At 47.8% G+C, this 71,193-nt stretch overlaps 1 protein-coding gene across 3 annotated transcripts; it reads left to right on the top strand.

Annotated features, from left to right (window-relative positions):
• Positions 1–9,536: 9,536 nt before the first annotated feature.
• Positions 9,537–36,531, top strand: LOC128329372 (uncharacterized). Of its 3 annotated transcripts, none has more exons than XM_053260431.1 (4): positions 9,543–9,641; positions 14,312–14,534; positions 30,090–30,348; positions 36,340–36,531. In XM_053260431.1, exons 1-4 carry the CDS (start codon positions 9,565–9,567, stop codon positions 36,411–36,413), a joined length of 633 nt encoding a protein of 210 aa, XP_053116406.1. In that variant the 5' UTR covers positions 9,543–9,564; the 3' UTR covers positions 36,414–36,531. The 3 variants fall into 3 exon arrangements, 2 of the variants coding, with proteins under 2 accessions (XP_053116406.1, XP_053116407.1); XM_053260432.1 differs by lacking the exon at positions 36,340–36,531 and adding an exon at positions 32,071–32,202; XR_008309630.1 differs by lacking the exons at positions 30,090–30,348; positions 36,340–36,531 and adding an exon at positions 18,349–18,709 and having other exon boundaries at positions 9,537–9,641.
• Positions 36,532–71,193: the final 34,662 nt, after the last annotated feature.

Genomic DNA, 71,193 nt, shown 5'->3' on the forward strand with positions numbered 1-71,193 from the left:
CTGCTGATGACTAGCTTTCTCTGGATGTAGGTCTGTGGCTGGAGTAGCCTACCTCATGACTGTAGCATTAAAACTTGGCACTAATATTCCGTCGGTCAGGATGAGGGAAGGAGTACGCTGAGCTTCCGCACGTCACCAGCCAGTCAGAAGCACAGGGAGAGAGCCTTCACCCTCCTCCCTCCCCTTCTACAATAGATACATCGCTGTGAACATGTTGGCTTCCAGCCGGCAGTCCTCAGATGAGGTACACATCGCGTGGCAGGAGGTCTCTGCATAGCCCCGAGAGCCCTTCAAGTACCACTAGGGGTACTAGTACCCCCTGTTGGGAACCCCTGTTCTATATACAGAGAGTTCTTTTTAAATTCATATCCAGGTCTCCATCTGTACCAGAGAGAGGCCCTTTCCACAGCAAGTCTGCACAGCTACAAATGGCAAAACGTAACCAATCACTATCTTGGCTTCAATGGCTGGTCTAGTTGCCTCATCACAGTAAGGATGACCTGCTGTTTTCACTGTCATTTCAGTGAAAAGAAGCTTTCATACCAAGTCTGCAGGTATGCTTCATTTAAGTGTCATGACTTCCCTTCATGGGTAGGTGAGAGAGTAAGCCAGTAGCTCATTGTGTGCTGAGCGTAGACAGAAGTCTGCCAATTGCTAATCACTTCTATAACCAAATGGTCTGCGAATTCACTACCTCGGAGAAGTGATGAACTAGTTTGATCTAATATGTAAGCAGCTCTCCACTGTAAATGTATTGGGTCTACAGATGTGGATTGGCTTTGGTAGCCAGCTCTTCATAGTTGCCAACTTCCTCCCCAGGGATGTCTGCTTGCCCAGCACAAAGCCAGAATCCTCCTCCCTCCAAATTCCCAGTGTGTGGAGAACTCAGGAGTTGAGAGGAGTCTCTCATTTTGTGCTCGCCTACAGTATTGTTGCCGGAAATATTCCTAGTCACTCATGGTGACCTGCAAAACCTTGAGATATAAAGGCAGTTCACACAATGCTCCTGTTTTCGGATTGTGTGCAAGGGAAAGGCTGGAGAGAGAGAAGTGATTTCTGGGGGAGAGGAGCTGAGCCAGAGAGTGCCTTCCTACCCAGCTCGCATGCCCAGCAGTTTACCCAGGCAGGTAGAAACATATGTCTGTTCTAATCAGAGCCATGTGAACTGCCTCACAGAGTATCTTGAGGGGGATGAGGGTTGGAAAGGAAGCATGGGATGGATGGAAGTAGTGGGACTTCTATTATTATTATTATTATTATTATTATTATTATTATTATTATTATTACACTTCTATCCCGCTCTTCCTCCAATGAGCCCAGAGCGGTGAACTACATACTTCAGTTTCTCTTTCACAACAACCCTGTGAAGTAGGTTAGGCTGAGAGAGAAGTGACTGGCTTAGAGTTACCCAGCTAGTTTCTTTCTTTCTTTTTTCATTTCAATTTTTTAATTAACTTTTAACAATAACAGTAACCATAACAATCATAATAAACACAGTTACAAGTTGACTTCCCGCGCACCTCTTTTCGTGATACCAACTATAAATTTTACCCTTATTGTAATATTAATTTAAAAGGAAAAACACAAATTAAAACCTTCCACCACCATTAATCTGCCCAACCTGCATTTCAAATTTCAAATCCTGCTGTAAGATCCATAGTAGGAAAATAATTCTTTAAATAAACCAAAAAAGGTTTCCAATCTTCCTTGAAGCGTTCTAAACTTTGGTCTCTGATCAGTGTTGTAAGTTTTGCCATTTCTGCATATTCTAAAGTTTTTATCAGCCAATCTTCTTTTGAAGGCAGTTCGTTAGTCTTCCATTTCTGTGCATATAATATTCTGGCCGCCGTAGAAGCATACATAAAAAAAGTTAAATTATTTGTAGAAATTGCTCCTTGTGTTATTCCTAGCAGGAAGAATTCTGGCTTCTTAGGGAATGTCACTTTAAATATCTTCTTCAATTCATTATATATCATGTCCCAATAGGCCTTGGCCCTCCCACAGGTCCACCACATATGAAAAAAAGTACCTTCAGTATGCCCACACTTCCAACATTTATTTGAAACATCTTTATACATTAATGCCAGTTTTTTAGGCGTTAGATACCATCTATACATCGTTTTGTAATAATTTTCCTTCAAAGCATAACAAGCAGTAAATTTTAAATCACTTTTCCATAGTTTCTCCCACGCTGCCATTTCTATATTAAGTCCAACATCTTGAGCCCATTTTATCATAGTTGTTTTAACCAATTCCTCTCTAGTCTCCTCCAAAAGTCGTAATTTATACATTTTAGAGATTAATTTTTCATCATCTTGACATAATCCCTTCTCAAAATTCGAAATCTGATCTTCAAATCCAACTTTAGGGTCTTTCTTATACACCTCATTTAACTGATAGTACTGAAACCAATCTCTAACCAAGTTTTGTAATTCAGTTAAAGATTTTAACTTACAATCGTTTCCCTGAAAATACAACAGATCTCTATATGTACCCCCAGACATCTGCATATTTACTTCTTTACGTGATAAAGCTTCAATCGGGGATATCCATAACGGAGTTTTTGGTTCCAACCAATTTTTATATTTTAACCATACCCTCATTAAACTCCTTCTTACACAGTGATTCAAAAAATCTTTATGTACTTTAGTGTTTTCATACCATAGATAAGCATGCCATCCAAACCTTCTATCAAATCCCTCCAGATCAAGGACTCTAGGGTTTCTCAATGTTATCCATTCCTTTAGCCATGTCAAACATACAGCATCAAAATACAACCTTAAGTCTGGCAAGGTAAGACCACCCCTTTCCTTTGCATCTGTTAAATTCTTAAAATTTATTCTTGGTCTTTTCCCCTGCCAAACAAATTTAGCTATATCCTTCTGCCATTGCCTAAAACAAGTCAAGTTATTAATTATAGGAATAGTCTGAAAGAGAAATAACATTTTAGGCAAAACATTCATCTTCACCACTGAAATTCTTCCCATCAAAGATAAATTCATTTTAGACCATCTTTGCAAATCTCTTTTCATTGAGTTCCATGTTTGAACATAATTATTTGAAAACAGCACAGAGTTATTATTTGTTAACCAAACTCCCAAATATTTCACTTTCTTCTCCACTTTTAACTCACTTATTTCACCAAATCTATCTTTACTTTCCTGATCAATATTTTTAGTCAGAACCTTAGTTTTAGTCTTGTTTATGTAAAATCCTGCCAACTGGCCAAATTGCTGTATCTTGTCCAAAAGTCTTTCAATCTTATCGACTGGATTCTCTAAAAATAACACAACGTCGTCTGCAAAGGCTCTCAGTTTGTATTCTCGTCTCCCGATTTTGGGACCATGTAATTCATCATCTTCCCTAACAGATCTACAAAGCACTTCTAAAACCAATATAAAAAGCAATGGAGAAAGTGGACAACCTTGTCTAGTCCCTTTTTGTATTCTACAATTGTCTGATAATTCTCCATTTACAATAATCTTGGCATATTGTTCCGAGTAGATAGTTTTAATTGCTCTAATGAAATGTTCACTGGCCGTTATTTCCTCTAATAAACCCCACATAAACTGCCATGAAATATTGTCAAAAGCTTTCTCTGCATCCAAAGAAATCATCGCCATCTGTTTTTCATTATGTTTTTCATAATACTCCAATACATTCAAAACTGTTCTAACATTGTCTCTCAGTTGTCTCTTTGGCAAAAAGCCAGCTTGATCCTCATGAATAAAGTCTCGTAGTACCACTTTCAGTCTTCTTGCCAAAACCGCAGCAAAAAGTTTATAATCATTATTTAAAAGTGATATTGGCCTATAATTTTTGACTAATGTTAAGTCTTGATCTGGCTTTGGGATTATTGTAATATTTGCATATTTCCACGAATCTGGCATAATCCCTTTTTGTAAAATGTCATTCATAGTCCATTGAAGAGGTTGTAAAATTTGATCTTTGAGTGACTTGTAATACAAAGCTGAGAGTCCATCTGGCCCAGGGGCCTTGTTGGATTTAGCTTGATTTATTACTTCTATTATTTCCATAACTGTTATTGGAGCATTCATGATTTCTATTTGTTGAAGAGAAAGTTTTGGAATATTTTTAGTTCTAAGAAACTGCTTAATTTTTTTATCTTCTACTATTTTGCCTTGATATAATTCCGAGTAATATTTTAAAAATTCCATCCTTATTTCCTTTCCATTATAAGAGAGCCCATTTTTAGTTAATATTTTAGATAAAAATTTTTTCTTCCTCTCCAGTCTAATTTTCCAAGCCAGCAACTTGCCTGGTTTATTTGCAAATTCAAATGATCTTTGCTTGATATACTTCAGATTTTGCTCAAGTTCATTTGCTATTAGCATAGAGAGTTGTTGTTGTAAGATCTTAATAGCTTGAGAGATCTTCTTCTTATCTTTAGTCCATATCAATTCTCTTTCCTTTTTGGAAATCTGCATCAGTAGTACCTCTCTTTTCAATCCTCTTTGTTTTTTTAAATATGCATTTTGCTGTATGAAAAAACCTCTCATAACCGCTTTGCTTGCATCCCAAACAATTTTGTTGTCCAATCCTTGATTTAAATTCAATTCAAAATAATCCTTTAACTTCTTTTTGGCTTTCTCAACCACATCTGGTTTTTTCAAAAGATATTGATTTAGTCTCCACCTAAATGAGGTCGCTCCTTCCTTCTTCCATGCAAAACAAATCGGATTATGATCTGAAAATGTCCTAGGTAGAATGTCCATTGTTTTCATATGAGTTATAATGGTTTGGGATGTCCAGACCATATCTATCCTGGAATGTGACTGATATCTTTCCAAAAAGTAGGTATATTCTTTTGCATTTGAATTTTTAATTCTCCATAGATCATAGAGATCCATATGATCTACTAATTCAAAAAATGCTTTAGGAAGTTTACCTTGTAAATTCTTTTCCGATAAATCAGATTTTCTGTCCAAAACTGTCGAGACAACTCCATTAAAATCTCCCAATAAAAGCAAATTAGCATTTGATAGATCTGCCATCTTTTGATCCAAATAGTTATAAAATTCAACTTTCCTTTCATTAGGGGCATAGATTCCAATTATCACTGTTTTAATTCCAGATATTAAAACTTCCAATGCTAATATCCTACCTTCTTCATCTTTAAAAATCAATTTAGGTTCAAATTGTTGTTTGACATAAAATACTACTCCTCTTTTTTTTTCTTATCTGAAGAAACAAATTCTTGTCCCAGGGCTCTATTTACCAAAAATTTCCGATCATGTTTTCTAATATGAGTCTCTTGTAAACACACTATATCCAGATTTTGTTTCTTAAGAAAGTGGAAAACCCTGTTTCTCTTAATTTTTGAATTCAGACCATTTATATTCCAAGATAAAAATATGTAAGTTCGTTTATAATCCATATAGAGTGACTTAAGTTATATGTTTATGAAGCAGAATGTTCAGAAGATAAGTCTTTTTTGTATTTCCGCCAGAATTCTTGTGCTTTCAGGAGCTCAGTGAATCTATTCCTCTTGCTCTTGTAGAAGAAGGAGATTCCCTCTGGTAATTCCCATCTAAAACGTATTCCTTTAGCATTTAATGCATCAACCAAAAATTTGTAATCCTTACGTTTTCTTAGAATTCTGGCTGGAATCTCTTTCAAAATTTTTATCTGATGAGTTTGAATTGTTAAGGTTGTAGTAAAGTGAGCCTGAATGATTCTCTCTGCTATTGATTTGGTGGGGAAATGTACTATGCAGTCTTTGATTAATTTATTTCTTGTTGCAAAATCCGAATTTACACGAAAGGCTGTCTCAATCTGGGCATCCATCTCATCAACCGTAATTCCCAAAAGTGATGCAAGTTCCACTCCAAGTAATTTCCTAATGTTCTCATTAGGAATTTCAGGAATTCCTCTGAACCGTAAAAATCTCTCTTTTTGTCTTAATTCTAACAAAGCCATTTGATCCAGTAATTTTTCTCTGTCATCCTTCAGTGATTGCACATCTTTTTCTACAACATCAATCCTTAATTTAAATTCTTTATTGTCCTGTGCCAATTTTTTGACAGTCTCATCAATATTTGAGGTCCTATCATTTATCTCAGCCATATTTTGCTTCATTTGGGTTACATCAGAAATGACCTGTTTGAGGTCGGTGGCATTTGATGCCAAGGCAATTGCGTTTGACTGCGAAATTTGTTTCATCTCAATCAACGTCTGGTCCATGGCTGCAGCTACTTTAACTTCCCCTGCACTTGTATCTGGAAGTGAAAGTTTCCTTGCTTGTAGATGTGTCTGGCTTAGATGAGGTTTCTCCCTGCCTTTCATGATGACATGAAGGAGTTAAAGAAGAAAATCCTTTGCCCAAGTATGTTTGTCCTTGATCTCAAAACAGAAAGTAAAAACCTGAGCTTGTACTCAAATATAAACAATTGTGCAGCATATCAGTGGCCGTCAAAACTTGCTCACGGTAGCGTGGAGTATAAAAAAAAAAAAAATAAGACAGCAGAACGTCTCTTCTTTAAACTTGAAGAACAACAATCCCCACTGATAGAATTCTTTCCAGATATTAAAACCAGCAACTGAAGTTTCCAATCTTAGTAGTTAACAAACAGAAGAAGAAGGAAGGAGAAGGGGGGGGGGGAGAGAGAAAGTCCTTTCTTTAATTGTAATCCAAAAGAGAACTTATAGGCTTATCTGCGATGGCTTTCCCGGAAACGCAGGAGAATTCATCAATCACTGAGTCACTAAAGAGGTGAACTTCTTTGAACTTTTCACATTAATTATATCCAAGCCAAAGAGATTGTCCGCTCGGCAGCTTTAAAATTCCTGAGCAGGAGATTAGCAAAGATGGACCCCCTTTTCCCTGCTGGTGAACTTGAGACAATAAATCGTGCTCTTCAGCCCGATCCACATATCAAATTACCAGCATATGAGAAGACGTGGGTTATCTTGAATCAATCCTTTGATCTAGGATGATGAAGGGAGGAGTTTGAAACCTCAAAATCCTCTTTTTCTTCCTGCTCAGTCCTCCCTTGTCAGAGAGGCAGCCACTGCGTTGGCGGTCCCAACCGGAAGTCAGAGTTACCCAGCTGGTTTCATGGCTGAATGGGGATTTGAACTCGGGTCTCCCCAGTCCTAGTCCAGCACTCTAAGCACTACATCACGCTGGCTCTGCCTTTCCCTCTATTGCTCTCAAAATCCCAATTTGAACAATTTCAGAATATATCTAGTTTTGAAGAGGAGTAGAACAAAGAGGAGGAAGTGAGGTCTTCACTCAGGAGCCAATGTCTGAAGTATGCTGGCTATTTAACACAAATGTGTTATATATATATATAGATAGATAGATAGATATAACTCCCCCCCACAATGCACTACATGCACAATGCAATGGGGGATTTGCCTGTCAGATTCTGTATCTCCTAGGGCTAAACTCAGCCCAACGAGACACACAATAACCGGAAGCCAGGTTAAGGTTGCGCTTGCAAAATCTTAGCTAACAGCCGGGTTGGTTTGAAGGGTTAGGTAGGCAGGAAGCATCGGGATCCACGGGGATTCCGGCCTAAGATCGGCTGGGCTGCCCTTGCCCACGTTAGGCTGGTCATGAGAACAGTCCCATTGATTCTCAGGCCCAAGATACAGCATTCTTTAGACATTCACCCAGCTAGCATTGATTATTAGCTCAATCATTTTCAGCAACAAATTGACATGCCTAGATCTTCCTGTCCAGTCTTCTAGATTCTAGGCTCGGTTAGGATGTTGGATAACAGCTATCTTTATATGCATTGACAGTAATAAACTCAGCTCAACTAAAACTAAGACATGCCTATATATCTCAGACCAATCTCTTTTTCTTATAACAGAAAGATATTGTCTTTCAGAGTTTCTTATGGCCGCCAAGAGAGCCCAGAAGCTTGCAGCACATTAAGCACTCTCGGACGCATTTCAAAAGATCCTGCTTGTTGTTCGAGGCAAGGCCTTTTCCTTTTAAAAATAAAAACACATTTTTAAAATCCTGCTTCTATCCCACTCTTACCTGGGGTTCCAAGTGGTTTCCATCCACAGGACGGATCAGATCCTCACCTGCTTAGCTGAGTTTCTCCCAGACCATTTTCTGAGTCCTAGGTGGAAGAGCAGAGACACAAGTTACTGGCTTTAAAGCTTGGGATCTTCTCCAACGATGGTGGGAATTGTGGAGGAGGAGACTCGCCATCCAGAAATGCATGGTTATGAAGGCCAAGGGCAGCAAAGAGTGGGCTAAGGCATTCTTCATCCAGATGAGATGGCTCCCCCATGAGGCAAGGTGAGGTGACAGTCTCAGGCGGCACTTATGCCCTAGGATGGCAAGTGTAGGCACCCTGCCCCCCTGCAGGTGTAGTTTCGCCTGCCTGCTACCACCGCCTCCCACCAGCTCCTCTACACTCTGTCACCCTCCTTTCAGGTGTCCATCCCTTTATCCTGGCCCCGTTCCTGATGCAGACAGTGGTCTCTACCTCTTCTCCATTGTCCAGCTGCCTTATCTTTTGAAAATTTATTTAATCTATTTTAATTGATTTTGACATTTAGATCCCGCTCTTCCTCCAAGCAGCTCAGCGTGGTGTACATGCCTTTTTTTATCCTCACGACAACCCTGTGAGGTAGCTTAGGCTGAGAGATATATGACTGGCCCAGAGTCACCCAGTGAGTTTCATGGTGGAAAGGGGATTCGAACTCGGGTCTTCCTGGTCCTAGTCCAACACTCTAAACACTACACTATGCTGGCTCTTCTGGGCATGTCACTGTATGAAATTGCAAGTCAGCGGTGGAGTACAATGACTTATGTTGTATCTTCTGATGGATTTTTCACATTTAGCTGTTTTTTCAGGATAAAAAATAAAATTAAAATAAAATCAAGCCTAGGGCTACAGTAATGCAAAGAAGTTCCCGTCAAGATTTCTACCAGTCGCAGCTGTTAAAAGGCAGAGGACTCCTGCTGGGAGTGGGGGGACAAAACACACGGCAACCCTACTGTGCAGCCTCCCCAAAGTTCTGCAAAGGTTGCCTGGTTTCTCTGTGCTGGTCAGGATAGGGGGTGCCAGAGAGCCTAAGCGACACACGGAGCAGCAGCACCAGCTCCATTGGTTGTCATTCCAGGCAGGGCAAGGCAGGACATCTTGATGTGGCAGCGTATTCGGGGTCATGCTGCTCTCACTCTGTGCAGGAGGCTGGCCACCTCAGAAACAAGACAAGAGCCCTGGTTTGTACACTTCTTCCTGTGCAGGCACAATGCAAGTCGTGCTGCTCTAGGCGCATAGGCAGAATTGGGGGGGGGCAGGCAGGGCAGGTGCCCTGGGCGCCACTGAGGTGGGGGCACCACACCAGTTCCTGCCACCCCCACCCCATTGCCCCCCTGCCCAGCCCCAGGGCCCCCCAGCCACTTGCCTCCAGCTCCGGCCTAGGATCGGCAAGGCCTGCAAACTGCAGAGCTCTTCTCTCCCCGCCTCTCAGCTGATCGGCCGGTGGGCGGGGCTTCCAGAGAGGCCTCCCAGTAGGCCTCCCTGAAGCCTGAACTGGGCAGGCCCCAAGCAAGGAAGGAAGGAAGGAAGGATGCAGGCAGAGTTCTCTGCAGCAGCAGAAGCAGCAGCCGCCCCTCTGCCAAGACCATCCAGAACAGCTATTGCTAGGTAGGCTATGAATTCCTTTTTGTGGTCCCCCCACCAAGGAATCTGCTTGCCATAGGGCTTTGATATGGGGGTGGGTGGGGCTGGGGCGAGACTGAGAAGTCTCTGAATATTTAATTTAAAACAGACTGGAAAATGTGCTGGCTTTAAAAACAAAAACCATCTAAAAAGGCTTATAAGTGGCTTGTTTCAGGGCAGAAAATTACAAAAACTTCTGGAACAAGTATATTTTATTTATTTTCATTCAATTGATGTGAATACCGGTTCGTCCCTGGGTCCGCCTTTTTGCCAATCAAACAGACTCAGTGGGGATCAATTAGAGGCAATTTTATTTGCTGCTGCAGCCAGCAAGGTAAATCAATGGGCTATTGCTCTGCATTGAAATACAAATTGGTTATAGGTGCATCTTACATTTATACAGACAATCTGAATGATGTTGACACCCTAGACATAGTATACTTGGCAACAAAATGGTGGACTAAGTATCTAGTACGCATGCAAAAGATTCATTGTTCGTCTGGTGATCACTCCTTATTTGGTTACATCCTGTTTTCTTTAACTGTCAGCAAAGAACAGTGAGCATTCATCTGGTGCGAACCAAGTTTCTTTAGATACAATTTAGTGGAGAAATGACGTTGATCATGTGAGGCCGTGTCCTTGAGCTGGCCTGAGCTGGGCTGGGGTTACTTTAAGTTAGAGTGAGGTATTCTAAGTAAAATGGAGTTACTTTGGTTTTCTAAAACACATCACATTCATTCATAAATGCACTTATGTTCAAGTTGTTTTGCAACCCAGAAAGTCTGAGTGAGAACTGTGAAGCATGTGCTGTGCTTTTATTTTATTTTTCTTGTGTGTGAACTGCTCCCCATAAACTTGCAGCGACTTCAGGGTAAATCTGGCCAACATGTGAATGCAGCACCTCCATTCCAGAGGAGATGTGTGTTAAAGGGCTTTAATAGCCTGGTGTGAAAAACCTCCTGGAATCAAACTTTTCTGAATTTGTTCAGAATTCTGAGAAAACAAACATAGGCTCACCTTGCATGGTTGAAAGTCTCCTTTGCTAATCTGCAGCGAGGGGGCCATTTTAATCATTAGCGTTGCTAGTGTGTTCTAGGCATTAAAAGTAGCACAAATATCTAGTACTCCATGTATATCACTATATACTGTGAAGTGTGCATGTGTGTATTCAGTGAAATGTATTTCCAGGCAGCATACGTATTTTGAAAGATCCGACTTAAATCCTTGGGGGCCTGTGGTGTGTGGAGGCCCTGGACTTTGAGGGGTAGGGGCCCATTTTGAAATCTCACCTTGGCCCATTCCAACCTTGCTATGCCTCTGAATGGCTCATGTTTTCAGGTATGGATCAACAAACATATCTAGATGGTACAGTGTTCCTTTTAACAGGGATTTCCAGATATTGTTGACTACAAGTCCCATCATTCCTGTTTGGACAGGGGCGCAATTTCAGTGCTTGCCCTAGGTGCCATTTTCCCTGGTTAGGCCTCTGGGCCTGGGGGTGGGGTGTGTGTGGAAATTCTCTCTCACCAGCTCCTCAGTGAAAGTACACACTCCAGAGCTGCCTGGCTACCAGCTTTCTAGCCTGCTGCTACCAGTCTGTGTGGACAATAGTTAGAAGGATGGACTGGACCAATGGGCTGACTCGGAAAAAGGCAGCTTACTAGAAGGTTGCTAGATCTCTTGTATGCCTTTTCTTCGGTCTTCAGCACAGACAAGTGAGAGCATCAGAGCCCAGGGCAAGAGGGAAGGGGGGAGCTGGCAGGCTCAGGGCAATACACATGCCTCAGGCAAAGAATCTACATTTCCTCTGGCTCTGCTGGCTTTAAACAAAGATCAGCAGCTCTTTTCCTGTTGCACCCTGCTGGCTTTTCTGGTTTCTTTTTGTTTCTGGCTTCTAGCTAAGCTCAGTCTCTGACTAGTTTTACAATATGTGTTTAAACAAATGAGCACATGCAAAGTGCAACTCTCTCTCTCTCAAATCCCCTGGGAGAAGGTAGGAACATCCTTAATTAAACAGAGAGAGACAACAACAGACCTCCTTTGGAGAAAAAGTACTGAAGAAGGGTCTCCCTGCCTCTGGCCAGCAGCACACACACACTGAACCTCGCCGTCTCGGCCTGCAGCCCCACTCCCCAGGCTCCAGCAGCAGTCTCCGTCTCCGTCTCCAGCCGCTGTCCTCCTCCTCCTCCTCCTCCTTCTCTCGCCTCCTCAGCATGCCTGCCGGCTGCCTGCCTGCTTGCGCACCCCAATGTGATCACACCAGGCAGGCAGAGCGGTGTGGGCAGTCGCACGGACCCCCAACTGACTGAGTGGCTGTGAGAGAGAAGGGGAGGCAGAGCAGAGCAGCCCCCGTGTGCGTCCCAAACACCTCACCAGGCCAGGCAGGCTCAGCCAGAAGCCCAGGCGGTGGCTGCTGCTGAGTGAGGGGAGAGCAGGCTGCTCTTGCCTCTCCGCTCACCCCGATCCCCCCCCCGCCCCAGGTGTCGGTTTATGCAGATTTACACACACACACATATACCCCACGGAGAGAGAAGAGAGAGAGAAAAATAAAATAAAACAAAGGTAGTACCACAAAGTCATTACAAAGGTGGAAGGGGAAATCGCATTTGTCTATTTTCCCCTTCTGACCAAAGGCAAACCCACCCCCCCACCTGCACACAATCTTCTTCTCTCGTGATCATCCTGCTGCCACAAGCTCTGAGGGAAGGAACCAAGAGGGAAAAGAATCACATGCTGTGGTGCAGGGCCCCCGCCTGCGAAGTTTATGTTAGCCATGGGGGTGCTTGGTGAAAGAAGGGTCTAATTTCTCCCCCCAGAACTGCCCACCAATGTCTCCCTGTACAAGCAGCCGTGAGAACTACTCCTGCTGAGAGGTGGCCGCCTCCCTCCGCTCCAAATCTGCTTTTCGAGCCTCTCTGCACTGCAGGGTAGGGCGCATGCGAGACATACACACAAACACACACACACGAGAGAGAGAGAGAGATTAGAGCAGAGGAGCAGTTTACTTTGTCTGGAGAGTGTGTGTGTGTTTGTATGCGGTTGATGCAAGAATGCAGCCAGCCAGCAGGGCAGGCAGACGCTGTGTGGCCTGCTGGACAACAAACAGCAGCACACAGCAGCAGCAGACAGCTCAGACAGCTCACGGGCCCGGACTGCGCTCTCCACCATCCAATGGGAGCACCCACCCGCCGCCCCCGTCCCACGCTGCCCAGAGATCTCGTGTGAGTGTGCTGCTGCAGCCTGTGCAAGTGAGTGTTGGTGGTGGGGGTTCGGGAGCCACTGGTCCGCTCGCCGGCCACCCTGGATCCGCCTCTGCCCTCCACTCCGGAACAATCTGGCTGAGTTAGGAGCAGATTTTCTGGTTGCTGCTCTGGATATCAGCCTGTAATAAATTTAAGGTGGCGATGATGATGATGATGATTACAATGATGATGATGATGATGATGATGATGATGACGATGGTGGTGATGAACAACTTTGTTAGCTATCCCATAACAAATTGTTGTCTGGGCGGCTCAAAACATGAAATGAAAACATGAAATGAAAACATATAACACATTAAATCATAAGAGACCAAAAGGGGCAGGGGTGGGGGTGGGGAGAGGAAATACAAAATGCAATACAAAGAAATTTTAAAACTCTTTTAAAATTAGTTTTAAAAAATCAAATTTGAAAATCAAAATTTAAAAAGCCTGACAGAACAAAAAGGTCTTTAGGTGGCATCTAAAAGAACAAAGTGAGGAAGCCAGGCGAAGCTCACTCGGGAAGCTATTCCATAAATGGGATGTCAGCACCCAAAAGGCCTTCAACCTAGTAGCCACCCGCCTCACTTCCTTTGGCAAGGGCACCCGGAGGAGGGCCTCTGAAGAAGTACTTAAGGTTCTGGTTGGGACATATGGATCAAGGCACTCTGAACTTTGGGGCCGAAGTCCAGGGCCTCCACCAGTGTTCTCTCTAACAGGGATTCCCAGATGTTGTTGACCACAGCTCCCGGAATCCCCAGCCAAAGGCCATTGCAGCCAAAGGCTATTGCTGGGAGTTGTAGTGAACAGTATCTGGAAATCCCTGCTAGAGGCAACACTGGCCTCCACATCCCTGGGGGGTCCCAAATCCTTTTTAGTTTGTTTTGGGTGCTGTGGTCTCCACTGGCCCTCAATCGACCAGGCACTCAAGTATAATTGTGACCTGTTTCAGGTGCTTTAGAGACAGAGGGGGGAGATATATGTGGGATGGGAATATATTAAGTTGTGTGTTGATACATTTCTGCTAGTGCATATCTGCATAAGTGTATCTGTTTTATATTCTTACATTCTTGTGAGTTCAGTTGCTGTTTGTGCCCTCAAGAAGCCACGTATGAAAAATATTCCATGTGTCACAGTGTCTCTGTGTGTGTGTGTGTGTGTGTGTGTGTGTGTGTGTGTGTGTGTGTAGGGGGGATGATGCTTAAGTTGCAGGGTGGGGGTGAGGGGTGGGGTGCTCCAGAAACCTTTAGGTCCAGGCTCCAAAATTACCTAGGTGCACCTTTGCCTCTGATAGAGCACAGACTGTTTGGAGTAAAGGTGTATGTGGTTGGTTTGTGTAGTGCTGTAAGCAAATGTGCTCAGGCTGGCCTAGATGTAGCAGATTCTCTTTAATGTCTGTTTTCATTCTGTCAGGTCCACAACACCACCCCTGTTGGCACCTCCATCTGTACCTCCACCCTCACCTCCATCCATACATCAGTCCGTACCTCCATCCGCACCTCCATCCATAAATCATTCTGTACCTCCATCCGCACCTCCATCCATACTTCAGTCCGTACCTCCATCCTCGCCTCCATCCGTACATCGGTCCTTACCTCCATCTGCACCACTGCCTGCACCTGCGTATGTACATGGGGTAAGTGAATGTAGAGTAATCTGGGCCTGCTTCTTCCTATCATTAACCTCATCATATTAGAGCTGGTCTGTAAGACAGCCTAGTAGAAAGTACGATTGTCAGGTACATTTTTATAAAGGTAGCTAATTTCCACAACCTTTTACTCATGCCAGTTGACTATACCCTACATGAACCATCCACTCCCCCTTTGAGCAGACTTAATATGCTCTGCATGCATTGCAATATACTTAGGCTTAAAACAATCACAAATGAATCAGTTCCCACTAAGACATAGTCAGAAAAGAAATGGAATCTCTGCTTGTTAAAGGTGGGCCAGAGAAAGTTGTTTTCAGTACTTCACCCACTCCCAGTCTCTGTCCGGGATGTAGGAAGGCTGGCAGCAACCATGGACAGGCAAGTGCCTGCCCTTTTCCTGCCAATGCTGCCAGGCCAGACCCCCCGCCATGCAACGAGGTCTCCTCTGCCAGCACCGGGTCTCCCTACACACATACTGCTACTACCGCTGCCTCCTCCTCTGATGGCAGGCTTGTCCCCGGCTGTGCTGTCCCCGGCCGGCCATAATCCTTCCACCCTGTGTCAGGACACCAATGCAGGAGGCGTTTCCGGGGCTGAGCAGCATGTGTGGCGCATCCAACTGGAGAGTGCATTCTGTGTTGGCCCAGCTGGGGGCTTCTTTGCCCTGCTTGCCAGGGAGAGGAAGGAAGAACCCTACTGGGCCGGCGCAGAAAGCACTCGCCGACTGAATGGGCCATGCAGACACGTAATCTGGGTGGGGCAGGCAGGGCACGTGCCCTAGGCGCCAGTTGCAGGGGAGCACCAAGAGCTTACCATGCCCCGCACCCAACCACCACAGTTGTGTTTTTTTTTTCAGGGTTTGTTTGTTTGTTTTGTTTTGGAAAATCCCCCCCCTGCTGGGTGCCTACTGCCACCCCCACTCATGCAGCCGCACAGGACACACAACAGAGATCTGAGTCCCGGCGGAGAGCCTGCGCCCCCGCCCCTACCCCCCCAGAGCACTGACTTTCCGATTATTTTTAGGGAGCGTTTGCTGCCTGAAAGCGTCTATTGCAGAGAGGAAGAGAAAGGGAAAATAGATGCTTCCAGGCAGCAAGCCTGCCCTGAAATGAGACTGAAGAGCTCTCTTCAGCTCTTTAGAGCTCGAGGCCACACCCCTTTGCATGTGATGTTGTCATGTGAGACTTCACATGCAAAAGGGCGTGGCCTAGAGCTCTAAAGAGCCGGAGGGAGCTCTTCAGTCTCATTTCAGGGTAGGCTTGCTGCGTGAAAGCACCTCTTCACTCCAAGGTGTGCTCCTTATTCAGTAAACAAAATTTTGCAGGCAACCCCTCTCCCCATCCAGCTCAAATCCTATCTTCCTTTCTTTGGCTGGGCTTTTCTCTGTGCTCTGTTGTTGGAGGGGGTTAGAGGGGAGGGGTGTGGAAGAGGGTAGGTACTTAGCTGTGCTGGTTTGCCCTTCCAGCATCTCATGGGTAATAGCTTTGCTGTCTGCTTTCGTGGAATAGGGAATTGCAAAAATAAATTGCTTTGAATTATTTTGTAGAAGGCATAACTCTTATGCGAGCAGTGGTCATGGTTCATCTTTAGTGATGTATTATAAAACTGTATTTGGTTGTTTGCACTGGGTTTTATGCTTTGTGTGTCCAGACAGTCAACAGTTGATGGTGACATGCTAGTGGGCTTTTTTCTTCTTCATTCCACAGATTAGCTGTAGAAGCTGTCTCAGGGCTAAGATGTGCCTTCTACAACAGACACATGTAATACTCTCTCGGGTGTGGGTGGTTGTGATTCGAATTACACATGGCCACTGGCAGTTGCGAGTTTCAGCAGAGAAATGGGTGGAATGTTTTTTACCTCTGGCTGCTTTTTTCTCACATGGATGGAAAAGGAGCCTTGAGAGGGCAACATTAAGGAGGAAAAAAATAACTGCTGGGGGGAAATATCATGATCCTTTGCTTTTTGTCCCTTTGCTCAGACAAATAGTTTTTCACTAGCTGATTTTAATTAAAAAAGCAAAACAGTTGCGGTGGCTGGTACCTCCATCTATTGCATAATGTTGATTTGCCTCACTGTTCCACTGTAGTGCTGTTAGTGCAACTAACCGTTCTCAGCGTGCAACTTTTGACACTTATAGATGCTCTGCAATGCTTTCTTCTTTCCTTTTGGATTGTAGCACTGTGTTCTGCTTCCTCCTGTTGTGGTCCAGGCCTGATTTATATACTGAATATGCTCATTAGCTAGCATACAAAATGAGGCCTGTCTCATAGTGTCACAAAGTGACCAAGTTCTTTTATAAAGTGACCATGTAGGATCTGGACGCAAGGAAGAAAGGAGATCAAACCAAACCTAAATGATTCAATGGGCTTTATTGAGTATAAAAGAATAACAACATCAATCTAACTGAGCAGAAAGCAGAACATTCTATCAATATTACAAACAGTATTTCAACCCTAACCAGCAACAATATTCACCCAGTGTTCCTAACTTACATATGTGTGTGTATTAAATCTTCCTAGAAGCTAATACAACTCAGATACAGATGGAAAAACAGGGGGGGGGGGGAGGGAGGTAAGGAAGGCTGAGGGCTGGCATGGTTTGGGGAGATCAGGAATTAGTAGAGGGACGAGGGGAAAGGAGAAGAAGGTGAAAGGATGGAGGGATCCAAGGCTTGTAGATGCAGCATATTACCAGGATCAGAGGCTTGAGAGCAGTGGATCTTTCAGCTGAAGGAGAGAAGCTGTTGGCTGGAGACAAGTAGGGGTGTGCATTTCGGGTTTTCGGTGATTCGGCTCAGGACCCGAGCTGAATCACCCTTGTTCTGTTCTGTGCCCGAATTTTGCTGACCCGAATCACCCCCGATTCGTTTCGGATTCGGATTTAATCCAAATCCAAATCCGAATCGATTCAGATCAGCAAAAAGGACCCTGGAGCCAAAAGAGTGGGGTGGGGTGGTAGAGCCTAATGGGTGTAGCCACCACCCCAATTTCAGGGGGATTGGACAAAGGGCTGATTTTTTGTGATTTTTTGAATTTTTTGTGTCTTTGGGGCAGATTGGGGGCAGAAAGTGTATCTGCCCCAAAAGAGTGGGGAGGGGTGGTAGTGCCTAATGGGTATAGGTTACCACCCCAATTTCAGGGGGATGGGACAGAGGAGGGTTTTTCTGAGGGTTTTCTTGGGTGCAGAGTTCTAGATTCATTCATTCATTCATCAAGCATCATACTACTCTCAACTCTAAATGACCCCACACTCTCACTTTCTCTCACTCTCTCCTTTATTACTATGACGAGTATGGGAATGAATCAATCTAGCACTCTGCTGCACCCAAGAAAACCCTCAGAAATTCACAAAAAATCAGCCCTTTGTCCTATCTCCCTGAAATTGGGGTGGCAGCCTACACCCATTAGGCACTACCACCCCACCCCACTCTTTTGGGGCAGATCCACTTTCTGCCCCCCATCTGCCCCAAAGACACAAAAGATTCAGAAATTCACAAAAAATCAGCCCTCTGTCCCATCCCCCTGAAATTGGGGTGGCAGCCTACACCCATTAGGCACTACCACCCCACCCCACTCTTTGGGGGCAGATCCACTTTCTGCCCCCCATCTGCCCCAAAGACACAAAAACTTCAGAAATTCACAAAAAATCAACCCTCTGTCTCATTCCCCTGAAATTCGGGTGGCAGCCTACTACACCCATTAGGCACTACCACCCCACTCCACTCTGCTCCCACTCCAAGTCCAGCAACAGTGCCCTGCCCTGAACCTCACCTCATCCAAACTTTTTTGGCCCACTACAGTCAACAGACAGGCACAGCCAGGAGGGAACACACATAGCATGTGGAGGACCCACGCAAGACAACAACACTCCGCAAGTGGAGCAGCAAGGCTTGGCATGTTGCCCCCTCCTAGCCCACACAGCTTTGAAGAGTAATGCATGGATGATGATGGCAGATAAGAAGAGAATGGCAGCACGCACGTGTCTCTGGACATTTCTTTTCCGCAGCCTGTCTGAGTCTGTGGCATGTGATCGCCGCATCTATGTATGGGCAAGCAATCTTCAAATAAAATGCTGTCAATCAACTCTCAAACATGACCCGATCTTCATTTGGAAACATAATATATCTCCCCACACACGCACAGGCACAGTGAATTGCACCTGTCCTGTCCTTTCCCGGGCCCCACGCGACCACACCACATCACACAACACCACCACACACCACGAAGAGGTCTCTGCAACAAAGCAAGCTAGAATTTGCAGGCTTTTTCGGATTGCATCCCAATGCATACCGCAGATACTGGGCAGAAAGACTGTGTGCAATCACATGATACAACATTACCACTAGTTTAGAGTCTAGACTAGTAGTATGCCTTTATTCCCCTGTGTGTGTGCACTGTGTGGGTGTGCTCACTCACTCTGCAAGAGGGTTAGGGCTGAAAAGGTTGTGTCGCCTCAGGTTGCAATGTGTGCTCTCTTTGTCTGCGTGAGACAGACATTTGTGTGAGGGCTGCACCAGCATCAAGCTCATCATTGGCGACACAGCTTTTGGGGGGGAGGGGAGGGGGGTGCGTGTGTGTGTGTGTGCTGCTTCAGGCACAGCAGTAGTACTACTCCCATTGTGGCCAGAAAAAGCAGGCAGCAGCAGAGCAGACCATCTTACTCGGCGGCGGCGGCGGCGACAACCTATAGCTCAGTAGACCAAGGCAAACCACATCTGGATTTGAACAGAGGAGAGCATGAAGATTAAGAAAGAACATCACCTGACCAGCAAGCCAAAATCAGAAATAAGCACATCACATTGAGAAACGCAGCAGACAGACCTTTTTTAGATTTCAGCTTCAATGCAATTGTTCATGGGAGGAAGCAATGATGACAGTTTTAGCAGGCAAGCAAAAGCTAGCAATTAGCAGCAAGCCCTCTCAGTGACAGTGTGTGTGCCCCCCTCACCAGGAGGCACAGGCCCATTGCACAGAGGCACTACTCTCCCCCAGGGATGTCCCTTCCAATCCTGACTGTGCCCCCCACACATGCACACGCAGCAGTCTGTCTCTGAGGTTGTGGATGGATGGTGCGCTGCCCTACGGCCCAGCCTTCAGCACTGGGCAAGTGGGTGCTCCCAGCATCGGGGGGGGGGGGCACCACAGATTTCTTCTGCAGAGACATCGACTACAGCTCCCATTGTCCCTAGTCTTGATGGTGGCCAGCCATCGAGACAGTGGGAAATGGGAGTTGTAGTCTCTCTCTGCCACATCTGTGGTAACCCCTCCCTCATGCTGGGAGCACTCACCTGGCAGTCCACCATCCCAGGCTGACAGTGCAGCGGTGCCTGTGTATGCATGCGTGTCTGGATGTGCCAGCAGCACTAAGGGGCATGTTTTAGTGGCAGGGTGGTCTTAGAGGGATGGACTGTGACACATCTTCTGGCCGGGATGAACTGCCGTGGCGTGGGAGGCGCTGCATAGGGGGGGTGACGCGAGTCACTCGCCCTCCACGGCCAGTTCGGGGTAGCCCAGCAGGGGGAGGTTGGCCTTCAAGAAGACGAGCTGCTCGACCAACTCAGCATCCAGGCGTGAGCGTAGAGGAGTCACCACGTCCCCGGCCATGGAGAACAACCTCTCGCTCGAGACGCTGGTTGGCGGGCAAGAGAGAAACCGGACAGCAACAGACGCCAAGTCCGGCCAGACTTTGCGACGCGTTGTCCAAAAGGGGAATGCCTCACTCTCCTCGTCTTCCGTCGCCTCCTCCAGGTACTGCAGAACAGTCTGCTCAGCACGGCTGGGGCGAGGGACAGGCTCCTCCTGTCTCCCCGGCATGAGACTAGCATAGCCCCTGAGCCACCGGGTGGTGGTTCGAGGTCGCACTGGCTGCTCTGCTGGTCCCACTGCCGGAGAAACCATGCCGCTGGACTGGGAAGAAGTGGGTGGTGGTGGCAGTGCTGCTGCTGCTGGGGGTGGGATGCGCAGTGCCAGCCTGCGACCAAGACCCCTCCTCCTGGTCGTCTGCTGCATCACCTATCCCTAGCTCCTTTCCTCTTCACGCTTCACGTGTTCGACCAGGAGGTCCCTCCACCTGGGCAGCTCGCCAGGAGGCACAGCGCTGCCCTTCATCCTTGGGTCACAAATGCATGCCAGGACATGCCATGCAGATGCGGCCCATGGTGTCTTGAGCCGCTCAACTACCCCAGTCCTCAACCGACCTGCCAGGGCAATCGCAACCCCAGTGGTCAGAGTGGTCTGGAGATCGCTCATTGCCTTCTCCAGGAGAATAGCAGTGGGCAAAGCCAGGCTCAGCGTGGCGGTCTGAGTACACAAGTCGTTCGTAGCAGAATAGAATGGCTCTAGTACTAAGACCAGCTCGCGGATCACCGGCCAGTCATCATAGAGAGACTTGCACAGATCCAAGCAACCACGCGTCCCCAGGCTGTTGAGTGCTCCCTCTTGCTCATGCATGCACCGGAGCAAGAGAAAAGTGGAGTTCCACCGGGTAGGAACATCCTGGGGGATTTGGTGTTTAGGCAGGCCCAGCTCGATCTGTCTGGCCTTGAGCTGGCGCCTTGCCTTTTCACTCCGGTGGAAGTGGCCCGCTACCTGGCGGCAACGCTCCACCAGGGCGGCCACGGGAGCAGCAGGATCCTGACCTAAACTACTAGAAGAGCCCCGAACACGCTGGTGCTCCTTGGCCTTCTTCGGCGCCTCCTTGAGGCCAAGCGCACCCTTCACTACGAGGTTCAAGGTGTGCGCAGCGCAAGCGATGTTCACACCGTAAACCTGCCTAGCAGCCTTGGTGATGTTGGCTGCGTTGTCCGTCACCATGAAGCCTCGGCGGAGGGTTGGCTCCCCGGCCAGCCACGCCCCCACCTGCCGCTCCATGACGGCAGCCAACTCATCTGAAGTGTGGTCTGTGTCCATCGCCTCCACATGCAACACTGCCCAAGAAGGCGTGCATGCATGGGAGGAGCTGGATACAGCACCAGCAGCACCAGATGTCCCCTCACCCCCATGCCCCCACCAATGGGCTGTCAGGGACATGAAGGCAGTGTGCAGCCCACTGCGGCTAGTCCAGATATCCGCAGTGAAATGCACACTGGTGTTTGGCCCAGCTGCACGCAGCTAGGCCAACACGGCCCCCCTGCACACACGGTACAGGGAAGGGACCACCCTCCTGCTGAAAGTGGTCCTTGAGGGGATCTTGTACTCCGGAGAAAGCAGCTGGAGCAGACGCCGGAAGCTGACATTGTCGACAATGGAGAACGGCTGGTCATCAAGAGCGATCATCTCACCAATGGCCCGAGTCACGAGACGAGGCTTTGGACGATCAGACCGCTTCCCAAGAGATTGCACCCACTGATGATCGGTCAGCTTTTCCTGCCTGTGGGCAGGAGCCGCTGGCCGCTTGCTGCTGCTGCTGTCACTACTACTGCTTCTGCTACCAGGTGAGGCACCGGGCCTACTGCCAGTGCCAGCAGAGGTCTCCACACCTGGGTGCCGCCGACGCATGTGCGACCACAGCCCCGAGGTTGTGAAGTGCATAGGGTCCCTGCCTCTGCTGACCAGTGCCTTGCAGTGGGTGCACACAGCATGGGTGGGATCACCAGGGCTAAGCTCAAAGTGATCCCAAACCACACTGCCAGACTCCCCAGCGACACGAGGTCGCTTTGTTGGTGGAACTTTTGCTGGTTCCTTCTCGGGCATACCACCACCGATGCCCTCAGCGCTGGCATGGGAAGGCCCAGGGGCAGGAGAAGATCTTCCCTCCTCCTGAGCCCCCTCAGATGCCAGACTGAGCCCCCCACCAACCCCCATAGTGACCGTTTGGGGGGTCCGCAAGGTGGATATGGCTGGACTGCCAACCTCCTCCACCAGCACCACCTCCTCAGCTGCCACAGGAAGATCTTCTTCCCTGGCAATCTGGGAGCCCCCCCCCCCAAATCCTGCCTGGCCGCAGGCCCTGGCATAGGGCCAGGCTGACCTGAGAAGAAGTCAAGCCTCTGCGCCGAAGCAGGGCCGGGGTTGACTTGGGGAGTAGGCCCCTCTTGCCGCCCCCTGCCACGACCAGCTGTAGGGAAGACAAGCCTCCCACTTACTTGCGCCCTCCCTTTTCCTGCTGTCCTCCCAACCATTGCTTTTTAAAACATTTTTAAAATTTTCAAAATGTGAAGAAGGGGTAGTTGTCTCAGGGGGCAGCAGGTATACCAGAGGGCCAGAAAAACAGTGGATGTGCTGCGGCGCCGGTGACTTTACAATGCCTCCTTGCTTAAGGCTTGTTGTTGTTGGCACAAATGCTGTTGCTGCAAGATCCCAGTCAGAAGTTGCCGTGCAATGAATGTATCACGACACAGTCAGTCACAGAGGGACTGGGAGACAGTGGGAGTTACTTGATGCGCGATACAACAGAAGCAGGCTGTGCAACAAAAAAATATAAAAATTAAAAATTAAAATATTAGCTCAGCTGCTGTGCAGTGCACAGGTGCAGGAGGAGTTATTTAAGGCTGGAGCCTTGCGCACACAGTGTGCAGTGCACTTAGTCAGTAGAAGTGAAAGTAAGTTTAGTTATATTATCTTTCTCTGACTGTTGGTCACTTTGAATGGAATGGACTGGAGAATTTATTTGTTGCAAGTAACTTGTGTTGTTGTTACTAATGTATCGAACGCACTCCACCACAGGGGAAAGTTACTCTCTCTGTGGTCTGAAAGTAACACACAGTTACAAAAATGTTTCAGAAAATTATCTCTGTGTCAATTTCACAGGCAAACACGATGGAAAAGTAACTGTGGGCAGATTAGGCCCTTAAAAAATATTTCTGCAAAATACACGAAAGCAGCAACAGAAATATAAAGTTGCAGCACTACTAGGCCAGGCCACTCTTACAGTCTACTGCTACTCTACAGTTGAACCTCCTCCTAATAGCTAGCTACCGGGGAAGGCTACACACAAACCCTAGTTATTTAAAACCCTATTTATTTAAAACACTATTTATTTAAAACCCAAGCTTACAACTATCACAACACTTTAAAACCCTATTTATTTAAAACACTATTTATTTAAAACCCAATATTACAACTATCACACAACACTTATAGAGAAAAGTGAAAACCCCAAAAACCTAAAAACAGGGAAAAATTAATAAACCCCAAACGAACAGTTAAAGGAACGGAACACTACAGATTAGAATGCCGTGTGTGACGTGCGTGTGTCTGTGTGTTGTGTGCGTGTGTAAAATATAAATGGCTGGGCCAATCTCACTCAGGTGTAGGCTTCTCCAACGCCGGGTCTCTGGCGTCCACCTCTGAGGGTCTGGTCTGGTGGTCACACAAGCGGGCCTGGAGTGCAGGCAGGCAGGCAGGGACAGGCAGCAGTGACTCTCCGCAGAAAAAAATTGCCAAAAAAGTGGTTTGGCAAAAAATAGGGTGGGGGGATTCAAAAGGAGAAAAAAACCCCTCCTTTCCCACCAAGGGCTGCAGGCTGGCAATGCTTGCAGCCAGTCAGATGTTTTAAAAAAAAAAATCTAAAATCTATTCCTCTTCTCTTCACAAAAAAGGATTTTAAAAAATGAGAAGAGGTTTGCTCTGCAAGGAAGAGGTTTCCTTTCCTTAAAAAAAATCTCCCCCTCTTCTAGCCCCAACAAGGATTAAAAAATGAGCAGAGGGTTTGCCTCTGCAAGGCAGAGGTTTCTTTAAAAAAAAAAAATCTCACCCTCTTTTAATCGAAAAATGGATTAAAAATTGAAAAGCGGTTTGCCCCTGAAAGGAAGAGGTTTCCTAAAAAAAAAAAAAAAAAAAAATTCTCCCCCTCTTCTAGACCCAACAAGAATTTAAAACTGAGCAGTGGGAAACCTCTGCAAGGCAGAGGTTTCTTTAAAAAAAATTTCCACCCTCTTCTCTCTTTATTTAAAAAATTGCTTAAATAAAGCAGAAAACCAATCAACAAGGCAGAGCACTGGCGTAAATGCAGAAAAAGAGCACCCACAAAAATCCAAAATCAAAATGGAGGCAAGACTTACTAAGCAAGGCAGCAGATCTCTCTCTTGTGTCTCTTCTCCCATGCAAGGCAGCAGAAAGGAAGAAAATGGATACTGGTGGCCCCTTAAATACCCTCCTGCAAAGCCCTCCAAAAATCACCCCAACCCTTGACGCTACCTCCACCTGTACCTGGCCAATGGAAGGGTGTGATTTACTATCCAAACCTTATTTGGTCATTTTCCTCTGCAGGTAGGAACTTTTATTTTCAATGGAGGTGAATGGGGAAAATTTTTTGCATTGAAGTCAATGGAGAAAAAAAGACGGGAAATTCAAAGAGCTGTCAGAATGAAAATGGAGGGGGAAGAAGAAGGCAATTCTGCAGCCACAAAATGGAGGCTGCAGACATGCCCACGGAGGTCCGAATCACCCGAATTTTTTTCCACGAAATCGGGGTGATTCGGATCGGGCACAGAAAATTTCGGGGGTCCTCAGGGGTGATTCGGATCGGCTCCGAATCACCCGAAATTCGTTGTTTGGGCACAGAACGATCTGTTCCCGAAACGAAATGCACATCCCTAATGGCAACCCTACTCTGCAGCCTCCCCAAAGTTCTGCAAAGGTTGCCTGGTTTCTCTGTGCTGGTCCGGATAGGGGGTGCCAGAGAGCCTAAGCGACACACGGAGCAGCAGCTCCAGCTCCATCGGTTGTCATTCCAGGCAGGGCAAGGCAGGACATCTTGATGTGGCAGCGTATTCGGGGTCATGCTGCTCTCACTCTGTGCAGGAGGCTGGCCACCTCAGAAACAAGACAAGAGCCCTGGTTTGTACAATTCTTCCTGTGCAGGCACAATGCAAGTCGTGCTGCTCTAGGCGCATAGGCAGAACTGGGGGGGGGGGGGGCAGGCAGGGCAGGTGCCCTGGGCGCCACTGAGGTGGGGGCGACACACCAGTTCTTGCCACCCCCACCCCATTGCCCCTCTGCCCAGCCCCAGGGCCCCCCAGCCACTTACCTCCAGCTCCGGCCTAGGATCGGCAAGGCCTGCAAACTGCAGAGCTCTTCTCTCCCCGCCTCTCAGCTGATCGGCAGGTGGGCGGGGCTTCCAGAGAGGCCTCCCAGTAGGCCTCCCTGAAGCCTGAACTGGGCAGGCCCCAAGCAAGGAAGGAAGGAAGGAGGAAGCAGGCAGAGCTCTCCAAAGCAGCAGCAGCAGCAGCCCCCCTGCCCAGACCATCCAGAACAGCTATTGCTAGGTAGGCTGTGAATTCCTTTTTGGGGTCCCCCCACCCCTATAGGAATCTGCTTGCCATAGGGCTTTGATATGGGGGTGGGTGGGGTGAGACTGAGAAGTCTCTGAATATTTAATTGAAAACAGACTGGAAAATGTGCTGGCTTTAAAAACAAAAGCTATCTAAAAAGGCCTATAAGTGGCTTGTTTCAGGGCAGAAAATTACAAAAACTTCTGGAACAAGTATATTTTATTTATTTTCATGCATTCATTCATAAATGCACTTATGTTCAAGTTGTTTTGCAACCCAGAAGGTATGAGTGAGAACTGTGAAGCATGTGCTGTGCTTTTATTTTATTTTATTTTTCTTGTGTGTGAACTGCTCCCCATAAACTTGCAGGGACTTCAGGGTAAATCTGGCCAACATGTGAATGCAGCACCTCTATTCCAGAGGAGATGTGTGTTAAAGGGCTTTAAAAGCCTGGTGTGAAAAACCTCCTGAAATCAAACTTTTCTGAATTTGTTCAGAATTCTGAGAAAACATACATTGGCTCACCCTGCAGGGTTGAAAGTCTCCTTTGCTAATCTGCAGCGAGGGGGCCATTTTAATCATTAGAGTTGCTAGTGTGTTCTAGGCATTAAAAGAAGCACAAATATCTAGTACTCCATGTATATCACTATATACTGTGAAGTGTGCATGTGTGTATTCAGTGAAATGTATTTCCAGGCAGCATACTTATTTTGAAAGATCCGACTTAAATCCTTGGGGGCCTGTGGTGTGTGGAGGCCCTGGACTTTGAGGAGCTGGGGGCCCATATTGAAATCTCACCTTGGCCCATTCCAACCTTGCTATGCCTCTGAATGGCTCATGTTTTCAGGTTTGGATCAACAAACATATCTAGATGGTACAGTGTTCCTTTTAAGAGGGATTTCCAGATATTGTTGACTACAAGTCCCATCATTCCTGTTTGGACAGGGGTGCAATTTCAGTGCTTGCCCTAGGTGCCATTTTCCCTGGTTAGGCCTCTGGGCCTGGGGGTGGGGTGTGTGTGGAAATTCTCTCTCACCAGCTCCTCAGTGAAAGTACACACTCCAGAGCTGCCTGGCTACCAACTTTCTAGCCTGCTGCTACCAGTCTGTGCGGACAATATTTAGAAGGATGGATTGGACCAATGGGCTGACTCGGGAAAAGGCAGCTTACTAGAAGGTTGCTAGATCTCTTGTATGCCTTTTCTTCTGTCTTCAGCACAGACAAGTGAGAGCATCAGAGCCCAGGGCAAGAGGGAAAGGGGGAGCTGGCAGGCTCAGGGCAATACACATGCCTCAGGCAAAGAATCTACATTTCCTCTGGCTCTGCTGGCTTTAAACAAAGATCAGCAGCTCTTTTCCTGTTGCACCCTGCTGGCTTTTCTGGTTTCATTTTTGTTTCTGGCTTCTAATTAAGCTCAGTTTCTGACTAGTTTTGCAATATGTGTTTAAACAAATGAGCACATGCAAAGTGCAACTCTCTCTCTCTCTCTCTCTCTCTCTCTCTCTCCCCCCCTCTCTCTCTCAAATCTCCTGGGAGAAGGTAGGAACATCCTTAATTAAACAGAGAGAGACAACAACAGACCTCCTTTGGAGAAAAAGTACTGAAGAAGAGTCTCCCTGCCTCTGGCCAGCAGCACACGCACACTGAACCCTGCCGTCTCGGCCTGCAGCCCCACTCCCCAGGCTCCAGCAGCAGTCTCCGTCTCCGTCTCCAGCCGCTGTCCTCCTCCTCCTCCTCCTCCTTCTCTCGCCTCCTCAGCATGCCTGCCGGCTGCCTGCCTGCTTGGGCACCCCAATGTGATCACACCAGGCAGGCAGAGCGGTTTGGGCAGTCGCACGCACCCCCAACTGACTGAGTGGCTGTGAGAGAGAAGGGGAGGCAGAGCAGAGCAGCCCCCGTGTGCGTCCCAAACACCTCACCAGGCCAGGCAGTTTCAGTCAGAAGCCCCGGCGGTGGCTGCTGCTGCTGAGCGAGGGGAGAGCAGGCTGCTCTTGCCTCTCCGCTCACCCCGACCCCCCACACACACCCCAGGTGTTGGTTTATGCAGATTTACACACACACACACATACCCCATGGAAAGAGAAGAGAGAGAGAAAAATAAAATAAAACAAAAGTAGTACCACAAAGTCATTACAGACAAAGTTGGAAGGGGAAATCGCATTTGTCTCTTTTCCCCTTCTGACCAAAGGAACGCCCTCCCCCAACTGCACACAATCTTCTTCTCTTGTGATCATCCTGGTGCCACAAGCTCTGAGGGAAGGGGCCAAGGGGGGAATAATCACATGCTGTGATGCAGGGCTAGGGTTACCTAGTCATTTATGATCCCAAATCCCCCCCCCGCGAAGTTTATGTTAGCCTTGGCGAAAGAAGGGTGCCATTTCTCCCCCCCCGCACCTGCCCACCCACGTCTCCCTGTACAAGCAGCCTTGAGAACTGCTCCTGCTGATAGGTGGCCGCCTCCCTCCGCTCCAAATCTGCTTTTCGAGCCTCTCTGCACTGCAGGGTAAGGCGCGTTCGAGACATACACACAAACACACGAGAGAGAGAGAGAGATTAGAGCAGAGGAGCAGTTTACTTTGTCTGGAGAGAGAGAGAGAGAGAGTGTTTGTATGCGGTTAATGCAAGAATGCAGCCAGCCAGCAGGGCAGGCAGACGCTGTGTCGCCTGCTGGGCAACAAACAGCAGCACACAAACTACGGAACAGCAGCATGCAAACACCCAGCAGTTGCTGCTGCGAGTCTCCCTGCCACATGGACCCTGCTTGGTGCGGGCGGCCCAGACAGCTCTCGGGCCCAGCCTGCGCTCTCCACCATCCAATGGGAGCACCCACCCGCCGCCCCCTTCCCATGCTGCCCAGAGATCTCGTGTGAGTGTGCTGCTGCTTCAGCCTGTGCAAGTGAGTGGGGGGGTGCGGGTGCCACTGGTCCGCTCGCCGGCCACCTGGGATCCGGAGATACCAGGACCCCCCGGCGGCGCCCGCTGGTTGAATCTTGTGATGGTGAGGCATGGAAATTATGCCCCCTTCAGGGGGCGCCCAGAGCACGTTCCCTGGCTGCCCCACCCTGGATCTGCCTCTGCCCTCCGCTCCGGAACAATCTGGCTGAGTTAGGAGCAGATTTTCTGATTGCTGCTCTGGATATCAGCCTGTAATAAATTTAAGGTGGCGATGATGATGACGATGATGGTGATGAACAACTTTGTTAGCTATCCCATAACAAATTGTTGTCTGGGCGCCTCACAACATGAAATGAAAACATATAACACATTAAATCATAAGAAACCAAAAGGGGCAGGGGTGGGGGTGGGGAGAGGAAATACAAAATGCAATACAAAGACATTTTAAAACTCTTTTAAAATCAGTTTTAAAAAATCAAATTTGAAAATCAAAATTTAAAAAGCCTGACAGAACAAAAAGGTCTTTAGGTGGCATCTAAAAGAACAAAGTGAGGAAGCCAGGCGAAGCTCACTCGGGAAGCTATTCCATAAATGGGGTGTCAGCACCCAAAAGGCCCTCTCCCTAGTAGCCACCCGCCTCACCTCCTTTGGCAAGGGCTCTCAGAGGAGGGCCTCTGAAGAAGAACTTAAAGTCCTGGTTGGGACATATGGAGCAAGGCACTTTGAACTTTGGGACCGAAGTCCAGGGCCTCCACCAGTGTTCTCTCTAACAGGGATTCCCAGATGTTGTTGACCACAGCTCCCAGAATCCCCAGCCAAAGGCCATTGCAGCCAAAGGCTATTGCTGGGAGTTGTAGTGAACAGTATCCGGAAATCCCTGCTAGAGGCAACACTGGACTCCACACCCCTTGGGGGGCCCCAATTCCTTTTTAGTTTGTTTTGGGTGGTGTGGTCTCCACTGGCCCTCAATGGACAAGGCACTCAAGTATAACTGTGACCTGTTTCAGGTGCCTTAGAGACAGAGGGGGGAGTGGGGGGGGGAGATATGTGGGTGGGAATATGTTGAGTTGTGTGTTGAAACATTTCTGCTAGTGCATATCTGCATAAGTATATCTGTTTTATATTCTTACATTCTTGTGAGTTCAGTTGCTGTTGGTGCCCTCAAGAACCCACGTATTAAAAATATTGTGTGTGTGTGAATATGTGTAGGGGGGATGATGCTTAAGTTGCAGGGTGGGGGTGAGGGGTGGGGTGCTCCAGAAACCTTTAGGTCCAGGCTCCAAAATTACCTAGGTGCACCTTTGCCTCTGATAGAGCACAGACTGTTTGGAGTAAAGGTGTATCTGGTTGGTTTGTGTAGTGCTGTAAGCAAATGTGCTCAGGCTGGCCTAGATGCAGCAGATTCTCTTTAATGTCTGTTTTCATTCTGTCAGGTCCACAACACCACCCCTGTTTGCACCTCCGTCTGTACCTCCATCTGCACCTCCATCCACACCTCCATCTGCACCTCCATCCGTACATCAGTCTGCACTTCCACCTGTACCTCCATCCGTACATCGGTCCGTACCTCCATCCGTACAGCAGTCCATACCTCCATCCGCACCTCCGTCCATACATTGGTCCGTACCTCCATCCGCACATCTGTCCGTACCTCCATCTGCACCACCGCCTGCACCTGCCTCTGTACATGGGGTAAGTAAATGTAGAGTAATCTGGGCCTGCTTCTTCCTTTCATTAACCTCACCATATTAGAGCTGGTCTGTAAGACAGCCTAGTACAAAGTACGATTGTCAGATACATTTTTATAAAGGCAGCTAATTTGCACATCCTTTTACTCATGCCAGTTGACTCTACCCTACATGAACCATCCACTCCCCCTTTGAGCAGACTTAATATGCTCTGCATGCATTGCAATATACTTAGGCTTAAAACAATCACAAATGAATCAGTTCCCACTAAGACATAGTCAGAAAAGAAATGGAATCTCTGCTTGTTAAAGGTGGGCCAGAGAAAGCTGTTTTCAGTACTTCACCCACTCCCAGTCTCTGTCTGGGGCGTAGGAAAGCTGGCAGCAACCCTGGACAGGCAGGCGCCTGCACTTTTCCTGCCAATGCTGCCAGGTCTGTCCCCCCGCCACGCAACGAGGTCTCCTCTGCAAGCACCGGGTCTCCCTACACACATACTGCTACTGCCGCTGCCTCCTCCTCTGATGGCAGGCTTGTCCCCGGCTGTGCTGTCCCCTGCCGGCCATATCCCTTCCACCCTGTGTCAGGACACCAATGCAGGAGGCGTTTCTGGGGCTGAGCAGCATGTGTGGCGCATCCAACTGGAGAGTGCATTCTGTGTTGGCCCAGCTGGGGGCTTCTTTGCCTTGCTTGCCAGGGAGAGGAAGGAAGAACCCTACTGGGCCAGCGCAGAAAGCACTCGCCGACTGAACGGGCCATGCAGACACGTAATCAGTTTGGGGCAGGCAGGGCACGTGCCCTAGGCGCCAGTTGCAGGGTGGCGCCAAGTGCTTGCCATGCCCCGCACCCAACCACCACAGTTGTGTGTGTTTTTTTCAGGGTTGGTTTGTTTGTTTTGGAAAATCCCCCCCTGCTGGGTGCCTACTGCCACCCCCACTCACGCAGCCGCACAGGTCGCACAACAGAGATCTGAGTCCCGGCGGAGAGCCTGCGCCCCCGCCCCTACCCCCCCCCCCCCCGAGCACTTACTTTCCGATTATTTTTAGGGAGCATTTGCTGCCTGAAAGCGTCTATTCCAGAGAGGAAGAGAAAGGGAAAATAGATGCTTTCAGGCAGCAAGCCTGCCCTGAAATGAGACTGAAGAGCTCTCTTCAGCTCTTTAGAGCTTGAGGCCACACCCCTTTGCATGTGATGTCATCATGTGATACTTCACATGCAAAAGGGCGTGGCCTAGAGCTCTAAAGAGCCGGAGGGAGCTCTTCAGTCTCATTTCAGGGTAGGCTTGCTGCGTGAAAGCACCTCTTTACTCCAAGGTGTGCTCCTTATTCAGTAAACAAAATTTTGCAGGCAACCCCTCTCCCCATCCAGCTTAAATCCTATCTTCCTTTCTTTGGCTGGGCTTTTCTCTGTGCTCTGTTGTTGGAGGAGATTAGAGGGGAGGGGGGCAGAAGAGGGTAGGTCCTTAGCTGTGCTGGTTTGCCCTTCCAGCAGCTCATGGGTAATAGTTTTGCTGTCTGCTTTTGTGGAATAGGGATTTGCAAAAATAAATTGCTTTGAATTATTTTGTAGAAGGCATAACTCTTATGCGATTAGTTGTCATGGTTCATCTTTAGTGATGTATTATAAAACTGTATTTAGTTGTCTGCACTGGGTTTTATGCTGTGTGTGTCCAGACAGTCAACAGTTGATGGTGACATGCTAGAGGACTTTTTTCTTCTTCATTCCACAGATTAGCTGTAGAAGCAGTCTCTGGACTAAGATGTGCCTTCTACAACAGACACATGTAATACTCTCTTGGGTGTGGGTGATTGTGATTCGAATTACACATGGCCACTGGCAGTTGCGAGTTTCAGCAGAGAAATGGGTGGAATGTTTTTTACCTCTGGCTGCTTTTTTCTCACATGGATGGAAAAGGAGCCTTGAGAGGGCAACATTAAGGAGGAAAAAAATAACTGCTGGGGGGAAATATCATGATCCTTTGCTTTTTGTCCCTTTGCTCAGACGTATAGTTTTTCACCAGCTGATTTTAATTAAAAAAGCAAAACAGTTGAGGTGACTGGTACCTGCATCTATTGCATAATGTTGATTTGCCTCACTGTTCCACTGTAGTGCTGTTAGTGCAACTAACCATTCTCAGCGTGCAACTGTTGACACTTATAGATGCTCTGCAACGCTTTCTTTTTTCCTTTTGGATTGTAGCACTGTGTTCTGCTTCCTCCTGTTGTGGTCCAGGCCTGATTTATATACTGAATATGCTCATTAGCTAGCATACAAAATGAGGCCTGTCTCATAGTGTCACCAAGTGACCAAGTTCTTTTATAAAGTGACCATGTAGGATCTGGACACAAGGAAGAAAGGAGATCAAACCAAACCTAAATGATTCAATGGGCTTTATTGAGTACAAAAGAATAACAACATCAATCTAACTGAGCAGAAAGCAGAACATTCTATCAATATTACTAACAGTATTTCAACCCTAACCAGCAACAATATTCACCCAGTGTTCCTAACTAACATATGTGTGTGTATCAAATCTTCCTAGAGCCTAATACAACTCAGATACAGATGGAAAAGGTGGGGGGGGGGGAGGTAAGGAAGGCTGAGGACTGGCATGGTTTGGGGAGATCAGGAATTAGTAGAGGGACGAGGGGAAAGGAGAAGAAGGGGAAAGGATGGAGGGATCCAAGGCTTGTAGAGGCAGCATATTACCAGGATCAGAGGCTTGAGAGCGGTGGATCTTTCAGCTGAAGGAGAGAAGCTGTTGGCTGGAGACAAGAACTTTTGGATCAAGCATGCAGTTTCCTCAGAGCATGTCTGAGAGTCAGAGCACCATGGCTGGGGAAGTCTTGACTTCTCATTGCGCAGTGGAAGTCACAGACAGTTCCTGCCCATAGACAGAGTTCCTGCCTCTAGCCCCACGGCTTGGGCAGCAAACCCTTGGATTGCTCATGAGCAGATCTTGGTTGTAGGCACAAGATTGCGTGTAGGCACAAGACTGCCTGTAGGCAAAAGACTTCTAGTTCTCTGTCCGGTAAGACTGTTCTTTATAGTGGTATTTTCCTTTGATCTCTCATAGAGTCTATTCAAATCTCCTCATCTTTCCCTGTGTCCCCAAATGGTGACAACTTGCTGTTACCTTCTGGATATCATCTTTTAATTATTCAGCCAGTCCAGAGAGATCTCAAGCTCATCTTCTGTTAGCTGCTATCTTGAGGAGGGGACATTGCCCAAATCAAATCTGCATCTCTGAGTTGCAAATGTGCCCCTTCTCTTGTCCCAGATTTGCTAGCCTGATCCCAAAAGGTGTTAAAGGTCAGGAGTTAGTGAGAGAATTAGTTCTATTTGCGTGAGACAGCAATTACATTATTTCTTGTGTACCTCTAGCTAGTGTGTCATTCTAACTAGAGAATATTCCTTAAAGTACATAAAAAGGGGTACATGTGTGAGACGAGTTAATCAATACATTTGACTGAGGCAGAAGCATCCTGTCAGTGAGGAAAAGGGATAATTTCAGCAGTGTGAGACTGGTCATTAAGCCTGACCCATTGAGTCTCTTGTGAGTTCCACAAACACTGATAACCAATGCTAGATTACCCCTGCCTTTACAAATCATTTACCGGGCAGTCATGAGATCTGGGCATCATGTTCACCTCAAGTTCATGCATTTAATTGAACTCTTAATATAAAATGAAATCAGACACAGGCCTGAATTCCATAGACTTCTGGGTTGGTACCTCTGAGTCTAAGGTTGGGGTACATGTGCCCCAACACTCCAGGGGGTGTTGAGTGGGTAGTTTACCACTCCACCAGATCTATGAGGCAATTAGAAAGGGCTAAGGCTTCTCCTACAAGGTAAAACCATGAGGGGGGCCAGGGGCGTAAGAAGGCTGGAGTGGGCCCAGAGACAAAATTTGAAAATGGGCCCCTCACTGACACACACACACACACACTTCACAATAGATAGTCATGTGACTTGCCTCTGGGGCGCCCCTCGAGGCGTGGGGGGCCCCAGGCAGCTGCCTACCCTTGCCTAATAGTAGTTATGCCCCTGAGGGGGGCATATGGACTACAGATGGCTTTCTGGGGTTCTGCACCTTGTCTGCAACTTCATTCCTTTATGTGCTTTATTAAGGCAGCCCCCATTCCATCAAGGAGGGGAGGCTTATTCAGTAATTGGCAGTAGCCTGTGGTGGTGCATGTTTATGAAAATAAATGCAAAATCAAAATATGGTTAAGTTGAGAAGAATAAATATATTTAAATATAAAGGTCATAAAAAGGAAATATGCTGGAAGCTAACGTTAGCATTTTTAGTTTTTTAAAAATGGAATTTGTGATTTAAGTCTTGTCTTTGAAAAGAGTTGACTATTAAAATGTGCAGTAAATCATGTGTAATTGAAAAAGGGTTGTAATTGTAAACGTAAGTGCAAAAGGTTGTTCTACATCTGAAAGTTGAAGGCACTTTCTAGAATTTACAATAAGTTTTTCATTTACTGCCAGGCATGCACACCAATGTAGAAACAGACTTGTATTAAGGTGCATAAACAATGCAGTCACCAAAAGAAACCTGAAAGAGCTTAATATGCAGAGACTGCTTCTATGAGGCGGATGAATACAGGTGTAATTGATGGATTTCTTTGTGACTTTTCCTGAGAGCTAGCATAGTGTAGTGGTTAGAGTGTTGGACTAGGCCTGGGAAGACCTGAGTTTGAATCCTCATTCAACCATGAATCTCACTGGGTGACTTTGGGCCAGTCATGTATCTCTCAGCCTAACCTACCTCACAGGGCGGTTGTGAGGATAAAAAAAAACCCATGTACACCACTCTGAGCTCCTTGGAAGAAGAGCGGGATATAAGTGTAAATATAAATTTAAAAAATGGGCACATGGATAAACAAAATCTCCCTTCCTATGCTGTTTGCTCTGATTGATAGAAAGGGGAAAGGAGGGGACAGTTTGATTAACATTCCAGAATTGTTCCTAAGTGTACCCCTTATGAATCAATGTATTAGTTTCTCTCTCTTCCTTGCCCTAGCCTTACAGCAATAGCCCTGCCTGCTCATTTGGTGTATCTTACTCTGAAGATGGGGTGGGTTTTTTGTTTGTTTTTATTGTGTGTTGTAGCTGTATGTGCATGTAGGCTGACTTGTGTTTTGGAAGAGGCACTGAGGCTGTAAGGCCCCACTCCGAATTCAGGTGTGCGCACACTGCCTTGATAGTGGTTAGAGTGCTGGACCAGGACTGGGGAGACCCGAGTTCAAGTCCCCATTCAGCCATGAGACGTGCTCGGTGACTCTGGGCCAGTCACTTCCCTCTCAGCCTAACCTACTCCACAGGGTTGCTGTGAGGAGAAACTGAAGTATGTACACTGCTCTGGGCTCTTTGGAGGAAGAGCGGGTTAGGAAAAACCTAACCTACTCCATTTCATCCCTACACACCTGGTCTCTGTGATGGGATTCTCAAACAAAATTTGTGGGGTGGAATCCAGAGCTGCATTTCTAGCACCTGAACAGCCTTCCGTTTTTCAGACCTGAGGACCAGATCTAGGAAGGGATCTGAAGAAGACATCTGCTTTTGCAAAACATTTTTCTGACATGTCTTTAGTTATGAAGGGAAACAGGAGCGCACACAGCTCCCAAACCTGGGTAGGACCCGTCTCCTACTCTCATTAGAATTGTATAAACCAGCCCACTATGAGGAATTATGGTTTTGCAACCATTTCAGTCCGTAGGAGACCAGGTTTAGAGCGGGAATGCTGCAAGACACCTTGTATGTGTACTTGCAATCCTGTCAAAGATCTGTGAGAGCCAGAATTGGGCTGTGCTGGCAAATCACAAAGCAAGGTTTGAAGGTTATGGAAAAGCAATTGTGAAAACCAGCCCACAGTTTCTAGTTTGCCATTGTAATGGCAACAAAGAAATGTCTCCCAGATTCACTGGGGGAAACCCAATTTACTGAGTGCATTTTAATTTAATGATTTTATCTACTTCATATTTTCAGAAGTTCGGGTGCAGGAAGCGAGGGGGGGAGAAAGAGAAGCTGGAAGAAGCGCAACTGAGCGGGGAGGAAGGTGATCTGCAAAAGACCAACCTTTGTTATTTTTGTAAATTATTATTATTATTATTGCTGCTATTGTTATTGTTACTGTTGTTGTTATTATTATAATTATAATTAAAAAACACATACTTCTGAAAGACACACCTCTTCTTCTCCTCCATGGTCTCTGCAGCAAGAGTTCTGCTTATGTACAGAACAACATTTGGAAGCTTCGGAGGTTTTGTAGAGCATTCTGGTTCCTGCTCTGAAATGGGGAGACCTGTGCACCGTGCGTGCCTCTAGGGCAGGAAGAATACTCCTGTCCCTCAGTTACTTGACAATCATAACTCTAGCAGCATAACTCTAGCAGCAGCAGGGGCAGATCCGCCTGAGGACTTGCTCACCCACCATTCGCTGCCTCTGCTGCAGGCCCCCACCCGCCAATGGCCTTTGTGACCTCTGCTCACTGCCACTGTTAAGGCTTGCTGGCTTCTCTTTGCCAGCTGCAACACAGTATAATAATGTCACTGCCCAGCACCTGTTATCCCTGAGATGGGCTCATACCAGAGTGATATCATGTTACAGCCAGCGAAGGAAAGTAAAGTGGCTGCGACTGTAGTGGTGAGCAGAGGCCAGTGGCAGGTGGGCGGGCTGTGGTGGCAGTGATCGTGGCCACGGGGAAGCCCCTCTGACTCCACTACAAAGGAGAATTACAAGACGCTAACACCAGCTGGAGAAGGAGCAAACGTCTCCTTAATAGGGCTGATGGATCCTGAACCCGCTTTGCACGGTGCCAGCTAGACTCCAACGCCGGCCGTCCGGACCGGCTGCTGACACTTCCCATCCAAGCCTCCGAAAGGCACTATGAGATGTGGGGGCGGTGCTGGCAACCCTCCCTCTGTGCGGGGTGCCTTTACAAAAGGCTTGGTAAGGCTCTGATTGGGAGCTTCCCATCCCAACTTTGCAAAGCCGTTTGCAAAGGTGTGATATGGTGGGGGCTGCCAATCCTCCCTCCTCAGGGGGAGTCTTTGCAGAGCTTTGCAAAGGTCCCATAGGGACCTTTGCGCAGTGTCTAGAGAGAGGCACCATGAAGGAAGAGAAGGCTGATAGCAGCTTTCCCTCCTTAGCAGCGCACTTCCAGCACCTTGCGAAGATCCAGTGGGGAGACCCCCACGTAACCTGTGAAAGGCTTTGGTGTACGGGCTTAAGGAGAGGAGGCTGCTTGGTGGCAGCAGTTTCTCATTGCCCAGCCCCCAGTGGCCAGTCTTGAAAGTGTTGGGAATTCTCTCTGGTAAGAGAATCCCTTTTTCATTACAGCAGAGTGCACAGAGGCACAACACAGCGGAATTTGGTTAGGCATGCGTGTATGCTGAGAGTAAAGTAACTTGGAGCCAGTTCATAGTTTCCAATCAATATACAGGTGAAACTCGGAAAATTAGAATATCGTGCAAAAGTCCATTAATTTCAGTAATGCAAATTAAAAGGTGAAACTGATATATGAGACAGACGCATTACATGCAAAGTGAGATAAGTCAAGCCTTAATTTGTTATAATTGTGATGATCATGGCGTACATCTCATGAAAACAGGCCCAAGATACAGCATTCTTTAGACATTCACCCAGCTAGCATTGATTATTAGCTCAATCATTTTCAGCAACAAATTGACATGCCTAGATCTTCCTGTCCAGTCTTCTAGATTCTAGGCTCGGTTAGGATGTTGGATAACAGCTATCTTTATATGCATTGACAGTAATAAACTCAACTCAACTAAAACTAAGACATGCCTATATATCTCAGACCAATCTCTTTTTCTTATAACAGAAAGATATTGTCTTTCAGAGTTTCTTATGGCCGCCAAGAAAGCCCAGAAGCTTGCAGCACATCAAGCACTCTCGGACGCATTTCAAAAGATCCTGCTTGTTGTTCTAGGCAAGGCCTTTTCCTTTTAAAAATAAAAACACATTTTTAAAATCCTGCTTCTCTCCCACTCTTACCTGGGGTTCCAAGTGGTTTCCATCCACAGGACGGATCAGATCCTCACCTGCTTAGCTGAGTTTCTCCCAGACCATTTTCTGAGTCCTAGGTGGAAGAGCAGAGACACAAGTTACTGGCTTTAAAGCTTGGGATCTTCTCCAACGATGGTGGGAATTGTGGAGGAGGAGACTTGCCATCCAGAAATGCATGGTGACGAAGGCCAAGGGCAGCAAAGAGTGGGCTAAGGCATTCTTCATCCAGATGAGATGGCTCCCCCATGAGGCAAGGTGAGGTGACAGTCTCAGGCGGCACTTATGCCCTAGGATGGCAAGTGTAGGCACCCTGCCCCCTGCAGGTGTAGTCTCACCTGCCTGCTACCACCGCCTCCCACCAGCTCCTCTACACTCTGTCACCCTCCTTTCAGGTGTCCTCCCCTTTATCCTGGCCCCGCTCCTGATGCAGACAGTGGTCTCTACCTCTTCTCCATTGCCCAGCTGCCTTATCTTTTGAAAATTTATTTAATCTATTTTAATTGATTTTTACATTTAGATCCCACTCTCCTCCAAGCAGCTTAGCGTGGTGTACATGCCTTTTTTATCCTCACGACAACCCTGTGAGGTAGTTTAGGCTGAGAGATATATGACTGGCCCAGAGTCACCCAGTGAGTTTCATGGTGGAAAGGGGATTCGAACTCGGGTCTTCCTGGTCCTAGTCCAACACTCTAAACACTACACTCTGCTGGCTCTTCTGGGCATGTCACTGTATGAAACTGCAAGTCAGGAGTGGAGACAGAGAAAATGGTGCTTCTAGCATAGAGTGGTGGCCTCTCCTCATTGCTTCTGCTTTGCTAGCTACAGTAGCTGGTTCTCTACCCCCAACCCCATCAGCAGGGGAGACTTGTGCATAGGAAGAAGAGAACAAGAAGGAAACTGATCCAGCTACTGGAGCAAGAGAAGCAGTGGCAACAAACAGTCAGAAGCCTACTCTGTGAGGAGCAGACACAGCTTGAGGCGGTGAGCAGGCTTTTCTAAACAGAACAACTAGCCTTCCTCCCTTCAAACCAACTAACAAGAGGAGGGGAGATTTTGAGGGGCTGGTTTCTCTTTAAGGACTGTGTGTGTGTGTGTGTGTGTGTGTGTGTGTTTGTGTGTGATTTGCCAGAGCTAGCATTTGCCAAGGCTAGCAAACCCCAGTGTTTTTGTTTGTCCCGACCTGGAGGGGGCAGAGTCAGCTAGGGCTGTGGGAGACCCCACATTCCTTTGACATTTCTTGGACCCACATCCTGTGCCTCAGTTGGAAGCCTACTCCCGACATAAGAAGTGAAGGCCCAAGAACATAGCGAACAGAGCATAGTGAACAGGGATAGCAAACAGGACATTGGCATTTTGCAGTTGTTTAGCGGGAAGTGTGCGGAGGAGGCTGGAACAAGCCCCCGTGATCACAAGAAGCGCAGAGGAGAAGGGAATGTAAGTACGAATCCCTCCATCATATTCTTGAGAAAGGCTGTTTGGACAGTTAAATAGCTGACCAGTAGAGCTGCGACCTAGCCTAATAAACTATCTCTAAATACTGCAAACAGCCAACAAAAGCGGTACGGAGACAGAAAGTCAGCAGGGGAGGGGGCACTTCCCAGTATATTGCACAGAGTGCCACATGTATGACTATTTGCCCCATGGGCCGAAGTCATGGGTGTGTGCTCGGTGCAATGAGCTCCTGGCTCTCAGGGAACAAATTTGTTCCCTTGAGACCAAGGTGGTGAATCTGGAGAAGCTCCGAGAGACAGAGAGGCATGCGGACGAGACCTTCAGGGACACGGTAGAGGCATCCCACTCCAGGGCTGATAGCTCCTCTGCTGTCAGGGAGAATGAAGATCTCTGGCAAGGAAGACATTGGTCTGAGGAAGAGGGAAATGCTCCTTTAGGAGGGACCCCTTCATTGGAACATGAGCTCATATCCTTTTGCACAGGGGATACTCCTGCGGGGCGGGGCCTCTTTGTAGTGGGTGATTCAATCATTAGAGGTATAGATAGATGGGTTTGTGACCATGTGTTGACTGCACGGTGACTTGCCTGCCTGGTGTGAAGGTTGCGTACATCACACATCGTGATGCTGACGGGAGCTGGGCAGTATCTGGTTCGGCAAATGCCATCCCATCCTCGATAGAAAGGACAGGGAGGGGCGCCTTGGAGGTGGAGTAGCACTGTATGTTAGGGATAGAATCTAACAAGCTAGAAAACCGAGGTGGACTGGAGTCCTCCACAAAACCCTGTGGGTGACAATACAAGGCATGAAAGGAAACGTGCTACTGGGGACATGCTATTGCCCTCCAGATCAAAACGCTGACAGTGACTGGGAGTTGCAGGAGGAAATCAGGGAGGCGTCAAGAAAAGGCAGGGCTGTAATAATGGGTGACTTCAATTACCCACACATAGACTGGCTAAATTCAGTCAGGTAATGACAGAGAGGTCAAATTTCTAGATACACTCAATGACTGTGCCCTAGAACAGTTGGTCTTGAAACCAATCAGAGAGAAGGCGACCTTGGACTTAATCCTGAGTGGCACCCAGGACCTGGTGCGTGATGTCAGTGTCATCGACCCTTTAGGGAACAGTGACCATAGTGCCATCAAATTCAGCCTACGTGCCGGGAGAGAATCACCAAGGCAGTCTAACACAGACATTTTGCATTTCAGAAGAGGAAACTTCTCCCAAATGAGGAGTATGGTGAAAAGAAAACTGAAAGGGAAAATCAGGAGAGTCACTTTGCTCCAGAATGCATGGAGTTTACTGAAATCCACAATACTAGAAGCCCAGTTAGATTGTATATCCCAAAGGAGGAAAGGTACCACTAAGTCCAGGAGGATGCCAGCATGGCTAACAGGTACTGTCAAGGAAGCCATCAAAGGGAAGAAGACTTCCTTTTGAAATTGGAAGGCCTGTCCAAACGAAGAGGACAGAAAGGAACACAAACTCTGGCAAAAGAGATGCAAGGTGACAATAAGGGAGGCAAAAAGAGAGTTTGAGGAACATTTAGCTAGAAGTATCAAGGGGGATAGAAAAAAACGTCTTTCAATACATCAGAAGCGGGAAACCTGCCAGGGAGGCGGTTGGACAATGAGGGAGTGAAAAGGATGATTAAGGAGGATATGGAGGTTTCAGACAAGCTCAATGAGTTCTTTGCGTCTGTCTTCATGGTAGAGGATACTGAACATATAGCTGTTCTTGAACCAGGCTTTTTGGGGATGGAGGCTAAAGAACTGAGTCAGATAGAAGTGACAAGAGATGATGTTCTAAACTGTCTTGGGGGGGGAAAACAAACTAACATTGACTTGACTTTCAGATGCCTTCAGTTGCTTGTTCTCCCTCCATGCCCCTCCATGCTCTCTTCACTCATCTGATACCTTCAGTCTCCATAAAATCCCCCATGCCCCAACTCTTTGGGGTAGAAAGCTGGTCCTGTGGTAGCGTGCATGAATTGTCCTGTTTGCTAAGCAGGGTTGACCTTGGTTTGTATTTGGATGAGTGAGCACTATGAGAGGAGAACTGGTCTTGTGGTAGCAAGCATGACTTGTCCCCTTAGCTAAGCAGTGTCCACCCTGGTCACATATGAATGGGAGACTAGAAGTGTGAGCACTGTAAGATATTCCCCTCAGGGGATGGAGCCGCTCTGGGAAGAGCAGAAGGTTCCCAGTTCCCTCCCTGGCTTCTCCAAGATAGGTCTGAGAGAGATTCCTGCCTGCAACCTTGCAGAAGCCGCTGCCAGACTGCAAAGACAATAATGAGCTAGATAGAGCAATGGTCTGACTCAGTATATGGCAGCTTCCTAGTAAGGGTCAAATACTCCCCTTTGGGTTGGGGCTGTAGTCCTGTGGTAGATCATCCGTCTACATCTCTACAGAGCATCTGCTCTGTAGAAATGCTTTCCCATTTAAAGGAAGAATTTAAATGTACAAGTTCCCAAGTTGAATCCCTGGCATCTCCAGGTAGAGGTGGGTAAGACTCCTGCCTGGAACCTTGGAAAGTGGCTGCAAGTCAGTGTAGAAAATATTGAGCTAGATGGAGAATGGTCGGGTAGAGGCAACTCCCTATCTTCCTAGGACTCTGCCCATCAAGTTGTGTTCTACCCTATTATTCAAACTCCTGCCCTCCTGACTGCCCTTCTTCCTAATAAAAACTCTTGACTACACCGACATTTTGTAATGGTTGTTGCACGTTTGCCTTTGCCCTCCTCCACTCCCCTTCCCTTGTGTGCCTAGCCTTCCTGAGGGCCAAGCCAGATGTGATATAGGAGTTCCTGCTGCCAGATCTCTTGTGTCCTATCTAGTTGGACTCTGGATTGTAAGCCTGAGATCAGGGCACGTGTCTTCTTTTTGCTGCATGTAGAAGACCAAATAGCTGTCATGGACTCTTTAGAAAGACTAACATTAAAATCATCATTTCATTCCAAACCTTGAATAAAGGTGAGGAATGTTACAAAATAATAGACAAAAGGATTTTACTTCTAATTATTCCTTTGTTAAAACTTGGCCTTGTTAACTTGTCTGTTTCAGAGAATGGGAAAGTGGCAGTGGAGTATAGCTCTCCCCAGGAAGACCCCATTGACTGTTTAGCAGAAGAGGAACTGAAAGGTCTCATCCAGGTAAATTGAAGCCTCATCTCATCATTCGCAGATGAGCCTCATGTTGCTATGACCTAGCAAGCTCAGCTCTTGAACATCTTAGCTTCATGAGTTGGGAGGAGTGAGTAGGGAATGAGCATTCTCTCTCATTTCAATGCATGGACTTTTAAATTCAATGGGCTACCTGTATGTTTATAGGAAACATAGGAAACATAGGAAACTGCCATATACTGAGTCAGACCATTGGTCTATCTATCTCAGTATTGTCTTCACAGACTGGCAGCGGCTTCTCCAAGGTTGCAGGCAGGAGCCTCTCTCAGCCCTATCTTGGAGAAGCCAGGGAGGGAACTTGAAACCTTCTGCTCTTCCCAGAGCGGCTCCACCCCCTGAGGGGAATACCTTACAGTGCTTTACACTTCTAGTCTCCCATTCAGATGCAACCAGAGCAGACCCGGCTTAGCTATGAAGACAAGTCATGCTTGCTACCACAAGACCAGCTCTCCTCTCCCGTCAGGTGCTTAGACCAAGGACGGACAGGTTCCTCGGGGGCAGGTAGACTGAAGATAGGCAGAGATAGCTGGGCTGAATGTTAGATGCTTGGAGCCACAGAGAGAGGACTCACTGGTCTCCCGCTGTCAGATCCTGGTTCAATGTGAGTTAACCACAGTGGGTTGACCAGAATTGCCTAGGAAATCTGCATTCTCAAAACCAGCTCCACAGGCAACCACACTAATCACTTTATGGCAACCGCACTAATCACTTTATGCAATCCAGATCCCTGTATGTCAGTCAACAAGTGTTAGTTTCACATTCAGTTCTCCACAGAGCCAACAGCTCCAAATAGCTCAAGCCCATCAACTGATTGTCTGTGCATTTGGGCCTACATTGTTGCCATAGCAGTCATGCTCGGAGTTCTGCAAAAATGATGTCACTGCCGTGGAATGCTCAGGGTGCAGACTCTGATGTCCAACCGACGTTGGAGATCAAAAGATGGCAGGAATGGATCAGCTCTGTAGTATGGTCCCTGTTGCAAGCAACACCAATAGCAACTGCAATTTGCTGCTCATGATCTTTTTGGACTTATTTATGGGAGTTGGGCACCGCAGCCATAGGTTGGGTGCAGCAGCCATAGGGAATTACTCCAACCCATGCCGTAGCACCGTAGAAGTCCTCAAGCTTTGGAAAGTCACCAGACCTCCTAGACTCCACCGTGTGCCACCTCCCAGTGCGGCTTTCCACCTGTGAGTACTTCAACCTCACTTCCAGAACTCGGAGGATCAAACCCTTTTAGGGAGAGCCTTTCATTAGGAGTGATGTAGGTGGGATAAGATACTTCTTATTTCGAGGTAGCTTAGCTGATGCCTTTTAAAAAAAGATTTGACACCCCTCTTTTCATCCAAAGGAACCAGAGCAGTTTACAACTCAATAATAACAATTTCGAAAAAGAAAGAAATGGGAACAGCCGTATAAATGGTATGAAGCACAAAAAGGGCCATAGATGGGGAAGGGGAGCCAAAGGGGTGATGGAAACAGGGATCCCACTGCTCTGTTTAAAAAGGGGGGAAAGGACCCAATGCCTAGAGCATTTCATAGCTACTGAACAAGCACTTCAGATGTGTCCCGAAAGAGCATTCAGCAGAACCATATAGCCAAACGAGCAGGCAATGGGGAAAAAGGTACAACAGGGATTCTAACAAGTAACGTCACCCCTTCCTTTGCCCAGGTTGATTCAGGCATACACGTTGACTAGGCACTCGCCTAGACAGAGGCGTAACTAGGGAAAATGGCGCCTAGGGCAAGCACTGAAATTGCGCCCCTATCCAAACAGGGATGATGGGACTTGTAGTCAACAATATCTGGAAATCCCTCTGAAAAGGAACACTGTACCATCTAGACATGGTTGTTGATCCAAACCTGAAAACATGAGCCATCTCAGGAAAAGACTTCAAACAACAGTCGGGAGTTATGCGAGGATTCCAAGTGTCATTTTCTCTGTCTCATCTCATGCTTTTTAAAAAACATGACTTTGTCCTAGAGGATCACCTGCCCAAATAGCCACTAGCAAAATAGGGGAAGAAGAAGCTGGTGGTGTGTGTGTGTGTGTGTGTGTGTGTGTGTATTAACCAGTGAATGATTCCGGCCAGCCTTTGTCTTATGATGACTGTTGGCTCATGATGGGGTATGTGTGCATTCACCACACTAGTCCTTACTTTGACACCAAGAGGGAGGAGGATACATTAGTTTGCCACACTAGACAGAGGAATTTGCAACAGGAGCAGACAGACAAGTTCTGCCAGGGCCCAAACCAGCCCCTGCCAGACTAAGAAATCCTTGTAATTTGCCCCTTCCTGTCACAAGCAGTGTGCTGTTGACTCTATTATTGACTCTAACTCTCAGATATCCCAATCATGGATGGAAAATTCAGGGTCAATTTACAAGAGACACATTTTCTACATGGAAGTTTCTTCTGTGCAGGTGCTGTGCAGAAACCCATGTGTAGTGACCGCCAGGGGCATAGCAAGGTTGGAATGGGCCAAGATGAGATTTCAAAATGGGCCCCCAGCCCCTCAAAGTCCAGGGCCTCCACACACCACAGGCCCCCAAGGATTTAAGTCGGATCTTTCAAAATACGTATGCTGCCTGGAAATACATTTCACTGAATACACACATGCACACTTCACAGTATATAGTGAAATACATCGAGTACTATATATTTGTGCTACTTTTAATGCCTAGAACACACTAGCAACGCTAATGATTAAAATGGCCCCCTCGCAGCGGATTAGCAAAGGAGACTTTCAACCCTGCAGGGTCAGCCAATGATTGTTTTCTCAGAATTCTGAACAAATTCAGAAAAGTTTGATCCCAGGAGATTTTTCACACCAGGCTTTTAAAGCCCTTTAACACACATCTCCTCTGGAATAGAGGTGCTGCATTCACATGTTGGCCAGATTTACCCTGAAGTCGCTGCAAGTTATTGGGGAGCAGTTCACACACAAGAAAAATAAAATAAAATAAAATAAAATAAAATAAAATAAAATAAAAGCACAACACATGCTTCACAGTTCTCACTCAGACCTTCTGGGTTGCAAAACAACTTGAACATAAGTGCATTTATGAATGGTTGAATGAAAATAAATAAAATATACTTGTTTCAGAAGTTTTTGTAATTTTCTGCCCTGAAACAAGCCACTTATAGGCCTTTTTAGATCGTTTTTGTTTTTAAAGCCAGCACATTTTCCAGTCTGTTTTCAATTAAATATTCAGAGACTTCTCAGTCTCGCCCCCCCACCCACCCCTATATCAAAGCCCTATGGCAAGCAGATTCCTATAGGGGTGGGGGGACCCCAAAAAGGAATTCACAGCCTACCTAGCAATAGCTGTTCTGGATGGTCTGGGCAGGGGGGCTGCTGCTTCTGCTGCTTTGGAGAGCTCTGCCTGCTTCCTTCCTTCCTTCCTTCCTTGCTTGGGGCCTACTTGAGTTCAGGCTTCAGGGAGGCCTACTGGGAGGCCTCTCTGGAAGCCCCGCCCACCCGCCGATCAGCTGAGAGGCGGGGAGAGAAGAGCTCTGCAGTTTGCAGGCCCTGCCGATCCTAGGCCGGAGCTGGAGGCAAGTGGCTGGGGGGCCCTGGGGCTGGGCAGGGGGGCAATGGGGTGGGGGTGGCAGGAACTGGTGTGGCGCCCCCACATCAGTGTCACCTAGGGCACCTGCCCTGCCTCCCCACCCCTAGTTCTGCCTATGCGTCTAGAGCAGCACGACTTGCATTGTGCCTGCACAGGAAGAAGTGTACAAACCAGGGCTCTTGTCTTGTTTCTGAGGTGGCCAGCCTCCTGCACAGAGTGAGAGCAGCATGACCCCGAATACGCTGCCACATCAAGATGTCCTGCCTTGCCCTGCCTGGAATGACAACCGATGGAGCTGGAGCTGCTGCTCCGTGTGTCGCTTAGGCTCTCTGGCACCCCCTATCCTGACCAGCACAGAGAAACCAGGCAACCTTTGCAGAACTTTGGGGAGGCTGCACAGTAGGGTTGCCGTGTGTTTTGTCCCCCCACCCCCGGCAGGAGTCCTCTGCCTTTTAACAGCTGCAACTGGGAGAAATCTTGACGGGAACGTCTTTGCATTACTGTAGCCCTAGGCTTGTTTTTATTTTTATTTTATTTTTTATTTTTTACCCTGCAAAAACAGCTTAATGTGAAAAATCCATCAGAAGATACAACATAAGTCATTGTAATTGTGTGTGTGTGTGTGTGCACGCGCGCGCGCGTGCGGTGAGGGGAGGGGGCAACGTTCAGGACTTTATCAGCTTGATGTCCTTTAAGGCATCGTTGTCTAGATAGGGGCTTGAATTTACTCACAAGTAGCAGCTCTGCAGGGCCATAATGTGTATTGGGACCAGGATGTGGATGTAGAGGGTGTTTAACCCTTTCTGTGCCCTTTTCTGGTCTAAAATGATATATCTCAGTGGCTGTTTTCAGAGTTAGATAGCCATGGGGGTGCATTTTTGTTAGTGCAGAAAGAATAGGTGAAACACCCCTAGCTCTGAGCCATGGTCCTGATACAATTTGCAGCTCCACAAAGCTGCTCTTTGTGAATAGATGTAAGCCCCTAACTTGATGAAGACACATTGAATGCCTTGCCTTGTTTGGTCTACACATTTTAGTCCACCACTCTCGTGCCAGTCTTCTAGCTGGTGGTGGGTGCTAGCTGCTTTGCCATTTGGGGTCACACACACTGCTACACAAAATGAACTAGGCAGCACAGATCATTCCTCTCAAGAGGGATTGTGTGGCTGTTAGGGCCTGGGGGGGGACACTGAGAAGCTGGTGCTGGCAGTTGCAGTTGCTGGAGATGGTGGGGAGGGAGGGAGTCTCTCAGATGTTACTTCAGCATTCTCATCCCTCAACCTTGTGGTGGCCGCTTGGCTTATGGTAGGCCTTAGGGCCCCACCCCCCGCCCGTTGTTTTTGGACTACAGTTCCCATCATCCCCAGGCACAGTGGCCAATAGCCAAGGGATATGGGAATTGTAGGCCAGCCTGGAGGGCCAAAATTGAAGAGCCCTGGCTTATGGCGTCCGTGCCTTATGAGGGCTTCCTTCCCAGAATCCTCCAAGAGAAAACAAACCAGGGCAGCCTAAATCGAGGGGTTCCCACCCTTGGGTCCCCAGATGTTGTCTTCCATCGTCCCCAGGCCACCATGGTGAAGGCCATTATGGCCAACACAATGGAGTTGTAGTCAAACAACATCTAGAGACCTAAGGGTGGAGACCCTTGGCACAGATGACCTTCCTCAAGAGGAATCCGGGGCTGTTAGAGGCTGGTGGAAACACATAAGATGCACAGAAGCACAAAATCAAACTTTGTCTGACTCTTGGGAATCACCACTTGAAGGCATCCCACTTAGAAATATCGATTTCAACATCATTCCCTTGCCCCCATCTGTTTCTCCCCCCTAGGGATTCCACTGGGAACCTTGTTTCGATTGGAAAACAAAGCTGGACTGTTGGGAGAGCTCCTTTTATATTATCAACAATTTTGTAAGTTCACCATGATAACTTTTGCTAAACCTAAGTGGGCAGATAGCTCAGAACTAATATTTTCTTGCCAGATTGCTGAGGAGATGACTAGATCTACATCTGCCAAGTAGATTGATAAAGTTTTCAAAGCATGGGCAAGACAGAGAGTTTGAGCTTGGGGTGGGGGATACATTTGGTAATACCTTAAGAATGAATGCCGATTCTTAAATATCTTTGTTCATTTTGAATTAGATATACATTCAAAATGGGACAGGGGTAGGGACTTCAAGATGAGACGGAGAAGCTTAAATCTCAGATTTTGTATGGGGTGTTATTATGTAAGCATGCAATTTCCAAGACCTCAGATATATGGATGGGTGGTAAAGATTGTCATCACAATTCAGCAAAGGAGATTGATCCCTGTAAGCAGCCTTCTGCATGCGTAATTGACATGGAAGGAGGTGTGCATTTACACTGTGACACTTACTCAGGCTGGATATTGAACTGGTACTGGTTAGATGCCTTTTGTTGTCTGTGGAAGGGGATGCACATCTCTGTCCAGACTTGTTGCTCATGACTGCAGCTGGACTGGAATTGGAGTGCAGGATGAAAGTATCATGCTTATGCCCAATCCATTAAGACAGAAAGAGAGGCTGTGATCCTGGCTGTGCGATGTTCTCAAACTTCCCTTCACCTCTCCAGGACTTTCCATGGCAACAGTTTGAGCAAACTTCAGGAGGGCTCACTTTCACTTACGCATCGGCGGTAAGTTCTCGTTTCTAGGAGTACGGTGATTGCTGACTCTCTGGGTCAAAACAGCGCACCCATATGTCATTTTCTCCCCGGGGTGAATGGCGGTGGGGCAGATCTTTGTCAGCATAGGGGGAATGGGCTAAGCCCCCTCCCTTACTGTGGTCTTGATCCAGCTCAGGACACAGCTATTTCAAAATGTCATGTAAAGTGGCTAATATGTTGACTATACTTATTAGACCAAGGATGGCCAACTGGAACTCTTGCCAGTTCCCAGGGCAATTTTTATGTGGCCTTACAATATTTTAATCAATGGGTGATAAAAGGTTTGCTGACAGTTTCGTGTATAACGAAAATAACAATATTTCCAACTCATAAGGAACAGAATTCTTCTATGCAATTTCATCTGTCTCTGATCTTGGATGTAGCATGTCTAGAACACGTTAGTAGTTGACATACTGCACAAGGTTATATTATTATTATTATTATTATTATTATTATTATTATTATTATTATTAATTTGATTTATGTGCTTTTCCTGTGTAATGTTTGAGCAGTTTCACAAGAGCACTTGAGCACTAAATGCATGAATTGTGCAAACACGGTTGTGCAATTGACAACCATTCTTTCCACTTTGTGCAACTACCTTTGTGCAGTTCTTGTGTGCATGAATGTTACATTGCAAGGTGTTAGATTGCAAGATTGTGTCTGAATGCATCGGTTTCATAACTAGGGAGCCTCTTCTGATAGATACATCAGCTTTATTTTGGAGTCTGCCCACTCATGATGGGATCAGGTTGTGCAGGAAAATACACTCCAACTTTCATATTTTCCCCGACCATACTGACTGCCACCTGGAGAATAGATTGGCCCTTGAGAATATAGAAGTTGGTCGCTTCCCGCTTTGACAGGGTAATCCTGCATTGTAGAACTCTGGATTTCCATCTAGAAAATGCAGCTCTGGCACAAATGAACTGTTTGACCTTGGGCAAGTTACTCTTGGCTTGGCTTTCCTGCTAGTTCAATGGAGTCAGCAAATGGGATTGCCAGTGACCCACCCTGACATGGTTATCATGAGGGTAAATGAGACCATACATACAAGGCTTGTGCACAAAATTGCTTCGGCACCGGCGGGGGTAATCCTTTAAGGGCGGGGGAGGGTGCACTCACCCCTCCCGCTGCATTTCCCCCACAGGCGCTCTGTTATTTTTAAGCCCATCGGGGCAGCAGCGTTTGTCCCTGCCGCCCCGTTGTCGTCATGGTCCGGAAGTGGCCCGAAGTAGCAAGTGTACGTGCGCCTGTTGTGTGCGCACGCGTACATAGCAGATGGGTGCGTGCGCACACGCGCTTGCTACTTCCGGCCATTTGCGGCCGACGACGACAACGGGACGGCAGGGAGGAACGCTTCCGGTGGGGGAAATGCGGCGGGAGGGGTGTGTGCACCCCCCCCCCCTTAAAGGACTACCCCAGCCGGTGCGGGGGCTATTTGAAAACAGTAGGTCTAACTCTACTCCAAATGATATCCGAGAGAGTGCACAGCTTTCTTGGTGGCCCTTGTTCCTATGCCTTGAACAGTGAGGCTATTCCCAGGATCAGGAGAAATCGGGCTAGGGGAACTTAGCCCGATTTCTCCTGACCGCGAGAACCACCAGGTGGGCAGGCGAGCCCGGTGGCCTCCAGGCGGTTAACCCACCAAAACAACCCTCCCCTTCAACCGAGTTTGAGGAGCGAGTGCTCCGCAAACCCGGTTTTTAAAATCGTGAGTAGACCCCCGACCGGGAAGCTGAAAAGCAGCCTCCCGGCTCGGGGGTCCCTCCAGCATGCCCTGCCAGCTCGCGCCGGGCATGCTGGAGCTTCCAGGGGCCACGTGGCCCCCGAACTCACCAGCCCGTGTGAAGAGCCTCAGTGCTTGCACTGCTGACCTTGCAGGTAATGCTGTTTGTCCCCATGCCATTAAATGCTTCACCTGCTAATTTCTGCAGACCAAGCTGCTATTGAGAGTATGAGAGGAGGCCAAGGTCAGTTGGCAGTGAGGATTTCAGCACTACTGAGGTGTGCAAATCGTTTTATTTGGATTGAGGCTACAGAGCAGAATTGACACAAACTCAGGGAGAATTACATTCTCACACCAAGCTCCTAAGTTTCTAGCAATGCCTTGTTTGCTGAGCCTCAGAGCCAGACTGGACACCCATACATGCAGTTCTGAGCAGGAGCATGGAAGATCTGTTCCGTTTGGGGTTGTGTAGATTCCAGTAGCGGCTCGTGAATGCGCCCCTGGGAGGGGGGCGGCGGGAGGCATCTTTAAGGGAAAAAGTTGCTGCTTACCTCGGCAGCGTGCCTCCCAGCAGGGTAATCACCACCTGTGGCGGGGAATTGCCGCCACCACTCACCTGGCATAAATGGAGCCGCGCCCCCGCCAGCAGCCAGGTGAGTGGTGGTGGCGATTCCCTGCTGCAGGGGCTGCTGGGAGGCACACTGTGGAGGGAAGCAGTGACTTTCTTTCCCCTTAAAGATGCCTCCCGCCTTCCCCCCAATGGCGCTTCATGAGCCGTTGCTGGTAGATTCTTGTCTTCTCTTCAAGCTGACCAGGCCAGGCCAGGGGCACTGGATGAGAAAAGACAAAACAGAGAAGCCGAGTGCAAAAGGTGGAGTTGGACACACCTTTGTAGTCTCCCTAGTTTCATCATTGCTATGTGCTCTTTTAAACAGGGACTTGTCAAGTAATGCAATCCAGACCATTGAGACGAATTCATGTGAAGCTGTCCTGTTTGTGCAGTTTATGTAAGTCACTAAGCATCCAAACCAGAGGCGTATCTAGGGAAAATGGCGCCTAGGGCAAGCACTGAAATTGTGCCCCTATCCAAACAGGGATGATGGGACTTGTAGTCAACAATATCTGGAAATCCCTCTGAAAAGGAACACTGTACCATCTAGACATGGTTGTTGATCCAAACCTGAAAACATGAGCCATCTCTATTCAACACTTAGAACAACAGTCAGGAGTTATGTGAAGATTCCAAGTGTCATTTTCTCCCTCTCATCTCATGCTTTTTAAAAAACATGACTTTGTCCTAGAGGATCACCTGCTCAAATAGGCACTAGCAAAATGGGGGGGAGAGAGAAGAAGGTGACAGGGAGGGGGTGGGGAGGCTATAAACCAGTGAATGATTCCTGTCAGTCTTTGTCTTGTGATGACTGTGGGCTTATGATGGGGTGTTGGGAATTCTCTCTGGTAGAGAAACTCTTTTTCATTCTAGCAGAGTGCACAGAGGCACCACACAGCGGATTTAGTTAGACATACGTGTATGCTGAGAGGAAAGTAACTTGGAGCCAGTTCATAGTTTCCAATCAATATATAAGGCATTGATTAGACAACTCCATTCTAGATAGGGCGCGCGGCCCCTTTGGCAGTTAGAAGAAGGCTGGTGCTGCTTTCTCTTTCCCTGCAGGGAAGAGCTGCTCCTGGGCTGGGTTGCGAACGCAGCACCAGTCTTAGCTCCTGAAAGGGCCGCGCAGCCCCTTCGGGAGCTAGTGATGCTGGCCCTGCGTTTGCAGCGCGCAGCCAGGAGCGACTCTTCCCTGCCTCCTTTGAACCCGTTGGCCCAGTGGTGGCTCCGCCCCTTCCAGGGTTGCAAAACAACTCGAACATAAATGCATTTATGAATGAATGCATGCATGCATGAATGAATAAATGAATGTAGTATTGTTCCAGAAGCTTTTGTAATTCTCTGCCCTGAAACAAGCCACTTATAGGCCTTTTTAGATAGTTTTTGTTTTCAAAGCCAGCAAATTTTCCAATCTTTTAAAAATTAAATATTCAGAGACTTCTCAGTCTCCCCCCCACCTCCTATATCCAAGCCCTATGGCCGATCCTAGGCCGGAGGGCAAGGCAAGCAAGCTGGCCAGTGGCTGAGGGGCCTTGGGGCGGGGCAGGTGGGCAATGGGGTGGGGGTTGCGGGCACTGGCATGGCACACCCCAGTGGCGCCTAGGGCACGTGCCCTGGCTGCCCCCGCCCCCAATTACGTCCATGATAAAAACCATAAATGGGGATGGGGTGGGGGAGCACAGATGGATTCGGTTTCCACCCTGTGGTTCTGGCCCTACATCTCCCAAGCTTGAGAAAAGACAAAACAGATAAGCTGAGAGAGAAAGGTGGGGTTGGACACACCTTTGTAGTCTCCCTAATTTCATCATTGCTATGTGCTCTTTTAAGCAGGGACTTGTCAAGTAATACAATCCAGACCATTGAGACGAATTCATGTGAAGCTGTCCTGTTTGTGCAGTTTATGTAAGTCATTAAGCATCAAAACCATCAATGGGGATGGGGTGGGGGAGCACGGATGGGTTAAGTTTCCACCCTGTGGTTCTGGTCCTATATCTCCCAAGCTTCTGCCCTAGAAGCAGTTTCCCTCCAAGAGGGTTCTGGGAGTCAGGCCTGCTGCTAGGGGCCACCGTTTCTGATTGTGGGAGCTTTGACCCATAATTCCGGGTCTGTATGGGGTTGGGTTATTCATTGCTGAGCGATGTGTACTGTGCATGTGCTTCTTTAGAACTGTTTTCCATTTTTCTGGACTGCACACAGAGTTCTCAAAGCAAGGCTGAGCCAGATCTCAGTCCTGGAATCGATTCTCATATGTGATGCCTTGTTTCTAGAAATCTCTCTGCAAGAAGGCTCACTTGGTACCTGGTCTCGTGGTAGCAAGCATGACCTGTCCCCTTTAGCTAAGCAGGGTTGGATATGCATGGGAGACTAGAAGTGTGTGCACTGTAAGAGATTCCCCTCAGGGGATGGAGCCGCTCTGGGAAGAGCAGAAGCTTCCAAGTTCCCTCCCTGGCATCTCCAAGATAGGGTTGAAAGAGTGTGGCGTGAGCCCAAGATTGCCAGAGTCTGAGAGCGTGGCTTCCAGGCCAGCTTAAACAATGGCACTCTTCTTCATCTTAGAAATAGGCACTGGAGCTTCAGACAAGAGATGAATTAGCACCACTAGATGAGGGAGTTGGGAAAGAGTCTTTGGACATGAAAAAATGAATCCACTTTTTGCACCTTTTGAGGGGCAACCTTAAACTCACAGTAAAGCCTCATGGTAAAGCTTGCTGTTTGAATAACATCCTGGAAACAGCTGCCCCACTGGAAAGGACACCACCTTCATACTTTGCTGCAGGGGCTTCATGTGGCAATTCGACTCCCACCATCAGACAGGAATCTCAAAGGAAAGATAGTTTTTCCTATCCCATCTACCTTTAAAAAACATATTAAAATGTAATGCTTATTTTGTACCCTGCAAAATCCTGTGCACAATGCTTGTTTCCAGAGACCTCAGCAGCAATCTCACTGAGAATCTCACTCATGGGTCATTCGAGGTCAGGAATGGAACACAGTTTATCAAGACGTAAGTGAATGCAAATGTGAAAAGAGTCAACCTGTTATTGCAGAGTAAGGTACTTTCTTTGACCCCCGGGAAGGTTCAACCCGCCCCCCAACTCTTTTGAATGGCAGAGTTCAACCCTAGAAGATGTAGCATATGGTTATATTCATTCATTCATTCATTCATTCATTCATTCATCCATCCATTCATTCATTCATCTATCATATTTTTATACTGCCTGATATGTATATCTCCAGGTATACAGATATTAGATAGATAGATAGATAAGATAGAGATATGTCTATCTCTAGGTGGTGTGTAATGAAAAGAAGCTACGGCTTTAAAGGAGGCTTCCTCCAGTGCTTCTCTCTTTTGAGAAGTTATTAACCGCTGATGCCAGGGCTGGAAATTTGATGCACTGTGCAGGTCAAACATCTCTCCTCAGTGTCTTCAGAGACACTGGGAGGCAAATACCATGTGTGTGTTTGTGTGTGTATAGTGCAATCCAGATTGGGACGATCAGTAGAGCTGGAAGCTTGCTGGTGGCTCAGGGACAGGCTGCTGCCCTTGCACATGTGCCAGCCCTGCCCCCTGTATCAGCGTCAGATGCACACTGACACAGGGACCATGCTAGCTCTAGGAAGGGCGGGGGCATGTGGTGCCTTGCCTGCTCCCAGGCTGCACTTTCTTTGTCAGCTGAGTGCTTTCTTCCTCTCTCATGCGCGGAAGGAGGGGGTGGCAAATAGCTTAATCCACCCCTGCCTCCTGGAGCTTCTTCCTGCATTTTGCTCAGCTTGTAACCAGTGGGTCTAATTCCTCCCCACGGCAGGCTTCTCAACCATCATCCGCTGAAAGTCACTGATGATGCCAGTTTTTACAGGCTTCCCTCACTGAAGCTTCTGTAAGTACCTGAAATGAATTAGTTATTACCGTGATCACTGGTTTTTCTGCATCTTAGACGGACACTCTTCTTCAGGGCCACTGGGTGGTCCAGAAGAACTCATCAGACTTTCCCCTTTTCTTCTTCCTCTTCTTCCTCTTCTTCTTCTTCTTTTCTTTTTTTTTTGTTGATGGTAAACTCTGAGGGTACATTTCTGACTATGTGAAAGTGCCTCTGAGTATATGCAGAGTATAGGGCATTTCCCTGTATCCTGTTTTTAATGCAGGGCTTCAACTCTAAAATGCATGATAGAATTAGAAGAAGAAGAAGAGAATTTCTTGGAGTATGTGCAGATTGCCAAGTGTGTTTTGAGCCAAGATTTTGTGCCTGCAAGATAAGAATGAATGATAACGAATTAAGCTCCTTTGATCATGTGCAGGCTGCTTTTGTGTCATCACTGAATAAACTTGATCAGTCCTCATGCATTTGGTACTGGAGGTCCAGCTTGCTGGTCGGAGGCATGATTTCAGGGCAGGCTGAAGCTAGTTACTCAGTGGTTAGAAAAATACACTGTTGACTAAACTGTACTGTTGACTAAACTGTTGGAGATTCTCTTGTGGTGAGAGAATCCCTTTCTCAATATAGCAGAGTGCACAGAGGCACAACACAGCGGTAGATTAGTTAGGCATGCGTATGTGCTGAGAGTAAAGTAACTTGGAGCCAATTCATAGTTTCAAATTAATATAAAAGGCATTTATTAAGGAACTCCATTCTAGATAGGAAAGTGAGGATTTAGGATCTCTAATCTATCTATCTAACTAGATGCAAATGGATTCTGCATCCTCTCTGCACAAATGGTGCAGGGAGAGAACCTTGCCATGTTGCAAGGTAGGCAGGCAGGTAGCAAGAGAGAAAGGAAGGAGGAAGTCCCTGAGATTAGCAATCTACACATCAAAGGGATAGCATCAGAGCAGTGGAGAAGTGATGACAAATGTCTTGACCCTCTAGACCTCTGACTTACTAGTCTGTCCTCCACTGTCTGAGGCAAGAGACAGCGCAAAGTCCTTTAACTTTCCAACATAAACAGTACTCCAGAGCTAAGACTCCAGAGCTAAGCCATGATGCTTTCTCCCTTTTCTATTCTGCCTGATGTGGAGTTGTGTGGTTCGAAAGCAGCAAACCCAACAAGCTTCATGAAATCGGGTCTCCCTAGACATTATTTCTGCTACACCACACTGGCTTTCTCTTTCTCTTTGGTATCCTGCATTGCAAAAAGTCTCTCTCCTTATTTCAGAAACCTTCGTTCTACAGAAATGACCCCAAAGATATTGGAGGACCTGATCCAGACCTCCCTGCAATTGAAGACTCTGTAAGTACTATGTACACCCTTTTCCTTTTGCTGGTTGCCAAAGGAGAGAAGAAAAGAGACAAGTGGAAACGGGGAGTCAGCCTTGTTCTAACCCCCTCCTCCTCCTCAGCCCTCTAAGTAGGTCGATAGGGGCAACTTCAGAGGCTGTAGTTTTCCCTGTGAGGAGGACAGGAGGACGGTTGACCAATACTCACACTGCTACCAAGTTGCTAGCCAATCCACACTTCTTGCCCAACATGCTATCAGGCTTTGCTGTGGGAATGGAAGTCATGCTAGAGTGGTGGTTGGGGGAACAGGCATTCCTCAGACCCGTTACAGGGGCTTCTCAGCGAGGTGGTCAGAAATGACAGACAAGGAGGGGACGGAGCGCAGGGACGGAGCGCAGGGACGGAGCGCAGGTACTTCTCGGCTTCTCTGACTGTTGGGTTGTGCATGGCCATGGGGGCTGCCATGGAGAGTGGCTGCACTTCTGCATTTGCAGTGACATCACTGCCTGAAGCTTGTCTACCACTACCCAACTTTCCACTGAAATATGGAGCTACAGGACTGTTGGATGTGTTCCAAGCTGTACGCTCAGTTCGTGTTGACCAATGGTGAGGGCATGCCCCCTGTGTGGGTTGAAGGAGTGCAGGAACATCCCCCAGAATCCTCTGCAAGAGACAGGAAGTGGCAGATATGCAGGGAGTCTGCAGGAGACAAAAAACACGGAAAAGATTCCCTGATGGTAAAAAGTCTGAAAACCACTGAGCTAGAGTCATGAGTATCTTTGGGCATCATTTTGAGACATCTCCCAGTTCCATCTTCTCCGGAAATAGCCCTTCATTAAAAAAGGTTTTCTTTCTTCCTTCTTTTCCTTCACAGGCTGTATGCTTTCCCTCACCAGCACTCAAACACAAATGGAGTGGGACCATAGCTTAATGACAGTGCTCTGCACATGCAGGGTCCCAGATTCACTCTCTGGCATTTCCAGTTAAAATAATCTCAGGGAACAGAGCTAGGAAAGACCTCCCTCTGAAGCACTGAAAAACCATTGCCAGTTAGAGTTAGAAAGCACTGAACTCAAGGGGCCAAGGATTTGCCACAGTATCAAGCAGCTTCCTACTTCTTCGGCAAGTAATAATTTCATCAGAAATTATTATCCCTCACAGCAAAGGGAGACTATGATCTCCCTCACAGCAAAGGGAGGAAGATAATCTCCATTATCTCCCTCACAGCAAAGTCAGCTCAATCTTCCTCAGTATATGGAGATGGGAATATCCCTTCATAGGACAGTTTTGAGTTAGAAACATTTTCTGAAGAGATGTGGGGGATATGTGGAGAGCCCCCAAAGTGTGGGTCGGCATGGCACCCTCCTGAAAGGACTGGATTGGTTGTGGGGGTTGCCAGTTACTGTCCTCTCCTGCAAGAAATGCCAAGAAGCTGTGAGGAGTTCTGTCTTTTTCCTTCACAGCATCTTGCCTAACAAGGTGTTCTGCTGTCTTTGCCATCTGAAGGATGACATTGAAGTTTTGTCTGATACGATGAAGTTGGACTGCACCGACACGTGTACCACAAAGGAAACTCTCTGCGGTAGGCTAGTAGTAGTTGATGAAATTCTGTATTGTTTTGAATGTTAAAGAGCATTTCGCGATTTCCCCTCTAAGCAGGGGAAAACCTGTTGCAAAATGAGCTCATCGGCAGAATGTACTAAGAAAGAAGACCTCAAATGGCAATGATGCAAACTGCACAGAAATCAAAGTAGGTCTGCAAATGTCTCCTTTTGGGGATAAAGTGATTTTTGGACCTTTGCTTTGATTTCTGGAGTCCTTCCCTTGGTCCAAAATATGTATCCTTCCTCCATGATTCTAATTTGTGCAGAGTGACCTCTGAAAGTGTAAGGGTAATACTTTCTAGAGGCCCTTACTCTCCTTTTCGGGGGGGGGGGTCAGCTTCCTGGGACTCTCATTATTTTTCAGCTTTGATTGCCAAACCAGGAATTGTGCTGCAGAGAGTAAGAGTAGGTTCCTTTGACCACACTCCTGCCCTCTCTTTTCCCGGAGAGAAAACCGTCTTCCCCACTATGCTGTTGAGAGAGAGACTGAGCAACTGGGGAAGAGATGGCAGGTGGCGCCCTCTCTCTCTCTCTCTCTCTCTGATGGTGAGAAGGATTGGACTACTGGCGCTGCCCCTAGAGAGAATGCAAGCTACCAAATTCTACCCCCTTGCCTGTTGGGTGGGGCAGTGGGGAAGATTGGGCTTGCTGGACCCAATCCCCGCCACATGTTGTCTAGAGAGAAAAGACAGATATGCCAATAGATCAGGCCTGCTCAACTTAGGCCCTCAGCTGTTCTTGGACTACAACTCCCATAATCCCCAGCCACAGTGGTCAAGAGTCAGGGATTATGGGATTTGTAGGCCAACACCTGCAGGAGGCCCAAAGGTGAGCAGCCCTGCAATAGAGGCAGCTTCTTGTAGAAGCAGCAACCTCATCTTTTCACCCACTCTTGTGTACTCTCCCTCGGATCAGAAACTATGGCAGCTGCTCTTGGTAACAATCACCTTGCAGGAGCAGCCATCAGGAGTGCCTTCCTGCCACGCTGTCTCTAAGCAGCATGGCAGGCAAGCGAATGAGCAGCCACCGCTGCTTCCAAGCACTCACTTACGCTTTCCCTCTTGAAGGCTCTATCTGCTCCCTCACAGATTGAATGAACAACTGACCGAAAGGAAGCTGGGGCGGATGGCAGAGATCGCCTCTGCTTGTTCCTGTTCTCTCTCTCTCTCTCTTTCATGCAGTTGGAGAAATGGGGCTTCATCGAGAGGGAGAGGGAGCAGGCAAGCAATCGAGGTGATGGCTCCTTGGATGAGCAGGCCACTTGCACACTCCATCTTTGGTCATCACAGTGGTAGGGATGGGGGAGGAGAGCTGGTTTTCAGGTAGTGAGCATGAATTGTCCCCATTGTTAAGAAGGGCTTGGACTTGGTTGGGTGACTACATGTGAGCACGGTGAGATCTTCCCCTTAGGGAATGGGGTCATAGCTCAGTGGAAGAGCATCTGCATGCTCAGGTTCACTTCCTGGCTTCTCCAGATAGGTCTGGGAAAGACTCCTGCCTGAATCCTCAGAGAGCTGCTGCCAGTCAGTGTAGACCATACTGAGCTAGATGGGCCAAGGGTCTGACTCCCTCAAAGGCAGCTTCCAAAGTCCCCATGTTCTCCTGCTGCACCACCCAGAGAGGAGGGAGGGCGAGCGAATGGACAGCGGTGACTCGGCTTGGGCTTTCTGAGCAGTTCCATGGGGTTGAAGACTCCCTGTCAGGCATCTTGGAGAGACAGAGAGGACCAACAAGCTCCAGGAGACAGCACGGCCCCCATTCTCCAGAGTCAGGAGAGGCTGCCTCCTTTCCTTGCCTGCCCTCTGAGGAGGAGTGTGACTATTGGGACACACAAGCAAAAAAGGAGACAGCATCTCACGGGGCTCGCTGTGTAGCATTGATTGAAGCCCAATGCCTTTCAGCCTCAGAGCTCTTCAGGGGCGATCATTAGTAATCTTTCAAAAAGACCTTGAGTGAAACGCCTTTGCCTGGTTACAAGCTACTTGCGCAAGGTCTTTTTGAAAGAGGCCTGAAGAAGGCCTCTGAGGCTGGAACGCCTTGGCCTTCAAGAAATGCTACACAGTGCCCTGGGACTTTGTCTCCTTGTTTGCTGGTCTGGTTGGGGGCTTCCTGTCCGTCTCCGTCCCCCGGTCTGCTTTTGGGACTCACAGCAGCTGCATATGGAGCAAGAGGCTGTTAGTTCAGATCCCTGCCGATGTGCTTCCCAGACTGTGCCTAGTCCATAGAACTGGAGTCACCTCTATCAGGCAGCAGCGATATAGGCAGGTGCGGTAGGCGGATGCTCACTTCAGTGACAACAGCAAAGACATCATCTCGCACTGTGCGGGAGAAAGGCAATGGCCAACCACTCCTGTATTCTTCCGAGAAGACCTCATGGCTCTGTGGTGGCCAGGAGTCGACACCGACTTGAACCATCTTTCCTTTCCCCTTTACTGCGACACACAGGCCAGTGGGACTCCGGCCTCCCAAGGGCTGCTGCCCTTCAGCAGCAGCTGGACCATAACTGACAATGGGGCGGGGGGGAGGGGGGGAGAATCCCTCCTTTACAAAGGCCCACAGGGTTGGATGGGGTGGGATCCTGGCATCCACAAGAGGGGTGGCTGAAAGAGCACGCAACTGGGAATCTTCAGGAACAGACCTTGCGGAGAACGGAGAATGCTTAAGCAGCTTGCCTTTCCTGCAGAAAACATAGCGTACAGTTTGTCACTTAGACTGTTAAGCAGCAGCCTCATTTCTTTCTCACTCTCCCCCTCAAGTGCCTCTGAATTTTAGTTGGCCCCCTCCCATGGAAGGTTGGCTCTTTTCAAATTCCAGCTCAAATTCTAGCTCCCTCATTGGTTTACTGGAATGAGAGCTGCCTAAAAGGGTTACAGGAGGAAGGTCCCATCCCTAGAGCAAGAGATGTTTGTGGGGAAACTGAAGAAATGCATATCAGTAACTGTCGTTTAAAGGTAAAGTGTGCCACTTTTTTGACTCCTGGTTTTCTTTGGTAGAAAGTGGAGTGTGAGATGAAGCCTTTCAGCATCTTCCTCTCTCGCTGCTGCCCAATATAGTAGCAGCGGGGATCCGAACCGGCAACCTTCTGCTTGTCAGTCAAGCATTTCCCCGCTGCGCCACTTAAGGTGGCTCTGACTGCTCTTGACTTTCAGGCATAACCACACAACAGAGCGGGAGCCATACAGAGGCAATTTCTAAACAGGTTCCTCTTCTTAATGTATGTGTGGAAGGAGCATGCCAGAATACTGGTCTATCATCCTGCTCCTCTGCGCTGGCTGGCAGTCCTGCCACTGCCACTTCCTCCTTCCCTCCTCCTGCGTAGGGACTAAACCACCTGCTGCAGCCCCTTGCCTGAGATGCAGCGGGAAGGAAGGCTGGACTTCTTCTCTCTTGGGGACACTTGGTGCAGTTTGGGCTCACCTTGGCTCACCTGCCTCCTTTTGCTGCTGCCTCCTTTTCTGCCTGCTGGGAAAGCAAGGGACAGGAGTGGGGAGAGAGAAGAAAGGGACTCTGCAGCCAAGTGCCTGAGATGAATTCATGGCCCTGAAAGAGGGAGAGGAGGGGGCAGAGGCGATGGGATTGCTTGCCAGTGGAGCAAGAGGGATAGACCTGTGTGTGATTCACTGCTCTACTACAGGCCCATGTACTTATTATAAAAAGAGGCTCATTGTGCCTTGAACGTGGTCTAAGCTTGCTTATTCTATTTTATTGGTCTACACCTTTAAAGTGGTTTGAAGCCACCTAATGGTGCAGTGGGGAGGCAACTTGCCTCGGGAGCAAGAAGTTGCAGGTTTGAATCCCCGCTGGTATGTTTCCCAGACTATGGGAAAGACCTATATCGGGCAGCAGCGAGAGAGGAAGATGCTGAAAGGCATCATCTCATCCTGCGCGGGAGATGGCAATGGTCAACCCCTCCTGTATTCTACCAAAGAAAACCACAGGGCTATGCGGTCGCCAAGAGTCGACACCGACTCGACGGCACAACTTTAAAGTGGTTTCAAGCAGAGTCACTTTCCCCCTTCTGAGGGAACCCTGATAGAATTTTGAAAAGTGGGTGGAAGCTAAGGGTCTCTAATCGACAGTTCAGGTGGTACAAACGGATACAAGTTTGTCATGAGGACAAAGCCTTGGGGATAGATCAGGAAATGCCTCTACTGGAGACTGTAATTAGTCCTTCAACACAGTGTTGCCAAATATCCTTCAGCCTCCACCTCATGCCTCCGATGAAGTAGATTCTTGCCTACAAAAACTCAGGACATTGTGTTAATGGAGCTACAAGGCTCTTTGTTGCTGTGATTTTGTCAGTCACACTGATAGACTTTCAAACAGCTAGAAACTTCCTTTAAAAAAATAAAGCCGAGATGTATGGTGCTTCCAGCAGCAATAAATTGTGCAACTTTCAGTGGAGTCTTGCTTACACAGACTCCCATCAGCTTCCATGCTGCTGCTTCTTCTCTGGCCACGCACTGATCAGAGACCTTGTGCTATTTTCTCAGCGCCACCTTAGGTTGCTATCTTGCTAACTGGTGCATCTTTGCTCTGCATGTCCTTGACAGGATGAAATGCAGTCACACATTTGTCCCTTTACAACTTCTCTTCTTGCAACTTGCTAATGATCTGAGCATCAGGTGCTTTTGGACATTGGATGATCCTGTTCTTTTCTTCTTGCTTCTGAGCAGAGAAAGATGAGGCTTTGAATAGGATGCAAAAAGAAGTAATGAGGGTGCTGGGAATCAGGAAGCTGAAGACCAGCAGTACACGGGGCAGGCCAAGGACAGCGTCGCTGCACAGGTCCGACCAAGCTGTTATGCAGTCCACACCTAGCATCCCCTGGTCGACAGCTACCATCATCCTGGATGGCGGAGCTCATGGTGAAACTCCCTGGCTTGAGGGCGACCATGATGAGGCTGACCTCAACAAGTGGCGCTCTTCCCTTATCCCAGTCACGCTAGTGAGGAGCCGCTTAGCCCACGTGATCCGTAGGCTCAAAGCAGACTGCACAGAGTCCAAGGTCCAGCTGGCCTGTGCTAAGATGATTTCCAGGCTCACGATGCTGCTGAACCTCTTCAGTGAGAGAGAATACGTCAAGGAGACGTCCTCCCTGTGGAAGTCATACTGCCGGCCTATGAAGAATGTCGCCAACCTGGCCACAGGAAATCCAAGAAAACGGGTGAATCCTGAGGTAAGGGGCAAAGCTTGTCAAGCCTGAGGGGTTGTCAAGCCTACTAATGCGTTGTCAGGAGGAGCTTGGGCAACGATCAGCTGACCTGGATGTGGCTCACTGGGCGTGAACAAGGGGAGGCAATGGGAGTTCACCTGGCACTGGCTTCTTGAAAGCATAGAGTCAACCCATGAAACATTTGGGTTTGTCGTTCATGCTTTCTTTTCAAATTGCAATAAACTCTGTTCCGATTGAGACACGGCCTTTAAAAAGTGGTTGGGTAACCGATTCAGGCCATTTGAATTGGTTTTGAATTAATTTAAATATATTTCACACAGAAAAGATCACACTCTTTTGCAGAATATATTTCATGCAGAATAATATCAATCTCTCACTTCTATCTGTAAAATAAGTACCACGATATCCATTGCACTTGAGAACGACAATGCATTCATTCTCACGACCAGCACTAGCCATGCTAGTGCAGCCCCACCTGGGCAGAGCTGCTCATGAGAACTGCCAGGATCGGTCCCAATCCCGGCACTCCTCGACTGGGTAGTCCAGGTGAGGTAGGAGGGTGTACATGCAGCCTCCTCCCTCACCATCTGGTCATGTGGGCAGCTGGGGTGCTGGCAGCTCCCTTCAGGCTGCTGGCAACCATTTTAATGATAGATGCCAAGGGAAGGAGCAACCCAGCCTCTAGGGTTTCTCCATGCACAATGCTGCTGGTGTGGTGCTGCATTGTGGGATTCCTGGAGGCCAGGCTTTGTTTCCCCAGCCTCCAGATTGCTGCGCTGCTGCTCATCGCAGTGGCGATCATGTGGGTGGGGAGATGAATGGCAAGGTTGGGAGGGAATGGAGGTGATGAGGTGAAACCATCTGCTGGCCATTTGCTACCAATCTGTGATGTGAATGGAGCTTCTTACCATTTCTCCATGATGCATTCAGATGATGTCACTAACCATCACACAATTACACAGCACCATCTGCTGGCCATTTGCTACCAATCTCTGATGGTCTCAAAAGACTTGATTCCCATCATGGATTGGTAGCAAATGGTCAGCAGGTAATGCTGTCAAATTTCACAATGGCCAACAAACCCGTCAGATCACCCCTTGGAGAAATTGTGTAAACTTCCATTTTCAAATAGAGTTGTTCTCTCTTTGGCAATATACCCCATGTCTTGCATTCAGGAGAGTCCAGGCTTAATCTCTAGCCTCTTAGTTAAGGCTTCAGGGCTGAGAGCAGCTGTAAAAAGGAGTAGAGAGTACTGGGCTGAATGGACCAATGTTTGACTTGGTAGAAGACAATTGCATATGTCCATATGAGAGCAAGTTCAATAGAGAGCAGTACAAGTGGTGTTTTTTATTCTGAGCGGGGTGGGGGGAGAAAAAGGTAGAAAGACAAAAAAGCCTGTTTTCCCTTTCCCTTTCCTTTGTCCCACCTTGCAGATTGAAAGCCAGGGAATCTCAGAATATGGCTATGGCAAAAGGCTGTTTGCTATTTCAGTGACTGCAGTGATAACGATGATCATGGCAGTAATTTGCCTGTTTGAGGTAAGCTAAAATGCATTTTTAAGTTGGATTTATGAACTGCCATATCCAAGGGCTTGGGGTGGGAAGCGAATGTCCCACAAAGACACAGTCCCCCCCAACTGAGGAAGAACTACTTTCACACGGGATATGCCAAATACTCATGCTTTTTAGAGAGCTTTCATTTGAGCCAGAGTTCATCCTGCCTCTACCTCTAGTGAACTCAGCTGCTGTTTCTAATCCCAGAGCTCCGACCTGAAGCATGCAAAGACAGCAGGGCCTCTGAGCACGTTCAGTGTCTTTCCCTCACCCCTGAATACCCACAGGCATTTCCTCACAATAGGGATTAGAGTTGGGAGATCCAATCAACAATGAGCTCCAACACCTCTCTTTTTTAGGAGCACTATCATGACAGGAATGCTAACAAACCAATTTCTTGGTTGACCACCCAAATCATTGGCTCTGGCGCGCTGCAGGAAATCTTTACGTGGTGGTTGGTTGCTCATGGTCTTTCCTCTCTTTTTCTTGACAAACAGATCTGTTCTCAGCTTTCTGCAATTAAGGATGGCACCCCTCAAAGGAAACGGTAAGCCTTGCTCAGGAATGCCTGGTCTTCTGTGATTCTGCAGTCTTGGGACTCTACGCACAGGACCTGGTCTCAAGCTCAGGATTTGGGTGTCCACTTCCATGTTAAAAAAAGAAAACCATTTTTTAGGCCTTAAGGCAGTGGATGAAAAGTTGAAAGGATGCAAACAGTGTCTGTCTGATCCTCCAGTGTTCAGTGGGCAGAACTTCTGTGTGCTGCAGAATTCTCTGGCCATGTTCTTCAGCTACCCACACACTCCCAGACTTCATATTCCAAAACCTCTCCTCCTAGTGTCATTATGCCTTCTCCATTTTTGACATTTCAGGGTACAAATCTATCCCATGTGCACCATTTGCACAACCCTTTTCATGTAGGGGAAAATTGGTACGCCAGCTGTGACTACCACTAAAAAACACATATCACCCATTTCTTTGAGAGAACGTTTCATTCAGTTTGTTCCATTCTCTCCCTCCTCCATCTCCCCTGCTAACTTGGCAAAGAGGCACCTTTTAACATGATGGTTCTCTTTATTTAGCAGGGGGAGAGTAACTGGCCCTATCCACCCCCAGCACAGTGCCTCCAGTGACTGTAGCTGGTCTCTGTCTTATGTTTCTTTTAGATGGTGAGCCCTTTGGGGATAGGGATCTATCTTATTTGTTTGTTATATCTCTGCGTAAACTGCCCTGAGCCATTTTCGGAAGGGCAGTATAGAAATCCAATGAATAATAACTAAATAAATAAGCATTCCAAGGCAATGATCAGGCCTGGGTGTCAATTTCTTCTTTTTATTCTCATTCAAAGGCCCTTTCTAGGCAGAAAGAAGAAAGGTGCAAAACAGGTAAGGAGATAGCTTATGTTCTCCCATCGTCAACAGAGATATGGATTTTCTGGAAACCTTTGTTGGCAATTCATCTGAAAAAATTTCCCAAGCAAATTTCTCCTCATTTGCTGAATATTTGTGGGGGTGGTTTTGCCCAAAAAGCCAATAAATACTGTAGAAATTTTCCTGATGCCCTAAATAGACTGAGATCTCATTTTGCAAGTTATTTGATCTGATTATGCAAGTTCTTGATTTAAAAAACCAACCACTCTACACCATCTTAACTTCCCTTCATTGTATCTCATATGATTTTCAAGTATCCAAACAGAAATTTTAGAAATAGACATTTTTGTCCTCACCACAGCAGTATTCTTCACTTGACCTTTTTTCTGAAGGAGGCGATCTTCCATTCACTTTTCTGTGAAAGTGAATGTTATGTCCACTTAGAAACTATTTGATGACGAGAACTAAAGCTGCTCCTTGTCCCCGCGATGAAGACTCCTCCTCCTGCCCACAGAGGCACATTTCTTCCTCTGTATGGCCCCAATCTGGGTTCTTCCCTTTGGCATTCTAATGTCAAGAAATGGTGGGCATTACGATCATATATCCAGGATGTTTTCTAGACGGCAGTCAAAGATGCTCTGTATAGAACTTGCAAATCAATACAAGCTGAGAGTTTACAGAGAATCCAGACCCTCCCCAAGATTGGTGCTGATTTTTCTCCTGGGATCTGATGGGGAGGTCACGTGGGGAAAAGGCCCTTGGTGCAATGTTTGCTGCACCCCCCTGTTGGCCACTCCTTGCTTTTGGTGATTAGCTCACATTCACCAGCAAATGAATTTGAAAAGGGGTGGGTTAATAACGAGAAGCAAGAGGTGGCCAGCAGGGGGCGCAGTGAAAATCGCACCAGCAGCCTCCTTCCCATGTGACCTCCCCATCAGATGCCAGAAGAAAAAAGCAACCATCTGCAGGAGGCTCTGGATTCTCTGTGCACTCTCAGCTGATATTCATTGGCAAGCTCCGTTTGTAGCATATTTTACTGTCATCTAGAAAACCTCTAAATAATGGCATGATAGCCACCCCAAACCCTGAAGTTGGTTTGTTGTGACTCATTGTCACGAGATTGTGACCCACGGACCCCTTCTTCTGCTCAGTCTTCCAGTGCAGGTTCTCCAGTGCTCGGTAAGCCTCTTCGGCTCAAGGAGAGTGTGGATAAAGTCGGGGGAAAGAAACAGCATGATGAGGACTCCTCAGGAGACAAGGCTATATTCAGCCGGGAGAGGTATAAATGAAAGGAATATTCTCAGATCTGCATGGGTTACAGAACATCCTATCTCTGATTGCTCCCACACTAGCCCTTTCCTTCAGAATCACTCTCTTTCATTCACTCACTTGTTACAGAGAATCTAGACGACGTCATTGCTAGCCTGTTGCGTTCCGATGTTTTCCGCATCCCCCTCCTGTCTCCCCCCCCCCCCCGGTGGACAAGCATTGCATTATTGAGGCACATGAGGAGTGGTTTGATGACAACGTGGTTGATTATGATGCTCTGCCATTTCCTGGCCCTGGTGGCCACTATATGTCCTGCAATGTCTCTTCCACAATTGTTTTTCAATAGAGGTTTGCCAGCTTTGAGGTGCTGATGTGGGAAGTTGCATTGAGGGACTCTTTGGGGCAGCTTAGTATTGTTTTATTTTTTGTTTTTTAAATGAAACCTTTCTCTAATGTGCAAGAACATAAATAAACTTGGGAAATGGAGGACAAAATGATGGGGTTGATAGGGTGGATTGCCATGCCTCTCTCCCACCATTTCCCAGAATGAGCCTGCAAATGAGCTTTTCCTGACTCCCGAACTCATGCTGAATTTAAACAGCTGCCCTCTGCATTAATCCCCTCCCTACATATATGTAGGAGTCCATGCCATCGAACGCAAGGGGATTGACTTCAATCTGAGTAGACGTGCGTGGGAATGGGCTGTGCTTAATATCCGCTTTCATAGCCTAGGCACTGTCCAGATTACATGCGACAACCGTGTCACTACTGCCCCTTCAGTGTGCTTCCGTCCTGCCTGTGTTTCGGCATCACGGTCCCTGCGCTGTCAGCAAGGTGCCGCTCTCGTTTCTGATGTCCAGGGGCGTCCCGCTAATGAGGCAAAGGGAGACGAGTGCCTCCTGGCCCACAGCCTCGGAGGGCCCCCCGGCCAGTCCTCGCCCTCTCCATTCTGCCGTGCAGCATGCCTGCAAGGGAGCGCAAAGGCAGCTGCCTGCCTGCCTGCCATCGCTCTCCCTGCTTCCTTGCCCATGCAGCGTGCCTGCGAGAGGGAGAGGGAGCTGCTGGGAGCCTGAGCCATGGAAGGAAGGAGAGAAGCAAACTTCCCCTTGGCGAAGCTTCCTCCTCTCCGACAGGCTGAGGTCACCGAGAAGAATGGTTTGGATCGCTGCTGAGCTCTGTCCTGCTGTTGCGGGAGGGGGGCGATTCTATCTGCCTTCTATTGCCCAGGCTGGATCTGGAGCTGGAAGAGGGCGGGAGACACTGTCGAGAAGACAAGAACAATTAAGCCCCCACCCCGTTCATGTTGTTTTGCCCTGGTATTCTCTTCGCTTCAAGAGACAGTTAATGGCTTCCCCATTGGAACAGTTTGCCTGTCATTCAGCTGTAAAGCTGAATCAAATGTGGGACTTCGGCACTGGGCATAGATCTTTGTGCCCTCCCCCTGGCTTGTAGAAGCAGAGGGAATTGTGCAAACCTGGGAAGACATGATGCCATACTCTTTCATGTACGTCATTGATTCCTGTTGCAGGATTTCGCCTTACTTAGCACACCATTTGGATTTGCTCTTTCTAAAAGTGTAGCCAGTACCCTGTTCTCGATACAAGCGGTTCATCGCTAAGGCTCTCTCTTTTCGACCACTAACACAATCTTGGCCATGATGCGAACCACTTTTGCAGGGCAAATTGGTGCAGTGTCGCTGTGCCAATACAGCCAGGTTCATAACAGCCAAACAGTCTTGGAGACATGATACCCAGTTGTGAAACCATTGGAGACCCTATTATTGCTCTGCAAGCGCCACATAACTTTGGCTCTTCTCTCTTTGTCAGAGTGCCACCAGCGCCACCAAGCCCGCCAGGTCCACCAAGCCCGCCAGCGGTAGAACAATCGCCTCCAAGAAGGCCCAGCTCAAGAAGAATGTAAGTAATGGTTGTATTCTATCCAATGAGGCTATTCTCATGATGGAGGAAAACCGGGCGAAAAGAGCCCAGCCCTGTTTTCCATCCTCGTGAGACCCACCAGGCTTGCGGGTGAGCCCAGTGATTCTCTGGCAGCTAGCCCGCCAATGTAGCCCTCCTTTCAACCCAGCTGAGTGAGTGCTCCACTAACCCAGGTTTTCTGATCGTGTGGCGCCTTGGCATGGCTCCGTGCCACAGCCACACACCAGGAGACCTCCGCCGGGAGGCTCAAACAAGCCTTCTGATCCCGGGAGTCTCCCCAGGATTCCTCCATACACTCGCGTGGGTCATCCTGCTAACAAGCAGAAGGTTGCTGGTTCGAATCCCCGCAGGTACTATATGGGGCAGCAGCAATATAGGAAGATGCTGAAAAGCCATCATCTCATATGGCGTGGTAGGAGGCAATGGTAAACCCCTCCTGTATTTTAGCCAAAGTAAACCCCAGGACACTGTGGACTCCAGAAGTCGAAATCGACTTGACGGCACACTTTACTTTACTTTTATTTTTGTGAGACTGCTCCCCCGTTCTTTACCTTTTGAATGCCATTTTGAAAACGTTTTGAATGCCAAATCACCACTTTGGGGGCAAATGGCCGCTTTGGTATGGTGGGGCGAATTTTCACATGGATAGAGCACAGTAGGAAAGTCTTGACTCTGCCCCTCGCTGCACAACACATTCCCAGATTGGGGCCCCCTGTGACTGAGAGTCCAAAGGGTCTGCTTCCAGGTTGCACTTGTCTTCTAATGATGGCTCTCAGGTCATGTGCAGGTTGGCCATCATTTGGTCACCAGGGTGCTTTCCAGATTGTGAGCCGTGCACCGCAAAAAGCGGTGTAAACTGCAACGTTTTGTGGTGCCAAATTCAACCGACATTAGAGAGCCATTATAAAGGGGAAAGCCTCCTACAACGGGCAGACACAGCTATTATTTTATTTTATTTTTGCAATGCAGATGCAACATTATAGGGCTGTGACACAGCAATAAAATCCAAAAGGCGGTGTCAGAAATAGGAAAGGCACCTTCCTTACAACACAGGGGCTGTGATGTCAAAACACAGGCTCCACAGAAGCACACTGAAGGGACCCTTTGTGACAGTGTGATAGCGTGCAATCCGGAAAGCGCCCTGTTCACACACTTGGAATCAGTTCTGCATTTCAAGCATAATGACAGCAAAGGCTTCTGCTTGCAGAATAACAGTCCCGCTTGAGTGCCCTGCCCTTCGCCGGCCAGATGTCATTTCACCTGCCAGCCACTTCTGGCTCCCCGCCACCTTCCCTCCCTGTCTCCGTGACCTCCTTCGCTCTTCCCCATTGGGGATGGGTTTTTGAACTGCAGGTTCAGCAGTGAGGAGGGTGAAAAGGGAGCTTGTTCCTCCCACACTGCTGATCTGCAGTTCAAAGTCCCTCTGCATGGCAGTGAAGAGGAATGGGGG

The sequence above is a fragment of the Hemicordylus capensis genome, chromosome 6, assembly GCF_027244095.1.
Source record: "Hemicordylus capensis ecotype Gifberg chromosome 6, rHemCap1.1.pri, whole genome shotgun sequence".
NCBI classification, from domain to species: Eukaryota; Metazoa; Chordata; class Lepidosauria; order Squamata; family Cordylidae; genus Hemicordylus; species Hemicordylus capensis.

What these genes read in the sequence shown, in the direction of transcription:
- LOC128329372 (XM_053260431.1), top strand. Translation starts at nt 9,565, where the DNA reads ATGCAGGCAGAGTTCTCTGCAGCAGCAGAAGCAGCAGCCGCCCCTCTG. An exon ending in CACCTGCGTATGTACATGGG is followed by an intron (nt 14,535 to 30,089) that starts GTAAGTGAATGT and finishes TCATTCTGTCAG; the next exon opens with GTCCACAACACCACCCCTGT. An exon ending in CACCTGCCTCTGTACATGGG is followed by an intron (nt 30,349 to 36,339) that starts GTAAGTAAATGT and finishes TCATATTTTCAG; the next exon opens with AAGTTCGGGTGCAGGAAGCG.